This window comes from Cibotium barometz, chromosome 40 (genome assembly GCF_041138505.1).
Source record: "Cibotium barometz isolate CiBa-2024 chromosome 40, ASM4113850v1, whole genome shotgun sequence".
Lineage (NCBI taxonomy): Eukaryota > Viridiplantae > Streptophyta > Polypodiopsida > Cyatheales > Cibotiaceae > Cibotium > Cibotium barometz.
The window spans coordinates 32,758,757-32,830,845 of record NC_141085.1 but is presented as its reverse complement, the minus strand read 5'-3'; the positions used below and the strand labels follow the sequence as shown (position 1 = coordinate 32,830,845).

General features: G+C 39.0%; 2 protein-coding genes and 1 pseudogene across 2 annotated transcripts; 1 reads left to right on the top strand and 2 right to left on the bottom strand.

Annotated features, from left to right (window-relative positions):
* Positions 1–18,186: 18,186 nt before the first annotated feature.
* On the top strand, positions 18,187–22,979 carry LOC147615431 (protein ANTAGONIST OF LIKE HETEROCHROMATIN PROTEIN 1-like; annotated as a pseudogene).
* A 23,017-nt stretch (positions 22,980–45,996) lies between these two features.
* On the bottom strand, positions 45,997–46,881 carry LOC147615430 (putative L-type lectin-domain containing receptor kinase S.5). The gene is made up of 2 exons (XM_086778992.1): positions 46,166–46,881; positions 45,997–46,063 (listed from the first exon to the last, which is right to left on the bottom strand). Exons 1-2 carry the CDS (start codon positions 46,879–46,881, stop codon positions 45,997–45,999), a joined length of 783 nt encoding a protein of 260 aa, XP_086635118.1.
* On the bottom strand, positions 46,808–48,148 carry LOC147615429 (uncharacterized). The gene has a single exon (XM_086778923.1). It carries the CDS (start codon positions 48,066–48,068, stop codon positions 46,938–46,940), a length of 1,131 nt encoding a protein of 376 aa, XP_086635049.1. The 5' UTR covers positions 48,069–48,148; the 3' UTR covers positions 46,808–46,937.
* Positions 48,149–72,089: the final 23,941 nt, after the last annotated feature.

The window sequence follows — 72,089 nt, the reverse complement described above, 5'->3', positions numbered from 1 at the left end:
CCTCCTTGAGGATAAGGATATAGAGCAGGGATTAAAGAGTGATTGGAATGATGTTGAGGATGCGGTCACCATGTTAGCAAAGCGGCAGCGGAGAAGGGATAAAATGGTGATGGGCTCTGCAACCCCCATAACTGTTGTTACCCCTGAGAATCTACCAAAACCAGCTGTTACAATCCCAAAGGTAGAAGAACCGATGGATGAGCTTATTAAGGGTATGCGTGACCTAAAATTGAAGATGTCCAGGATTGAAGAAAAGGGGCTACCATTAGGGCAGGCTTCTATGCAAAGGCCTCAAAGTAAAGAAGGGTTTACATACAGATGCATATGGTGTGATGACCCAGAACATGCGAAGAAAGATTGTGCTAGCTACAAAGAAGCTCTTAAAAATCAACTTGTGTTTTTCAAAGATGGGAAAATCCATCTTACAAAGACTGGACTTCCATTGAGTACAAACTTTGGGAAAGGAGGGATGAAAAAGCTGGTTGAGGATATGGCTGCTAGTCATGCCATTTCTATGGTTGAGGCAGCAACCTATGGATTAAAGGTTGGTCAATCAAAGCAGGGATTTGAGAATGATGAAGATTATGAGAATGAGGATTTTTGGCCATCAACAATGGAATTAATTGCGTCAAAGAAGGTGTCTAAGCAAGCTTTGCATGAGACAGGTGATTGTATACATCTTGAGACTGGCTGGGAGGAGCCTGTGGATTCTTTATCTGTTCATGCCTACATTGCTAAATGCCAAAATAATGAGGCACAGGTAGAGGAGAAGCGTAAAAGGGAAAATGAGGAAGGAGGGCTATCAAAAAGAGTTACACATGGAAGTGAAAAGAAGGATCCTGGGCCATCACATATGCCTCCACCGCATAGCAGACCTCCACAGGAAGTATCGATGGAAGAAGTGCCAGTAAAAATGAAGCATGAGAAGGAGAAGGGTAAAGGGAAAAGTCCACTCTACAAGCTTCAATCTGATATTGAAGTTGCAACAGATCTCAAAAAGGTGCTTAAAGAGAGGATTTTAAACAGCAGGGTGGAATTTACACTAGGGGAAGTCTTGGGAATTGCAAAGAAAGAATTTCATGATGAGATAATTGATATTATACAAAGGAAAAGGCAGTCCATAATTGAATCTATTCCATCACAAGGGGAAGCAAGCACTTCCAAGACTCATGGAGTACAGGTACAGCAAAAGGAAGAGAGAGAAAATGTGGTGGAATGTAATCACTTTGCTGATGGAGCACGACAAGTGCACTTTGTGGAAGAGGATGATGAAAAAGAAGTTCTTACAAAGAGTCATTACTCCAGGAGCCATTGGGCAAGAGCAACTACTGAAACCCTTGTCAAGATAGGTGATTTGGAAGAGCCATATGTCGCTCTAATTGATCATGGGTCCGAAATAAATCTTATGGCTAAAAATCTCTACAACAAATGTAAGTGGCCAATGGATGTGGATCATGGGTGGATGATTAAAGCAGCTAATAACTCATCTGGAGAGCTCTATGCAGCATGTCCAAATGTAAGGGTAACGATAGGGGATGTGAAAGATGATCAGAACTTCTTTGTTCAGGAGATGTCATCGTATCCCCTCATCCTTGGGCAACCCTACATTACAGCTGTGAGGATGGAAACAAAGGTTTTGGACGATGGCTCGGCATATGCAAGAATAAGGAGTAAAGATGGCAAGAAAGCTGTTCAGTTCTTGACAGTTTGCATTAACCATGAAAGGAATCGTGAGTCTCTTCGAGCACAGTCACTCCCAAAGATAAATAGAGAATTCATGAATTACAGGGAGATGAGGGATTTTGGCCAGTGCCATTGTAAAGCGGGATTCCAATGGTACAAGGAAAAATGAGTTCTCGCAGGACTCAATCAATGTAAATAACTTTTCAGCAAATTTTCAGGGATTCTCTAGCTATGGGTCACTGGTCTTTGTAGAAAGCAAGGATTTGAAGCACGGTATGCGTAGACATCTACAAGATTGAACAAAAAAGTCTTGAGCAGTGTGGTCTTTTGGAGAAGAATGAGTTTATTTCAGGGGTGCTTGATGAGGTGTCATTTGTAGATACTATGGATGTGCTTTTTGATATGGGAAGAGCATGCTTACAAGGTGGAAATGAGATGATAGAGGTGTCATCTGTGGAGATGTATGATATAATCCGGGAATTTGAAGGGGTGGAATGTAAAAACATGAATTGCGAGATGGATGCTCATGTTGATACAAAGTACAAAACAGTTGCAAAGAAGGTGAAACCAGTTGCCTTGCCTTTGCCACCAGGAAGCAAGGAGAAGATAGATGAAGCTTCTATGCAACCAAATCTTAGAGATCCGAAGAAAATTGGGCATAAGTTTACTCAAGAAACTCTAAAAGAGTTGAAGATTGGTGAGAAGGATTTTCTGTTGCCAGTTGAAAGGGAATGCTTTGAGGAGATGCTTGTAAAACATGGGAAAGCCTTTGCTTTTCAGCCGCATGAGATAGGCTGTGTTGATCCAAGTGTAACAGCACCAATGGTGATCTTTACTGTTCCACATGTGCCCTGGAACCTGCGGCCAATTCCAGTACCAAAGGCTCTCTTGCCAAAGCTAATGGAATTACTAAAAGAAAAGATCAGGATGGGAATCTTGGAGCCGTCATGTGCCCCATATTCCAACAGATGGTTTACTGTGCCAAAGAAAAATGGGACATTGCGCTTTATTCAAGACATGCAACCTGTAAACAAAGTCACAATCAGGAATGTGGGAGCAGGTCCGATTGTGGATGAGTTTGCAGAAGCATTTGCAGGGAAAGCTATATACTCTATGGGTGATATGTATTCGGGATATGATCAGTTCCAGCTGGATATACAAAGCAGGGACTTGACCACAATGAGAACTCCTTTGGGATTAGTAAGGATGTGTACCTTACCACAGGGAGCCACCAACTCAGTGGCACATATGATGAATGGAATGAATAAAGTCTTACGAGACTTCATACCACAAAAAACTATGCCATTTTTGGATGATGTACCAATAAAAGGCTGTGATAAGAAAGACAAAGATGGGGATTTGGATTCAAAGGGGTGCCGCAAGTTTGTGGCAAATCATATAAAGGATTGTGATATGATTCTATCCAGGCTTGAAGAAGTGAATCTTACTTTATCTGGGCTGAAATCAGTGTTTGGAGTTGGTGAAGTGCTAATAGTGGGACATCTTTGTAGTACTAGTGGACGCCGACCTTGTCCAGCCAAGATAGATGCAATACAAAGAATGAAAGAGACATGCATTAATGTTACAGAGCTGAGGAGATTTCTTGGAGCATGTGTCTTTTATGTTATTTGGATCCCACATTATGCACATGTAGCAGATCCTCTTTATCAACTTTTGAGGAAAAATCAAAAATTTCTGTGGAGTGCAGTACATATTAAAGCTATGCGGAAGCTGAAATGTTTACTCCAATCATCACCTACTCTGAGAAAGGCAGATTATGAGTGTGGCAGGCCTGTGATTGTTACAGTTGATACTAGTCCTACTGGGATAGGATGGGCAGTAGGGCAAGATGATGAGGATGAACACAGGTATGTAATCAGATTTGGAGCAAAGGTATTAAGCTTTCGACAACGAAAGTATCCACAGATTAAGAGAGAGTTATGGGGAATAGTCACTGCTCTAAAATGTGAAAAAGAATATCTTATTGGGGCATCTGTACTTGTGGAAACAGATTGCTTGCCACTTCTTGGGATGATAGCAAGTTGTACCACTCCAGATATTGCTATGCTTAGGTGGATTGCTTATATCAAGTCACTAAATCCTGAGTTTGAGCATATTGCGGGAAAAGATAATCCAGTTGCAGATATGCTATCAAGAGCTAGGTATAAAGATGAAAAGGAGATGATTAGTGACATTGATGATGTGGGTACAAAGTTCTATACTACAGCATATGCAAAAGGGGACCATATTTGCCTATCAAATGCACTTGAGTCTTTTATTGAGGAAATGTATGAAGGAGATTGGTTGCTTATTGGTCAATACTTGAGTACTCTGACAAGACAGGGAAATTGGACTGACTCAGAATTTAAGAGGATCCGCAGAAAAGCATATGGTTATTTCCTAAAGGATGGGTACCTCTGGAAGCATCCTAAGCAGAGGAATGCTATGCCACAGAGAGTCATATGTGATAAAGAGACTCAAGGAAAGCTTGTGAAAGAATTCCATGAGAGTCTCTGGGCTGGACATAGAAGTGTGTGGGCTACGTTTACCAAAATAAAGGAAAAATATTGGTGGAAAGGAATGTACAAGGATATTTCCCAATATGTGGAAACATGCATGGTATGTCAAATGTACTCAAATGTGCGACATCGTGATGGATTGCAACCAACCTACCCACCTGCCATGCACTACAAATGGGTAGTGGATCTAGTTACAATGCCTTTGGGAATTTGGCAGATGCGGTATATAGCACTTGCAAGAGAAGATTTGACAAATCAGGTAGAGGGGCGTGCTCTTAAAACAAAGAGTACGGAAACAGTATGTAAATTTCTCTTGGAAGATGTGATTTGCCGGTATGGTTGTGTTGGGAAAATAACAGCTGATAGGGGTGAGCTAGATGTTGAAGAAGCAAGGGAATTCTTCTCTAGAATTGATATCAAACTATCCCTAACATGTGCTTACAATCCTGAGGGCAATGGAAAAAGTGAGCGAGGACATCCTCCAATCATTAAAGCTTTGGCTAAGGCATGCAGAGAAAGAATGCGAGAGTGGCCAAAGCTGCTACCATATGCCTTGTGGGCTGACCGTACAACTCATAGCTCAGTGACAGGATACATGCCTGCAGAATTAATGTATGGTCAGAAGCCAGTGATGCCAGTTGAAGAAGTAGTTCTAACTTGGAATGTATTGCCCTGGGTGGAAGGATTGAGCAGAGATGACCTCCTTGCATTGTGAATAAGACAGTTGGAGAGGAGGCCTGAAGATGTAGAGCTTGCTAAAGCTTGCTTGAAAGATGCAAGGTTGAAAAATAAAGAAAGATTTGATAGAAGACACAGACTCCGGCCAAAACCTATTGAAGAAGGTGATTGGGTTCTAATGTATGATAGTAGCCTTGACAACCAATTCACTGTTCAAAGAAAATTTGCAATAAGATGGTTTGGCCCTTACATTGTCAAGCATGTGCATGGAAATGCCACGTATACTCTATGTGAGCTTGATGGAACAGAGATAAAGAATCTTGTGGCAGGCAAAAGAATCAAGATGTTTAAAAGAAGGCATGATAGTGATCCTTTTGATTCACAGGAGACTCAGGATGAGAGGCTTGACAGTGGTAGTATGGATATGGTTGAAGAGGAAGAAGATGATCTTCCTGGTAATGTAGAAGATGAAGACGACATCCAGTTATATGTGGATCTTGATGATGATTTGGCACATACCAAAGGATGTGCAGGTTTAGAGGGGGTGGGTGTCGTGCCATGGCACGTCTATGGTGTGAAACCATGCATGTGAGGCCATCAAATGCAAATCCAGATGCATGGGTTAAGTGCCATGACGAGTCATTATATGATGCCATGTACATATGTTCATATTGTAAATGAGGTTCAATAAGACGAGCTGAGGCTGAGCCAAATCTAGGAGTTTTTGTATATGAGTGTGGTGGGTGATGGTTCTGCTGCTACTCAGAGCTCATGGTAGCTTCTTTATGGTATCGATGGGTCAAATTAGTGAATACCTCTTATGGAATGCAAACATGAGGGCATGCCAATGCACAAAGGAATGCATTTATGAAGACATGGAGATATATTTGAGCGAACAATTGGGGGATTCTATAAATCACATGGTCGATATGATGACATTATAAACTATGGAGGCATCAAGAGCAATGGAGATTCAATGGGGCATTAGAGTGCCGAAGTCTTTATTGAATGCGGGGGATACAATTGGATGATCTACTTTGTATTGGGAAGCTTGCCTTAATGCCAAGGTTAGGAGCATCACACACCTTATTGAATGAAGACTATAATAAGGGATATTAAGGGGGGCAGCTTGTGTGGCATTAAAAAGAAAAATAATCGAAAGTATTGGAAATGGAAAGGTGGCGCATGAATATTTTGGAAGAAGGAAAATGCGTGAAGATAGCTGCAAAAGGCGTGGGGGTGCCGATTCCCTTGCGGGAAAGTGTAGAAAAACCAGAGAAAGGGAGAGGTGCGCTTATCAGAAAAAAAGTCTGCAGAGAAATGGAGATAACCAGTTCGTGTTTGACCAGAGGCAAAAATTCCTAAGTGGCGGCTACTGTTCAGCGCTTGTAGGAGTTAGAAATGATGAGTAAATCGTGTGCTATCTAGTGATAAGGTTTTTAGAAAATATATATTTTCTGCTTCTCGCGGCCTGCAGCGAAGCACTGTTTGGAATTTTACAAAAAAAAAACATGTGGAATCCGCCTTCGCTCAGATAAGTGTTGATTTACTTATTTAAATTTTCCACTCTACATACCCACGATTTGAAAAATCGTTAGGTCCATAAACCATAAGGTTTTTTTTTTGTAAATCAAGAACCACTTGGTGTGAAGAGTTGTGGTACTAATGTATCAAAAATTCATGGGATCAAAAAATCAGAAAATGCAGCAAGGCTTTGGGTAAATTTGAATTGTTTCTACCCTAGTTGATCTGAAAAGCAAGCTATGGAATTTCTTAAAAAAATCATGTGAGCATGTTAAAGTTATGCCATATATCGTCTTGTACTTGTGAGTTGTTGGAATTTATAGGCAGGTTTTCAGGTGATAAAGAACATCATGAGATGATGGTTTGGAGATACTGAATGTATGGAATGAAAATGGTTACATGTAAGTTGGAATTATTTGAAGGTTATGCTATGCCTACATGTGATTGGCTTGAAGGATTTGGAAAAAGGAGCCAGTGAATCTATGCTTAGAAAGGGACAAGCACTTGGTACACAATTTTGTGCAATCATCAGGATGAATTCAAGGATGTACTGAAGTGAATTGACACATGTATATGTCATTAGAAATGGATATGTCTTATGCTCCTCGGGGAAAATTTTGTGTGTGAGTTTCCTTGTTAAATTTGGAACCTACTCTCACAGCTGGAAGTCTCGTACTTTCCCAGTGACACCGTCCACGTCACGACAACGTACATTTTTATCCATGTAGAAATTGCAATTTAAGTAGGCTTATCCACGAATAAGAGAAGATGGGAAAGAAAGAGTGAAATGTAGTATATGCACTGAATATCAAATGAAGACTTATTTTATCCATGAGGCTAGTTCAACCATGAAGGTAGTTCGACCATCCAAAAAAAAGCTTTACAAATTCATGAATCATGAGAGGAACATAACGAAGCTACTGAAATACCCCTCCTTTTGCTCTGCTGGCATCACCATCTCGGTGGTCTCTATCGTCTTTGCTTTGCTAGATGATCTCTGTCTGATTGTCTCCATGGCAATGGCAATATGCAGCTCTTCATGGCTTGCAAGAGAACCAGACAAAGGCAGCGAGATAGGAACGCTGAAAAGCTTGGTCAAGGCACAAGGAGCAGATTGCAGGACGAGGAAAGAAATGGCATGGATGAGGAAACAAGCTCAAAGCAGCAATGCACGACACTTTTGCAACATATGCGAAGGGAGAAACAACGAGAAGACATAAGACTCCTTGTTGCAGAGCAACAGCACGAAGCAATTGTAGATGGGCGCATTCGAACATTGCCATCAGAGCGAGAACACGAGCTTTGGCCAATCGTTTGTTGGTGGGAGAATTCACGGCAGCAACATCAGGCCATTCAGATGAGTACAAGTCTCGTGTCATTAGAAGTTTTACCTTACACCCTAAAATTCATAGAGTGACAACCTTGCCAACACCTTAGGAGATGCACGCACAAGAGACACTGCTCTCTAACCTGAGAGATGGCCTACAGAAAGTGAAAGGGGTGCACAGCTTAGATCAACTAGCTGCAAAGAGGGCGACATTAGCTATGCTAGTATCCCCTAAAACAAAGAAGAAACAGCTTGGATGCACAACGTCGAAGATGTTGTCAATCAGAAGGTCCAACGTTGCTCCAGCGGTTGGACGCAGAGTAAAAGTAATGCAGGATGATCCAGAATTGAAAAGTCTATGGGCTTCAACAGAACGCAAGAAAAGGAAAGACATCCTAACTTCGGAACTCACTACTAGAGTGACATTGCTCTGGCACGAGAACACGAGAGTTTCTCCAAACAAGAAGGACATTTGCAAAAAGCGAACGGGACGCAAATAGTTTGAGGAGCGCATCTTACACTTGCTTGACACAACGGAGGTCAGTGGTTGTCCTAACCAGGTGGTTGTCTATGATTCTCTAAAGCTTTAGTATAAATTATTTGAATTCTAAAGTGATTATCCTAAACCAGTCCAACCAGCCTGATGGTTGGAACTGGAACATCAACAGCAATATAGTTGATCATGTTCTAGACCAACCCGGTGGTTAAAATTGTTTAGTTTTCTTGTAGTGAATAACTGTTTTGTTTTCTAGTAGTTGTTTAGTTTAATTACTGAATTTCCAACTGTAGCAGCAATTTATAGTTCACATGTACCTTTTTGTTATTAGTATTGATGGGTGGTGGTGAAATCGATTTGTTTTCTAATGATTAAAGGCAGTTGAAATTCTGACTGTCCTAAACCAACCCTGTGGGGCTGAAATTGTTTTGTTTTCTTGTAGTGAATAATCTAGTAGCTGTTTAGTTTAAGTACTGAATTTCCAACAGGCTGGTTTTGGGTTGGGTGAATAGACAGAGTTGTATCTCAAGTTTATGGCTGAGAGCCCTGACATTTCAATTGGGCAAAGGAGCTTTGAGCATTGTAAGCCATGGTATGTGAAGAAACTCAAAGACAAGGATGTGTGTTGTTGCAAAACACACATAGACTTTGATCTGGCCTAGCAAGGTTTGAATGACTTGAGATCTGGTCATGCTGGAAAATTGCTCCATGGAGATAGATGCTCATGTCTCCCACATGAATGCTCAGTTTGCAGGCCACCTGGATCCTCGTCATGTGTAGCAAGTGAGAGAGCAAGTTTGGCAGTCTGAGGTCTTTGTGGGAGCCAACGCTCTGTCCAAAGCCTGCAGACTCTCAGTGGCACTCCATTGCATGCATTAGAGGTACATGCACACATTGTGGTGTGAAGAAGCAGTATGATGTCTGTCCAAATGAAATGAGGGTCCAAGAAAGCCTTGCTCTAAAATGGAGCAGATTTGAAATGGGCAATGTTGAAGGATCCGAGAAGAAGAGATGGCTACTATCTTATAAGAGCACTCAACCGAGGGAGCTTATAGATCACGTGGTTGCATCCATCCCAAAATATGTGCTTCACAATTTCACGGCCAACTGGCAAGATAAGCAGTTCCAAGATGTGCCTTGCCAATTTTCCACATGACACTATTGTCTCTGTCATAGATTTTGCAGAAAATTACTCATTTCAGGAACAAGATGCGATCCAAAGTACTCTGGCACAACAAGCAAATAACAATTCTAGTGCATATAACGTATAGTCACGTGCTTGATTCTTTTAAGATTGATGCAGATCTCCTTACCGACTCACAGGAATCCAGGCTAGTGCAACGCATGTACCATTTCTACATTTCAGACGACAGGGAACACGACACCTTATTTGTGCAGCATGCATTTCTTTTACATTGGGAATGGCTAAAAAATGATGATCCCCATTTACAAGCAAATATAAAAGAACATTGGGTGTGGTCAGATGGGGCTTCCTCTCAATTCAAATCATCTTGTGCATTCTACTTTGTTTCAAGATCTAAATCCTTGACTGGTGTAAACACATGATGTGGAATTTCTTTGGGTCTAGCCATGGCAAGGGGGAACATGATGGATGTGGTGCTGTTATTAAGAGAGCTCTGTATAATCACCAATTAGCATGTCCCCAAGAAAAGCTAGAGAATGCCCATGATTCTATAACATGGCTTGCACTCAACCTCTCCACAGGGGCGCAATCAACATACAACAAACAAATACATAGAAATAGTGCAGTGCGTAGAGTCTTCCATGAAGTGGTGAACGAAGTGCAAAGGAAAAATAGACTAGATTGTGAGGCCATTAAAGGAACTCGCAGTGTGCACAACGTATGGGGCTTCTCAAACAACCACCTACTGCTCTAAACAAGAAAACTTTCATGTTTCTATAGTGCGTGCATCACAGGGGATCATGAAAACTGTGAGGACATTGCAACTGTGAAGACATGGGTGCGAGTTCAAGTTTCTCCTCTGCGTGAAGATAGAGTCACAAACAATGATGCACCATTGATTCGAGAGGACTCGATACCCTCACTGATGCTCTGGAAGAGGGGGATAACTTTGCAATCATCGCGTTGCTCTGAGGATAGCGAGGAAGACGACCCATACTTTGTGTTGCACTGTACCAAACCCAAGCACAAGGTTGAGGAAGCATTAAAAGATGATTGGGGCCAAACATTTGGCAAGTGGGATGTAGTAGTTGGAAGTATCTAGTACCAAAAAACATCAAAGAGAGGCCACAATTACATTCTATTACATAAGAGTAAGCCTACATTTGTGTACTCTCATCATATAAGAGCTATTAAGTTGGATTTGCAGGAAGTGCGTGGATGAAATAAGGGCAAGACTGTGTTCAAAATGGATTTGGAAACGCATGAGCACATCATGGGTTGTATTGGAGACTAAAGAAAAAGTATTCTACTTATCCTAAAAAATAGAAAATGTTTTTATGGCATTCATCTCTCGTACAAATGAAACATCGTGTGATTAGTGCGATACCAATAACTGCGCTAGTGATTACTTATACAATAGTACCAGTGTGCTAGTTATCATGCACAACCAACCACCACGCTGGTACCACCGTCATATCATGTGATTTGTCTGCCGATACCAACCACCGCGCTAGTGATAACTTATCCAATACTACCACTGTGCTGGTTAAACCACCGTGCTGGTGACCACTTATCCTGTACTACCACCGTGCTAGCTAAGCTCCCTAAAAAAAGAGACCAACCACTTCCTAGTACTACCACCATGCTGGTTGCGGTCCGAAATTAGCTTAATTAAATTAAATATCATCGCGTTGGTAACTACCACCGTCCTAAATTAAATATCATGTGATTTGTTTGCCAATACCAACCACCGCGCTAGTGATAACTTATCCAATACTACCACCATGCTAGTTAAACCACTGTGCTGGTGACCACGTATCTTGTACTACCACCGTGCTCGTTAAGATCCCTAAAAAGAGAGACTAACCACTTATCTTGTACTACCACCGTGCTCGTTAAGATCCCTAAAAAGAGAGACCAACCACTTCCTTGGACTACCACCACGCTAGTTGCGGTCCTAAATTAGCTTAATTAAATTAAATATCACCACGCTGGTGACTACCACCGTCCTAAATTAAATATCGTGTGATTTGTCTGTCGATACCAACCACTGCGCTGGTGATAACATATCCAATACTACCACCGTGCTAGTTAAACCGCCGCGTTGGTGACCACTTATCCTCCTGTACTACCATCATGCTGGTTAAGATCCCTAAAAAGAGAGACCAACCACTCCCTAGTACTACCACCGCGTTGGTTGTGGTCCTAAATTAGCTTAATAAGGGAAAGTTGAAAGTTGTGATCCTGGGCCTTAATAAGGGAAAAGTTGAAAAAACGCGGGAGAGATGGAGATATGCGAAACCACGCGGTGGTTGAAACAGTACTTGAAAATATCACCAGCGCGGTTGGAATAGCAACGCGGTTCATTCTTCAAAATAGACCCAGCACGGTGGTATTACCTACAAACACCAACGTGATGGTCATTTTCATTAGATTGCATGTAATGTAAGATTCCTCCCTCTGGCTTTTGAGGTGTGCAGGTGTAAGAACCTCCCCTTCTGATCTTATAATATTCCCCTCTCTCAAATAAAAGAAAGATCATGTTTTACCCTATTTTGGTCTAGAGAGAGAAAATGTCTAAAGAGAGGTAATTCAAAATTGAGATATTTTTGGATATAAAAATCCCCCTAGTGTCTAAAATGGTTTCACCTGAAACAGATATTCAAAAAGAAATTTCCAATGTGTAATTGGAATAAATTGAAATCAGGTAAAAGGGACCTTAGCCTAAGGGTCCAGATTTTTTGAAATTTTTGAATTAAGGTTCCTATGGACGAATTAGATTAATCCAAATGTAGGGAGGAAAGAAATGGAAGAATAAAAAAAAATTCCCCAAAAATGAGTAAATGCTCACATAAGATGAAGAGTTGACTAAGGACAAGGTTATTAGTTAAAAAAGAAAAGATATTTAGAAGAAATGATGCATTTTTGACACCTCAATGTGGGGGATTCCCCTCATGAAGGAGGCGCCTATTTCACATGTGTAGTTGAGTTTTAAACTCACAAATAATGAGATATTTTCATCTCTCCTCTCTCCTGCTTCAACTAGATCCAAAAAATAAGCTAAACTGACCTAAAAATGGTAAAAAATTGACCAAACTCATCTGGAAAATTCTAGAATCAGTTTGCTTGGTTAGAGGCTCACTCTTTTTTATAAATGAAGCCTTCCCCTTTGTAAATAATTAATAGTGTTTTATGCACTGTTACTCTACTGCTCCCCCAGAGCCAAAAACAGTGAATTCATTGATAATTCATTTGTTTTTGACCATTTCCTCTTCAAAAGAATTGGTGGCCACTCTTGTTGCAAACAAGAGTAGATCCCTCAAACCATCAAGCCAAAGGAAAGCTCACAAAAACTCCTAGTAAGTTAGAAATTCTACTTTTTCTTATTCTATTTTATGGTTTTCTGATTTTTGCTTTCTTTAAAATGAAAATGGATGTTATGCCTTGCTGGAAAGGCTTTCCCCCTTCTCTTCATTATTGAATTCAGCCTTTCTTTATCCTAAATGTGTAATCAAATTGATGGAATTAAACTTTTCATATTGTTCTCTTAATAAAGTGGAAATTGATCAGATTAGAATGATTTAAATCATATTGTTTACTCTTAATAAAGTGAAAATTGATCAGATTAGAATGATTTAAATCATCTTGGATAATTTCTAGTAAATTTTAGAGTGAAAATTTTTAAAAATGGTCAGCCATACAAAGGAGGTTATGGTAAAATTTTCTTAAATTTGGTGAAGTAAGTTTTATCTTTTTATTATTCAAAAAGAGTAATCCCCACCGCTTGTGTATTCTAAAAGTGTTATTTTTATTCTATGCATATAGAAAAATGCATATTAGAAATATTTTTATTATAAAAGTGTTACTTTCATTACAATTAATTTCTATGCATAGAAAGATGCATATTGGGAATATTTTGATTATAAAAGTATTACTTTCATCAAAATTATTTTTTATGCATAAATAGATGCATAAAAGAATTTTTTATTATAAAAGTGTTACTTTCATCAAAATTAATTTTTATGCATAAATAGATGCATAAAAGAATTTTCTTATTATAAAAGTGTTACTTTCATTAAAATTGAATTTATGCATAAATAGATGCTTAAAAGATTTTTTTTATTTATAAAACTGTTACTTTCATCAAATTTTGATTTTATGCATAGAAAGATGCATAAAGAATTTATTTTTATTTCAAAAGAGTTATTCTCATCAATTTTGATTTTATGCATAGTAAGATGCATAAAGAATTTATTTTTATTTCAAAAGAGTTATTCTCATCAATTTTGATTTTATGCATAGAAAGATGCATAAAGAATTTATTTTTATTTCAAACGAGTTATTCTCATCAATTTTGATTTTATGCATATAGAAAGATGCATAAAGAAATTTATTTTTATTTCAAAAGAGTTATTCTCATTAATTTTGATTTTATGCATAGAAAGATGCATAAAGAAATTTATTTTTATTTAAAAAAAGTTATTCTCATTAAAAATAAATTTATGCATAGAAAGATGCATAAAAGATTTATTTTTATTTCGAAAGTGTTATTCTCCTTAAAATTGAATTTATGCATAAATAGATGCATAAACGGATTTTTATAAAAGTGTTATTTCCCACTGAAATTGTTCTTATGCTTAAATAGATGCATAAAGAATCTTTATATCAAAAATAAGAATTCTCTTACATTCTATAAATAGATGTGATAAGATGTGATATAAATCGGATAGATGAGAATGAATAGAGAATGGATGTGATGAGAATGAGAGGTAAATAGATGTGATGATATGTGATGCGAATCAGATAGATGGGAATCAATGGATGGTTGGATGCGATGAGAATAGGAGTGATGAGAATGTGAGGTAAATAGATGTGATGAGATGTAATGCGAATCAGATAGATGGGAATGAATGGATGGATGGATGTGATGAGAATACAATTTTTGGGAATATTTTGATTATAAAAGTGTTACTTTCATCAGAATTGATTTTTATGCATAAATAGATGCATAAAAGAAATTTTTTATTATAAAAGTATTACTTTCATCAAAATTAAATTTTATGCATAAATAGATGCATAAACGAATTTTTTTATTATAAAAGTGTTACGTTCATTAAAATTGAATTTATGCATAAATAGCTGCATAAAAGAATTTTTTTTAATTATAAAAGCGTTACTTTTATCAAATTTTGATTTTATGCATAGAAAGATGCATAAAGAATTTATTTTTATTTCAAAAGAGTTATTCTCATCAATTTTGATTTTATGCATAGAAAGATACATAAAGAAATTTATTTTTATTTCAAAAGAGTTATTCTCATCAATTTTGATTTTATGCATAGAAAGATGCATAAAGAAATTTATTTTTATTTCAAAAGAGTTATTCTCAAAATTGAATTTATGCACAGAAAGATGCATAAAAGATTTATTTTTATTTCGAAAGTGTTATTCTCCTTAAAATTGAATTTATGCATAAATAGATGCATAAACAGATTTTTATAAAAGTGTTATTTCCCACTGAAGTTGTTCTTATGCATAAATAGATGCGTAAAGAATCTTTATATCAAAAATAAGAATTCTCTTACATTCTATAAATAGATGTGATAAGATGTGATATGAATCAGATAGATGAGAATGAATAGAGAATGGCTGTGATGAGAATAGAAGTGATGAGAATGAGAGGTAAATAGATGTGATGATATGTGATGCGAATCAGATAGATGGGAATGAATGGATGGATGAATGCGATGAGAATAGGAGCGATGAGAATGTGAGGTAAATAGATGTGGTGATATGTAATGCAAATCAGATAAATGGGAATGAATGGATGGATGGATGTGATGAGAATGAGAGGTAAATAGATATGATGGGATGTGATATGAATCATATAGATGAGAATGAATAGAGAATGGATGTGATGAGAATAGAAGTGATGAGAATGAGAGGTAAATAGATGTGATGATATGTGATGCGAATTAGATAGATGAGAATGAATAGAGAATGGATGTGATGAGAATGTGAGGTAAATAGATGTGATGAGATGTAATGCGAATCAGATAGATGGGAATGAATGGATGGATGGATGTGATGAGAATGAAAGGTAAATAGATGTGGTGAGATGTGATGTGAATCAGATAAATGTAAATGAATAGATGAGATGTGATGTCATGTGAATCAAGATGTAAATGAATGATATAGGATGTGAATGAATGTTTTAGCATGTGAATCGGGATATGACTGAATGACATAGGATGTGAATCGGGATGTGAATGAATGATATAGGATGTGAATGAATGTGTTAGCATGTGAATCGGGATGTGAATAAATGATAAGGGATGTGAATGAATGAGATGTGATGTGAAATGGATGTGATAAGATGCAATGTAAATAGGATAGATATTAATGTATGTGAAGTGATGAGATGTATGGGTAGATGCAAGTGGATGAGATCTGATGAGGATAAATGAGGAAATAAGTGATGGGATAGAAAAAGATGTGATTAGATGAGAATGGGAATACTTATGAAATGAATGTGGATTGATGTGTGGATAATGTGGATGGATGTATGGATGATGTGGATTGATGTGCGGGTAATGTGGATTGACATGAATGGATGTATGGATGATGTGGGTTGATGTGTGGATAATGTAGATTGACGTGAATGGATGTATGGATGATGTGGATTGATGTGTGGATAATGTGGATTGGTGTGGATAGATGTATGGATGATGTGGATTGATGTGGATGGATGTATGAAAGATGTGGATGGATGTGTGGATAATGTGGATTGATGTGGATGGATGTATGGATGATGTGGATTGATGTGGATGGATGTGGATGGATGTATGGATGATGTGGGTTGATGTGTGGATAATGTGGATTGACGTGAATGGATGTGTGGATGATGTGGATTGATGTGTGGATAATGTGGATTGATGTAGATGGATGTATGGATGATGTGGATTGATGTGGATGGATGTATGGATGATGTGGGTTGATGTGTGGATAATGTGGATTGACGTGAATGGATGTGTGGATGATGTGGATTGATGTGTGGATAATGTGGATTGATGTGGATGGATGTATGGATGATGTGGATTGATGTGGATGGATGTATGGATGATGTGGATTGATGTGTGGATGATGCGATTGGATGTGATTTGATGTGGAAATGATATGATGTGATAGGGATCGATGAAGAAAAAAAAATTATGGGAAGATGAGAAAAGATGGGGACCAATGTGAAAGGATGTGGAGTGATGAGAAAAGATGGAAATATTGTTGGAACTGTATTTGTATGTGAAATCTGTTTTTAAATGATTGTTTTATGTCAAGAATGCTAGGGAAGCATTTTGACCATCTTGTGAGTGAGGTCATGGAGATCTATATGTTAAAGTTGCAACTGCGATGATGGAGAGTCAGCAGAGGACGTCTCGCATGTAGTAAGGTCGATCGAGGTCTTGACCAACCTCGATTTGATTTAAAAGGTGAGCTTCCGGTACAGTGGATGAGGGACCAAGGAAGCGGCCTATGAGTGAAGCACTAGGTGACTTGCGAAGGATCCTAGAGGGTGCTGACCATACGGTGCTCGGGCTCTGGGTCACCGAAGATACCCACACGTACATCGGGGAAGATATTGGAACAAGGAGTAAGAGTTGTTTTCTGAATTTGGGCATGGATCTGGTTGATTGACCTTGCTAGTCCTCAATGGATGAGTCCATGGCCCTTTTATATGGATCTGTTGGTTGATCTTGCTGATCTTTAATGGAGACTCCATTTTTGTTAAAGTGAATACTTGCCGGTTACTATGAGCTAGGAACTATTGAAAAGGCCCTTGAGTGGGCAGATGGTGAGCGTTCTGGTTGCCAATGATGCCATAGGTACACCGATGAAGAAATGTTTGGAAATAAGGATTCAACTGGATAATTAGAGAATTATGATCAGTGACACTATGGTTTCATTAAATGATTGTTTTAAAGACTGTTGAATCTGTGAAAAAGGCAATTTCGTATTGGGTGTGTAAGTGGTGTGACTAGTTTTAAGTTTGCATGAATATCCAGCTAGGGGGCCTGGGAACTCTTTTCCCTGCTACACCCGAGAAATCCCGGACAAAAATTGTTCGATGGAAAAGAATCAATGGTTGTGTCTCTCAATGAGGAAAAAAGCAGTGGTCTCTATGATCCAAGTACAATCTTTTCCCTGATCTGACTATGGGACTTACGAGATTAGTTCAGTTAGTTAAGGCTTTTGACTACGTTAGAGAAAAGTTATCCTGGAGGAATTGCCCGTGCTTTCCGTGCAAGGGAAGTTTTTCCCGGGTTCGGTTTTGGAAGAACCGATGGATTAGTCTCTTGTCCGGATATCTGTGGGCAAGGCCACGAGTGTGGGACCCTGCCCCGTACAAGAAGTGCTACTTCCGCTACTAGCACCCCTGAATTCATTGCGCGACGGTGGGGATAGGGACCTCACATGTAAAAACCAGCGCAGTGGTGGAGAGAGTTAACCAGTGCGTTGGTGGAGAGAGCCATGTAGTGACACATATGCAGCTCTACGCAATGGGAAAGACCATCTCGGTGGAGAGAGTCGCTGGTGGAGAGAGCCATGTAGTGACACGTGTCCAGCTCTACACGATGGGAAAGACCATCGCGGTGGTCTTTTCCAACAGAGTGAGACCAGCGAGGCACGCGGGCTGCATAGTGACATGTGTCAAGCTCTATGGTGTTGAGAACAGGAAGTTTTGGCAGATTGTATTTTGGTGATGACATCGATTGGTGACAAGGATCGTAAAATGCACACAGAGTAAATGCACGTGGTGATGCGTGTCGAGGTCTGCAGTGTTGAGAGCAGAGTCATTAATATGCTAGTATGCCGGAAAAAAAACCGGCGAGAGCGCCACCCCGCTCTAGTGTTCAGGTTTGCAGTGTTCAGAGCAGAGTCATTAATATGCTAGTATGCTAAAAAAAAACCGGCGAGAGCGCCAACTCACTCTAAATCCAAAATCTCACCCCCCCCCGTGCATCGCCCTGTGACCCCAAAAGTGCCCCAAAAGTAGTTCCGCGAATGGCTACACCCGATCGTGCATTGACCCAAGAAGAGTATTCATTTTTAGTAAGGGACAGATGAGGAGTTTGCATATACATGTGAAATAAGCATTCATCTTCAAAAGCCTCTAGTGACGTATCTTTCTTTGTAACATGGCACATAATCTACATTACACTTATAATTTTATTTTTATCCCCATCAATTAATAACTCAACATGTTTCTCAATGACTTGATGCTTTTGTCAAATGCTTTTGCTTTCAAATGGCTTGCTTATGTTCCTCTTATGATTCATGAATTTGGAAATCTGTTTTGGATGATTAAACTACCTTCATATGCAAAAATAATCTTCATTTCACATTCAATACATATACTATAGTTTACTCTTTCTTTCCCATCTCCTATTCGTGGATAAGCCCACTTAAATTGAAATTTCCACATGGATAAAATTGTACAGTTGTAAGTTTTGTTACCCTCAACTTTATCATTGCTACCATCATTGTTAACATTGCTACTTGATACACTTGAGTTGTCATGTGATCGTGCATTTTGTTGCCGCATTGGCACACCAAGCATCGAATGTAAGTTTAATTGCTTTGTATCCTACTTAAGACGACCCATTACCTATACAATTAATAAAATAAAAATAAAATTGATTAATATATGAAAGAGAGAGAAAAGTATATAATTTACTTGTATAATCATTAAATCATATAGTATTTTTTCAAGACCATTACCTTAAAGGTTAGGTCATCACAAGTGACAATTGAAACCTAAAAAAAAATTTAAAATAAATAAATTATTGTAGACTTTGAATCTTACATGAAAACATTTTTGTAATGTATAGAAATATCATCACATTGATTACCCATATTATGAAATAATCGATACAATATTTTTAAATGTCTAAGTCTTAATTAATATGAATATTTAATTAATTAATATCCACTTTAATTAATAAAATTTTAAAATAAAAGAGATAAATCATGGAGTTTAAAAATTGAACTCACCACATGGCACTGTTAAACATTGTATAAAATCTGTTAATATTGAATATTAATTAATACCCACTTTAATTAATAAACTTTTAAAACAGAAGAGATAAATCATACACTTGACACTGTTAAACATTGTATGAAATCTATTAATATATTAGCCCATATTAGTTAATACAAAAATAATTAATAAAAGGCTTACCTGGCTGAAAACACTGGCGGCTGGAGAAAGACACAGATAGCCTGCACACATGAGGAGATCAGGCCGACGAAGAGCTGCTCAAAATAATAAAAAATTTTGTTTTATTATATTTTAATCCTCCTCTGCACTGAACGTTTCCTTTGGCCGACCCTTTTCTCCCCACCTATTGTCATTCCAGCCCAACACACCGACTGTCACCTCCACCTCTATAAAGATCAAAGGAAGGCCTTTTTTATCCCACAATATTGATGTGCGTTTTCATGCTGCGATGGAGCTTATTTGAAGTGCGTTTTTATGCTGCGATTTTTGCCTCTTAGCATACACTATCGTCTATCTTTACTTAGCAAAGGTATCCAAGTTAACAAAAAAATATCTCTCGTTATTTCGATTCATACGTGTATGGCATTGTTCGAAAAAATATTTTTCTAAAACATTGAAATGCATATACTTCTTATGTTATTTTTAAATAGAGATTAGTCATGTTAAGCATACCATTTGAAAAATAAATAAATTTAAAAGTGTTTCTCTCCCCTTTTCTTGCTAGTGTGTATTCCATCAAAAATTTGGGCATACATTCTATGTGTACGAGGGCCAATGTGCATATAGGTATTTGCGCTTGCACATGCATGTCCATAAGGAAGCGATCAAAAGCCATAAAAATGCTTGTGTGCATATGGGTATTTTCTTACTTTGATGTTGTCCAAACACATGGTCAGAATCATGTCATCCCAACATCAGAATCATGTCATCCCAACAAGGCAATGGGGTACCTTCATGGGCTATGTTCAATAATAAAACTACCTGTCCATATGAGAATGATTGTGAGGAGTATGTCCCTCTTTCACCTGAGAAACCTCGATCGAATATTTTCATGTCTATGTTGACAACACCATGGGGAGGACTTTCGCATGAAAGTAAGAAGCCTTCAAGTCCAATTGATTTTGCATCTATGCAGCATCCATCTATTTCTTCTAGACATAGTTCACCCATAGCCCCAATTATGAGTCCTACAGCCTCATATGTCAACCATCGAGATCCACTCCAAATGTTGGGACTCAATCCCCAATTACGAGTCCTATAACCTCATCATGTCGACCACCGAGATCCACTCCAAATGTTGGGACTCAATCCACCACAATGCAATCCAAAGTGATATCAAGTGCTCCAACAAACCCAACTCGATCTCCAAAGGTTGCACCCCCATCAAAGAAGGCTAAGGTATCATTAATTTCATGGTCTGAGAGTGCAACATACACTTTATTACATCATTACAATGAGGTTTGGACACACATCAAGAGAGGAAACTTACGCACGAAAGATTGGAAAGCTATCACAGATAGGCTAAACAAAGATTTAAATACCCTAACAAGTGATGACCAAGTGAAGAATAGAATAGATACATTGAAGAAAACTTACAAGAAAGAGAAGGTAAAGCAAGAATTGACGAGGGCTTAGCCATCTAAATGGTCTTTTTATTGCCATACATTGTGGAAAGACACTCCAAAATGCTCCGGCTTGATGAATTCACTTGATAGTGATGCAATGGCAAAAGACGGAGGGCAGATGTAGAGACATTGGATGATGAGGAGGATGATCTACTCGAGGAGGAAAGCGTCAAAGAGATACCTGACCAAGCTGAAGTAAAAAGCAAAAAAGACGGAATCATTCATGATGGTGTGAAAGGCAAGAAAGTGAAAGAAATTAAGAAATCCTCATCAATAGCCACTCTTGGTCGCTCGATGGAGACAGCAATGAAAGTAGTTTCAGACAAACTGGGTGAGATTGAGGCAGCAAGGATGATTCATGAAGAGAGATTGTTTCAGATAAAGCAAGAAGAGGAGACAAAGAGGCAGTTAATGTATCTAGAAACTCAAAAGGAAATTGCAAAGATTCTTAGCAAATTTAACAAAGAATGGTAAGGATTGAATCATGGTTTTGATGAGGTTCTTTTGTGTTCTTCTTATGTGCCATAGGTATTTGAGTCATCTTTACAATTTTTCGCAGATAGTTGGAGTCACTCGTCCAAGTAACATAGTAGATTGATCAAAGGTGCGCATCAAGCCATGCACCCTCTTCTGATTTTTTGTTTTTTGTCGATGCTTGATTCTACTCCTTTTCAGTCTACAGTTGAAATACAACGTAATCGTGCTCCAATAGGCCCTCTAATGCTTTTCTTATGTGCTTGTTTAATGCAAAGTGTAGTCATTCTCAGTTCCTAGAAAAGGAGGGATGGAGGTATGGTCCTCGAGAATGGTGGTGTTTTTCGCACCAAATTACTTTTTGGAGATGCATTCACTCTAGCCTTTGGTCTGAAGCTCGACTAGAAAATCAACATAGATTTTTTTATGCATATCGCATGTCTTATGACTCATTCCATGTTTTGTATGTGATGATTGAGCCCCATTTACTATCCACACATAGTGAGAACAAAGTGCGTGATGCTATACCTGCCGACCTTGCATTAGCAACCATGTTGTGGAGATTAGCACATGGACATTCTAGCACATCAATTTCACATTTATTTGGGATTGGGGAGTCCACTATTCGTAAATATATGCGCATCATTATCCATATTTTATGCTCACCTTCAATGTTTGCAAGGCATGGCATAGTGGTTCCTACGAGTGATCGTTTGGTCAAGATTATTTCTGAGTTTGAGGAAATCACATCTTTGCCAAACATGTGTGGTGCCTTAGATGGAACACATATTAGATTGCACCAAAAGCCACCACAAGAGTGTTTTCCAGCCCAATATGTGAGTCGACATGGTTTTCCAAGCATTGTGCTTCAAGGAATTGTCAATGCTCGTAAGATGTTTTGGAGTGTTGTTTGTAATGCCCCCCATGGTATGCATGACTCTACACACCTTAAAGGGTGCTTGCTTTATAAAAGTTTAAAGAGAGGTGAGGTATTAAACACACCAACTGTAAACTTGCATGGGCATATCATTCGACCTTATATTGTTGCTGACTCTGCATATAAGCCTACTAGTTTTCTTGTAAAGCCATTTAGACAAGTTGTCGGAGACATGCTTGAGACAAAAATACAATTTGATAGACATTTGTCGAAAGGTAGAGTGAAAGTTGAAAATTCTTTTGGAATTTTAAAGAACAGGTGGCGAATATTGAGAGTTAAATGTTGCTTTAGATTTTGCCCCAAAAGTGGTTGGTGCTTGTTGTGTGTTACATAATTTTGTGCAGATGCGTGGCGAGGTAGAACCACAGGAACAAGACAATCCTCATCCAAATGGTGGTGGTGGAAATAGGGTTGGCATGGGGAGACAACGATTACTTGGAAGAAAGCTACGTGCTGCCTTGTTTCGTCACTTTCGTTTGCGGTTGAGGAGGGAGATACGAAGACAAATGCGGTAGGTTTTTGTTTTTTTTTTTGGTTGTTTTTTTTCCTTTTCAACTTCTACTAACTATGGGAGGGTGGGCAGGGGAGCCGCTTGGCCATAGAGTGGCCTACCATGGCTGCTTAGGGGCTCGATTCCCCTTAGGCTCGATAATTTTGTTTATGCATGTATTGGGCGATCGGTTGAGGAGGGAGATGCGAAGACAAATGCGGTAGGTTTTGGTTTTTTTTGTTGTTTTCTTTCCTTTTCAACTTTTATTAACTATGGGAGGATTGGCAGGGGAGCCTCTTGGCCATAGAGCGGCCTACCATGGCTGCTTAGGGGTTCGATTCGTTTGCGGTTGAGGAGGGAGATGCGAAGACAAATGCGGCAGGTTTTTGGTTTTTTTGTTCTTTTTTTTCCTTTTCGACTTCTACTAACTATGGGAGGGTGGGCAGGGGAGCCTCTTGGCCATAAAGCGGCCTACCATGGTTGCTTAGGGGTTCGATTCCCCTTAGGAACAAACTTATCAAGAGCTCTCCACCTACATCTTCTGCTTCCCAACTCAAGAACATGGCCATAAAACCGATTGCCCCTGCTCTGCAAGCACACCTCTCCCCTCCATTCAGAGTGCTGGCCAAAGTCAAAAGGGTAGGCTTGCACCTCCTGTTTCAAATGCCGTGGGAGAAGCTCGTCACAATTGATGACACTATGGTACGCAACATGATCGAAATGGCCGCGAAGGTCTCCTCCATGCCATGGCCTTGTTAGGCTGCGCGCAACTCAGATCTGTTATGCAAAACCCATCCACACAACCTGCATCCACATCCACATCCACATCCACATCCACAGCCACACCAAAAGTCACCCCTGACACGATCATCAACCCAACTGCAGCAGCTCGGCGTGCACATCGTGTCCGGAGTGTGGGTACTGCAATCGGTGCTCCCACAAAGCCCCGTACCTCAACATCGGATAAAACGGGCTCCGAAGCTCAACAGAGTCAGGTGAAAAACGCCAACTCCCTTGGCTCACAAAAGAAGGACAAGTGACAAAACAAATGCAAAGCTCCGTAGAATCCCTCACTCAAACCCAAAGCCAGCCTGTGCCCACCGTGGAGCAGCAACCCGCGGCTCCTGCCACACAACCACCCCCACTAGCCCAAATGATTAACCTGGATGAAATGAGCACAGAGCAACTTGAATTCGATGTGTGCCGCAATGAAGTACGAAAGCAAAAAATCCTCCTCACGGAGCAGTTCTACAAACACACGGAGATCGTTACGAAGATGTTGCAGGCCTGTGACAATCTCAAGTTTGAGGACAAACAATTAGAGGAGCAATGTAATAAGTTGTGAACCAAACTTGAAGATAAATAGATCAATAATCTCTGATAAAGCTTCTTCTACTTTACTACATGTGGCTAGAGCAGGTGAAGCAGGTTGCATCTTGTAAGCAAAACACACATACTGAAACATCAATTTCTCAATAATTCTCACCAACCATGACATGCAAAGTGCAAAAATGGACTCTTGTAAAGGGAATGTTAAGAATAGGATCCCACTTTGGATCTAATGGTACCATGACAAACACGCTGATCACGGTTTGCGATGCCACTATGCATGTCTCTTCACTCCAATGTTAATTTCCATTATTGTTTTTTTTTTCTTGATCGCATATAATACAAACAACGAAACTTTGCATTGGAACCATTTGACACACCAAACATGCACTTTAAAGTTTTTAGATCTTCTACAAGATGCCATTCTACTAAAACACCAGACCATAAGGATCTAAAGGCTACCTATAGCTACTCTTTCTCATATTTACACCTTCTACGGGATTTTTGTTGGGGCTCTGATCCCTCTTGCACGCATCACCTAAATTCTCCTCACAACATGAGCGTGTAAATCAATGGATAAGTTGGTCATTTCTAGAGGTGATCAATGGAAGTGTCAAATCAGAGCATGCAAGAACATCGAAAAAATGAATCCATATGATAAAGTCGATATGGAAATTTCAAAAGTGTTCACAAAAGGCATGGTAAAGTCTGCACTCATGAGTGAGTTACATATACAGAGTGATGAAAATAAGCTATGGCTGGTGATGTTCATGATGATGATATATGGTTGTATGCACCTGACATCCACATGGAATCTGTTCACATGGTAGCATAGGTTTGTTGGGAGTGCAAGTCTGAGAGAGGATGGCTATAAATAATCATAGCATGTCCATGATGTAGGGGTGATGGGAAATAAGTGGATGGATGTATGATGATGTTAAAAATAGCCCATGGTTGATCATGTGCATGGGGATGATGCATTGGTATATACATTCAATGTCTATACATAGGTGGTAGTCCACATGGCATAGAGAGAAAGGGTCACCAATCGAGGAAGGGCTAAGAGAAGTGGTAGTTGAGAATGGCAATTTGTTAGTTGCTATTTTTGCACTGCATGGCGCCCAGTAGAGCAAGGGACAGAGAGGAAAAACATTGAGTTTTTCTTTTGCATAGAGGAGAGAGTGCTGAGGTTCTGGATGATTAAAGGAGCTAGAGCAAAGGGGAATTGAACTAGAGATTCTTGTTTTAGATCATGTGAGTGAAGTAAGAGGAGCATGGTGTGAATTCAATGATGAAGAAACTAGATACAAGACTTAATTTTGGAGAACAGGTGATTGAACCATAGACTTTGTGAGCAGAGTGATGAAGGTTTTTAATCATATTGAATGTTTTGGAGAACAGGTGATTGAAGCATAGACTTTGTGAGAAGAATGATGAAGGTTTTTAATCATATTGAATGTTAGGATCAGAGGCAAGAGCAACTCTAGGACTCAACAGGTTAGGGGCCAATTGGAGGTTGGCTTTCTAAAGACCTTTGACAGGATAGTTGTTAGAGCTTGGCTTCCTCCTTAGGTTCAATTATGATTGATTTGAGTCTCAGCTAAGTATTTGAGGCTTTTGGTTGGGGAATTTTTCCTTTTATGCTTTCATAGGCATGTGCAGAATTAGGTATGAGTCTATTGTCATAGCTCTTGTCTTGTTTATGAAAGTTTAATTAGAGTCAAGTTGCTTTTGAATCTTTCAATAGCAGATTATCATTGGTATCTAAAGCATATTGTGTCTGAGAGATCAAAGCTAGGACAAGCGACGATTTTCTAAGTATCTTAAATGTTGGGTTTATGTGTAGCTTAATCATGTAGAGTGAGTGTTTGAGTTGTTGAGATATCAAGCTCGTCTAGTGAGGCGGTGGACACTGATGACCTGCCTGGGGGATAGGCCCCACACTTACACCACTGGCATGGTTGGTGAGATCTTGGGTGATATGCGGCCAGTGGGATGACAAGCTGTGTGATAGCCATTCTAGAGACTGGCATAGTTATAGCGCCAGCTCATTTAGTTGGGTTCACACTATAGAGAACCCGTGTATGTATTGGTTGAGTACCTTTCATATTATGTGTACTCTTATCTTGTATATGGTGTGTTGAGTGTTGAGTGAAGAAGAAGAAGATTTTCAACCTCTCACCTTGTGTGTTCTCTATTAGGGTTTTGTGAGTGTGTGTGTGTGCTTGCAAGAGCTCAAGCTCTCTTCCCCCCTGCATCTTTTCATGGTATCAGAGCCTGGTTCATGCTAAGGACTGAGCTGCAAGCAAGAGAACCACAGGAAGTGGTACGAGGGTAAGAGCTCCAACTACTCTTCCCTATTTGTGTTGGTGACTACACCCTTGTCGGGAGCTCTACAGGAGGCACCGGCAAACAATCTCTGATTGAGGAGCTTTCTTCATGAGAGTAAAGCTATAGGGCAACTACATTGTCCTATCGGACGAAATTTTTGGGCCAAAAACGCATTTCGGGCACGTTTGGACCTCCGTTTTTCAGAAAGCAGGCGGTTTCGAACATTGCGCGTAAGTCATCGATTCTCTGCAGAACTCTGTTTTAAGAACTGCAGGAAGACAGATTGACTGTACAGACACTGTGGGTGCAAAGAGGTCTACAGTTGCCATTGGGTGTATGTATGCACATTGTAGTCACTAGTTTGTGACATTTGAGAGTACTACAGTACCGCTGCAGAAAATACAGGAGCTTGTGCAGGATAAACCAGAGTGCTGTTTCTAGTAAAATTGTGTGTCAGGCAAGATGTCAAATGATGGCATAACACAAATTGTGGCTGAGAAGCTTGATAAGAATAACTTCCATGCTTGGAGGTTCAGGTTGACGAATTTCCTGATGGGAAAGGGCTATTGGGACTACATAGAAGGTGAGCATGAAGAGGCGCCGGGGATACCGGACATAAATCCGACTGCTGCAGATGTGAAAGAGTTTAAAGATTGGAACCAAGGAGCCAGGAAAGTTATGTATTGGCTCTCCATTAGTATACATGACACCATGATTGGGCACATTCAGGATGCCAAGTCCCCCAAGGAGGCGTGGGACACCTTGGTAAAGCTTTATGAAACAAATACCAAGGCACGTAAGATACAGTTGAAGAATGAACTTCATACTGTAACACCATATTGGGGAATATGGGAATTTCCCACAAGTTTGGGACACGTGGTCAAAAGTTTGGATTAACCATAACTTAAACACCACTAATCCAAAATGAGCGCTTTATAGCTCTTTAGATTCCATTTTTCGAGCGCTTTCCAACGATAGGTCATATGATAGGGTTTTGAGAAACTTACAAATATGTTATCCATGTCCCCTTTTTTAAGTATTCAAAAATGGGAATTGGGAAATTCCCAAATTCACTAATATGGTGTTCTGTGGAGAAAAAGAGCATGTCTGTGAATGACTATGCGTTGAAGATAAAGGGTATTGTGGAATCCCTTGCATCTATTGGTGTGTCAGTAGATGATGATGATAAGGTGGAGGTCTGTCTACGTGGTCTCGGGCCACAATACAAGGCATTCAAGACGTCTATTCAGACTCGGAAAAACATTCCCAACTTTACAGATTTGGTGTCTATGCTGATTATAGAAGAGAAGAGCTTGGTTGAAGACCAACAGTCTTCACAAAACAAAAACAGTTCAGAGTAACAGGCCTTCTACACAAGTTCAGGAAGAGGACGAGGTAGAGGAGGCCGTGGACGCGGTCAAGGAGGTGGCCGAATAGGTAATCAGAATTATGGGTAGCAGCAGCAACAACAACAGTCCTAGAATACACAACAACAACAACAACAACACACAGGTGGAAGAGGTAAATTCAGAGGCAGGGGGAGTCAAAGAGGCCGTGGAAATTGGCAAAGGTAGTATAATGATGCACGTGAATGCTATTATTGTGGTAAGCCTGGACATGTGCAGGTAGAATGTTATAAGAAGCAGGCTGACATGCAAAATGGGAAAGTGCAGCAAAACAACTATGCATCCTCAAGCAGAAATAATGAGGATAATGAAAGGTTGTTTGTTATGCAGCATGTCGTGAATGCCATGTCTGAAAATGTTGATGCAGCACAAAAAGATGATGTATGGTATGTAGATTCAGGTGCTTCGAACCACATGACAAGTCATGGGGAGTGGTTCAAGGAGATGAAAAACTCGGAAAGACCAGGTTTTATGGAAACAGGGGATGACACCGCTCATCCAATTGCCTATGTTGGAGATGTGCCATTGTCTATGCAGGATGGCAAATGCCATGTCAAGGGCACAGGGAAGTCGAGAACCCAAATTCAGAGACCAATTCCTTCATACCAATCTAATCAGGGTCCGTCTCGGACAAGATTGCTTAACTCCATTAGCTAGGTCCGGCCCATTGATCGGGGTCGAGATGACCAGTCAAATGCTTGACGACATGGAGTAGCAGATGCAGGCAATTCATAAAGATATAAAAGCTGCCCAGGATCGACAGAAACAGTATACAGATAAGAAGAGAACAGTCAGAGAATTCAAAGAAGAAGATATGGTCTTCATTCGAGTACGGCCCCAAAAGTTCTTTATCTCTTGGAGAGTATAAGTAGTTATCTCCGAGATATTGTGGACCATATCTGAAATTCAAAGAAAGTAGGTAACTTAGTCTACGAGCTTCTTTTACATCCTCATCTCAAAGTTCATAATGTATTTCATGTAAGCCTTCTATAGAGTTATGTGCCAAACCCGAATCATGGAAAGACGGTAAAACTTCAGTGACAAGATACCCCATTGGCTTCTAGCTTACGCTAGTTCCTTCTTTTATATAAGTCGTAACTCTTACTTGTCGCTCGCAGTAATCTTACTTCCATCGATCTCCTTTCTTCTTAATCTCCTTTATGGCTTGGCAGCAGGAATTGGTTTTATCCATGATGATTTCTCACCTTCAAGACGCAAGCGAGTCTGTGAAGAAGGATTTTATAGAACTGTATGAGTGCTCACTTTACCTTACTTGTTGGGAACTTCTATAGCTCAGACCAAATGGCAGACCTGTCGAGATATAACTAGGGTAACACCGTGGGGGCGACAACACTTCCGTAACAATGTCCGCTTGGCTATGATTATTGAAGCTTTGGGTTTGGGTCCCTGATACTACTGCGTGATGAGATCAAGGCATGGTGGATTTTCTGAGCGGGTCTTCTTGCTAGCGTGCTTTCTTCCTCACCAGAAGATATGCCTTTATCCCGTTTTTGGCTTGCCTCTTAGAGGTTCTTTTGTTAGATCACCTCATACCACTGAGGTAGGTGCTGCAACAATAACTAGCCGAATTATTCCCATAGATGAGTTACCTTATACATGTGCAGCTTGTGACTGCTGCTTTTGTGACCATATGATGGACGGGCTTATGAAATTGTAAAAAGTTCTTCTATCTTACTGTATTGTTCCAAGAGTGAATCAAGTTGAAATCTTTGTTCTTGTCTTGAGTCTTGCTCTCTTGAGACTTTTCTTGGTGGTTAATCTTAATTAAATTTTCTCTCAGTCTCATATTCGTGCATCTTGCGAAATTACCCCCAGTTTGCGAGATGAGGGCATCTCGCGTTTTTCAAATGGGAGAGAATGTAAGATTCCTCCCCAGCCTCTCAAAATGTCCAGCATATTCCCCTATAATCAATTCCCTCTTCAGAAGTATAAGAGATCTTGTCTCTGCCTGTTTTTTTGGCATAGAGAGAGAAAATATTCTAGAGAGAGAATATTCAGATTTTGAATATTTTTGGATAGAAAAATATCTCATCTTATTAAAATGAATTCCCCTGAAACAAAAATTCAAAAAGAACTTTCCAATGTGCAATTGGAATTAATTGGAAATGGGTATAAAGGACCTTAGCCTAAGGGTCTAGATTTTCAGAAATTTTTGGATTATGGTCCAATTAAGGTTCCTTTGGACCAATAAGATCAATCCATGTGTGGGGAGGAGATAAATCCAATTTTGTAAAAGAAGATACCCAAAAATGAGTAAATGCTCACATAAGATGAAGAGTTGAATATGTACAAGGTTTATTAGTAAGAAACTATGAGCAATATTAAAAATATGAGATATTTGAGTATAATGATTCCATTTTTGACACATATGTAAGGAAGGGGAGGGCCTTCAATGAGGCGCCTACTTCACATGGGCAAATTGAGCTTTTTATCATCAAAAATTGAGATATTTTATCTCTCCTCTCTCCTAATTCAAGTCTAGTTCCAAAAAGGTAGTCTAACTGACCTAAAAATGGTCAAAAATTGACCAAACTAATTTGGAAAATTCTAGAATCATTTTGTTTGGTTAGGAGGTCAATTTTTCCTATAAATAGGAGCCTCCCCTTTGTTGAAAAAATATAGTGTTTAATGCATTGTTACTCTAGCCAAGAACTATGAATTTATTAATAATTTATTAGTTTTTGACATTTCCCTCTTCCAAAGATTGGTTGGCCACTCTTGTTTAAACAAGAGTTGAACCCTCAAACCATCAAGCCAAAGGAAAACTTTCAAAGTCATTAGTAAGTTGGTGATTCTTATTTTTGCAATTATTTTATGGTTTTATGGCTTCAAATGGTTTTTATGCTTTATGTCTTCTCTAAAAATGTTATACCTCATTACAAAAAGGTATTTCCCTCTCTTTTCTAACAAAACCAACCATTCTCTATCCTAGGTGAATGGTTAATTGATTAATGTCAAGTTTTTATAATGAATATTTTATTATAAAAGTGTTACTTTTAGCATAATTGAATTTCATGCATAGAGGTATGCATAAAAGATGAATAATTTATTATAAAAGTGTTACTTTTAGCACAATTAAATTTCATGCATAGAGGTATGCATAAAAGATGAATATTTTATTATAAAAGTGTTAATTTTAGCACAATTGAATTTCATGCATAGAGGTATGCATAAAAGATGAATATTTTATTATAAAAGTGTTACTTTTAGCACAATTGAATTTCATGCATAGAGGTATGCATAAAAGATGAATATTTTATTATAAAAGTGTTACTTTTAGCACAATTGAATTTCATGCATAGAGGTATGAAAAAAATGATTATTTTATTATAAAATTGTAAAGAAAAAAATGATTATTTTATTATACAAATGTTACTTTTATCATATTGAATTTCGTGCATAGAGGTGAAAAAAATAAATTATTATTTTATTATAAAAATATTACAAAAAATAATTATTTTATTGTAAAAGTGTCACTTTTATCACATTTGAAATTCATGCATAGAGGTATGCATAAAAGATGATTATTATATTGTAAAAATGTTACTTTTATCATAATTGGATTTCATGCATAGAAGTATGCATAAAAGATATTTTTATACTAAAAGTGTGATTTTCATCATAAATGGATTTTATGCATAAATTAGATGCATAAGAGAAATTCTTTTATTCTAAAAGTGTAATTCCTACTAAATTGAATTTATGCATAAGAAGATGCATAAAAGATTGATTTTAATTCAAAAGTGTCATTCTCATCTAAATTGAATTTATGCATAGGAAGATGCATAAAAGATTGATTTTAATTCAAAAGTGTCATTCTCATCTAAATTGAATTTATGCATAAAAGTTTGATTTTCATTCAAAAGTGTCATTCTCATCTAAATTGAATTTATGCATAGAAAGATGCATAAAAGATTGATTTTAATTCAAAAGTGTCATTCTCATCTAAATTGAATTTATGCATAAGAAGATGCATAAAAGATTGATTTTAATTCAAAAGTGTCATTCCCATCTAAATTGAATTTATGCATAGGAAGATGCATAAAAGATTGAATTTTAATTCAAAGTGTCATTCTCATTTAAAATGAATTTATGCATAGGAAGATGCATAAAAGATTGATTTTTATTTCGAAAGTGTTAGTCTCCTTAAATGGAATTTATGCATAATTAGATGCGTAAAGAAATCTTATATCAAATATAAGAATTTCCTTGTATTCTATAAATAGATATAGGAAGGGATAGGATGTGATAAGAGATGTATCAGATGTGATAAGATGTGATAAGATGTATATGAGAAGAGTTAGGATGTGATAAGATGAGTTAGGATGTGATAAGAGATGTATGAGATGTGATAAGATGTGATAAGATGTATATGAGATGAGTTAGGATGTGATAAGATGAGTTAGGATGTGATAAGAGTGTATGAGATGTGATACGAGGTGTATGAGATGTGATAAGATGCGATAAGATGCATAGGAGATGAGTTAGGATGTGATAAGATGAGTTAGGATGTGATAAGATGAGTTAAGATGTGATAAGATGTGTATGGGATGAGATAAGAAGTGTATGTGATGAGATAAGATGTATATGGGTTGTCATAGGGCGAGAATGGATGTGATGTAAAAGAATAGATGTGAAGGCATATGGGGCTATATGAATGGGAATGGGAAAATGGATGTATGTATGTGGATGTGTGGATGTGGAAATGGGAGTGTGGATGTGTGAATGTGAAAACGGATGTATACATGTAGATGTAGATATATGGATATGAATGAGAATGTGGATGTTGATGTATGCATGGAGATGTGGATATATGTATGTAGATGTAGATGAATGGATGTGAATGTGATTATGGATGTGGATATATGCATGGAGATGTTGATGTATGCATGGAGATGTGGATGTACGCATGTAGATGTAGATGTATGGATGTGAATGTGATTATGGATGTGGATGTATACATGGAGATGTGGATGTATGGTTATGTATGTGGATGTGGATGTATGAATGAGGAAGTGAAAATGGATGTATGCATGGATGTGTATGTAGAATAATGAACGTGAATGTGTATGGAAAATAATGTGTCGTCGATATGAGTAAATGGATGAAAATGAATACACATTGAATGGAATGTGGATTAAGTAATGTGGATTGAGGAGGGATAATGTGGAAAGATGAGAGTTCGATATAGAAACTGTATTTTGTGACTGTTTGTAAATGACTGTTTTATGTCAAGAATGCTGGGGAAGCATTTTGACCGTCTTGAGGATCAAGGTCATGAAGACTGAACTGATAAAGTTGCAATTGCTGAGACGGAGAGTCAATGGAGGAGGACGTCTCGCGTAGCAAGGTCAATCAACCAGATCCATGCCCGGTTTCAGAAAACAACTCTTATTCCTTGTTCCAATATCTTCCACGACGCACGTGTGGGTATCTTCGACGACCCAGAGCCCGAGCACCGTATGGTCAGCACCCTCTAGGATCCTTCTTCGCAGGTGACCTAGCGCTTCACTCATAGGCCGCTTCCTTGGTCCCTCATCCACCGTACCGGAAGCTCACCATTTAAATCGAACCGAGGCTGGTCAATACCTCGGTCGACCTTGCTACGCGAGACATCCTCCATTGACTCTCCATCAGCAATTGCACTTTTATCAGTTCGGTCTTCATGACCTTAATCCTCAAGATGGTCAAAATGCTTCCCCAGCATTCTTGACATAAAATAGTCATTTACAAACAGTCACAAAATACAGTTTCTATATCGAACTCTCGTCTTTCCACATTATCCCTCCTCAATCAACATTACTTAATCCACATTCCATTTAATATGTATTCATTTTCATCCATTTACTCATATCGACGACACATTTTTTTCCATACACATTCACGTTCATTATTTTACATACACATCCATGCATACATCCATTTTCACTTCCTCATTCATACATCCACATCCACATACATAACCATACATCCACATCTCCATGCATACATCCACATCCATAATCACATTCACATCCATATATCTACATCTACATGCGTACATCCACATCTCCATGCATACATCAACATCTCCATGCATATATCCACATCCATAATCACATTCACATCCATACATCTACATCTACATACATATATCCACATCCATAATCACATTCACATCCATACATTTATATCTACATACATATATCCACATCTCCATGCATACATCAACATCCACATTCTCATTCACATCCATATATCTACATCTACATGTATACATCCGTTTTCACATTCACACATCCACACTCCCATTTCCACATCCACACGTATGGCTATATGAATGGGAATGGAAAAATGGATGTATGTGGATGTGTGGATGTATGTATGTGGATGTGTGGATGTGGAAATGGGAGTGTGGATGTGTGAATGTGAAAACGGATGTATACATGTAGATGTAGATATATGGATGTGAATGAGAATGTGGATGTTGATGTATACATGGAGATGTGGATATATGTATGTAGATGTAGATGTATGGATGTGAATGTGATTATGGATGTGGATATATGCATGGAGATGTTGATGTATGCATGGAGATGTGGATGTACACATGTAGATGTAGATGTATGGATGTGAGTTTAAAAATGTTTAGCGCCTTCTTCAACTGTCAAACAAAATAATATATAGTAAGAAAGAATACATCGCATTGTTGCGAAACATGGTAGAAGGAGAAACGAGTAGGAAACGACTTCATCATTTCCATGTTGACTTGGAACAACAGTATGCGTCGATATTGAAGCACCAAAAGAGTTTGCATCTATGCACAGAGCAAAGAGACATGCTGCGGAAAATAGGTTTGCAGCATATAGACTTGTGGTGTGACGGAGGCATCTATCCAACATGCATCATTAGAAATTCAACACCTCCATTCTCTAATCCAACAACTCTATTGAAGTTTGTAGGCAATGGTGTAAATGGATTGTATGGATACGTCTCAGCTCAATGTGTTAATGTAAATATGTACAAGAATTTATATCTACGAGAGGAGGCAAACAGAAGGCAAGATAAGATAGAGTGTGTGGCATTGAAGCAACTTCTAGAAAATGAGAAGGAAGAACATAAAAAGACAAAGGCAATGCTACTGAAAGCGACGAGAAAAGGCACTGTATTAGGAGAGAGACTACGGAATAGAAAAATTTGGAACATTGCAGAGTTGAAGGCTGGCTGTGGAGGATGTAAGTGCAGAATTCAAAAAGCAAGGTATGACGATATCTCATTGTTAACTTCCATTAATGAGCATCCAAATTGTTTAAACGAATGAAGAAGTTCCAAAAAATTTCAATGTAAATCAATGAACTTTTAAAGGTGAGTTATAATTGTCTCATTGTATAATTGTAGATGTGTTTCTTTCTTGTTGTAGGGAAATTTTAAGGCTTGGTGAAGTAAATGAAAATTCTAATCTTGTTCCAGTGAAGCAAATAAAAGGTTTAGTCTCCAAAGTTGTCATGCAGAGCTTGATAGATGAAAAAAAGTTCAAAAGGGTGAAACGTGGTGCTGTCGAAAAGTTTATATCAGAAAGTAGAGTTGATGTCGAAAAACTTTAAGAAGCCCTAGATATGAGTGGGGTGAGTAGAAAAGGATATGCTTCAATCTTTAACATCGTTTCTTCTACTCTCAAAGATCATCGGATAAAACGTGTATTGTTACCCACCCCAGCACAGCAGTGTGGCACCAAAGAGGTCTTCTAAATCAGGAAATAGATGACTTCATTGGACAATATTTACATATCGAAAATGTATATGAAGGGGCCAAAGGAAGGACTGTATATGATCCTTTAAATAATATTTTTGTGGAGTTGCAACAATTACAGAGAAGAATGGTGGAGTTTTATAACATCACATTTGAGGAATGTAAAGGAGTTTTAAAGTTTGTTGTTAAGCTTGATGAATGTGAAATTGTAAAGGAAAAGAAGATAGAAAGAGTGACTATTACCTTGATGAATCGGGCACTTGATCCATCAATCACAAAGACCAGTTCAAAGTACTTTAGCGTTCAATCAGAAAAACATGTATGGTGGTTGGGATCATTTGAGGTATGGATTTTCTTATTTTGGTGTTATTATTTGTTGAATATACATGTATATTTTTTAATAAACGTCTACCATATATCATTCTATTGTAATGGCAGGTGAATATAGAGGACCATGAAACACTTAACTGGGTTTTTCAACAGACAGATATACCCTCAACTGTAAGGAGTCAAATTTTAGGGGGTCATCTTCATGTTCCAGGCAAAGGTGATTTTCAAGTAGAATGGCATATGGCAGGTGATCTTAAGACATTAAAGTGTATGTACAGGTATCAGTAAAGGGAGTAACTCCAAATCTCCTTGCTTGTATTGTAAACAACCAGCCCATGTCTTGGATTTCAAATGGTGGAGAAGAGCACCCAATAGGGACAAGGAAGATCCAAATTTTAAAGCAGTTCTTGATATTCCATTATGCAATGTTCACATTTGCACATTGCATGCATTGTGTAGAATTATTGAGAAACTTGTTTTTCTATATGTTGGATTTGCCTGGAAACTTCGGCGTGAGGTGAAAAGAAAAGAGACAATACAATCATTGGAAGCGGTATTATCAGAAATTAGTCTACATGGTAGAGATGTTCATATAACAAAAGATCTTAAGAAATCTACAAATGGTAAAGAGGTACCTATCAAGCAATCCATTGGTGGAGTAAAGGCCCGAAGGTTTTTATCATGTCCACAAAATACAAGAAAAGGGGGTAGACAATCACAATATGTATCCAGAATAAAATACAGTGTGTGGAAGCAAGTCCACAATGCAGTAAAAGATCATCAGGCAGATGGGATGGCACGAGATGTCAAGGCTGAGGTGTAGAAATCGTTGGACAAGCTATTTGTTTATTGTGACAAAGTTTCTTGGAACAAAAATGATCAACAGGCATTTCAGAAAGAGGTTAAGAATTTCGGAAAGGCAATGAAGGAAGCATGGACAACCTGCAACATAACCCATTACATGGTGACAACACTAACTTCCACCCAATTGTTCAATTTTGAGAACAAAATGATTTGTATTTTCTATGTTTTCTAATGCTAGACTCTTTCTATGTCCAAACAGCATATTATCTACAACCATCTTCCATTCTTTGTAAAAAAGTATGGATGCCCTGCAATCTGGTCTACACAAGGAATGGAAAAATCACACTACATGGCTTGTAATGCTTTCTTTAAAAACAAAAAGGCAACAGCTTAAAGGAAGTTTTTCAATGGTTTTATCAGGCGTACTTCAAAAGATCAAAACAAAGAGAAAGGTCAATGCATCTCAAGTCAAGATAGCCTTTCAAGTAGCTCAGAAGCAGAGAAGACAGAAAATTTTAGAGAGTTCAAATTCAACAGAGAGACATGCTGAATGGAGAAAATCAAAGGTCTTTGTAGATCACAAATGGGTGGATAGAATACAAGTGTAAATGTTGTGTATCTCATAATCTCATAATTGAAAACACTTCTCAAATTTTGATGCATAGAAATACAGAATGTGTGTTTACAATTCCTTTGTGGTGGATGCAGAAGAATACAAGTGTAAAAATTGTGTACCGCATAATTGAAAACAGTTCTCAAATTTTGATGCATAGAAAATACAGAATACAAAAGATACAGCAGAAATAAATTGTTGTTCTATGCTAAATATACAATGACAATCATCTTATAGCTAATGGCCTTAGGGTTTCTCCCAAGGTCTACCAATGGGAACCCTCCCTTTCACTTTACTTGGAGACTTCTTTTTCTTTAATGACACCACAGTGCTCTGAGATCTTCCTTATTCTGGTGAGGTTGGTTCTCGAGCACTTTCTCCTTCCTCCAATTTCTTTGGTGATCCCAATAGTGCTGGCTCTCGGTTCCGTATAAGTTTGTGCTTGCCATAAGGCTCGAGACTGAGAGGATTCTTTACACCAACAACAAGCGCATAGGCAGTATATGATAAAAAATATCCTACTCTAGAGCACTGTTTTCCAGAATAATAACCAAAAATATGTAAGGCAGACCTCTTCTCTATCAATATCACTTTGTCTGCAAACCATGAAAGGGAATGGCCACCCAGGGCCTCTGTCATACACTTGAAAAAAAGAATTATTGCTTCCCCTTTGTTTCTCATTGTCCCATGGTATATTAACAATTTGGCATTACATAATTCTGCAAGGAAATGGGAAAGACTTGACAGTTTACCCAAGCCAGCAACTCTGCTTCCTTTGGACCTCAAGAGGAAGGTTTCATCTTCAATATCTAACTGCATGTAGACAATATTGTCAGATTACCTAAATGGTCACTCGAACTCAAAAGCAGGGATTGAAATATCACAAAAGTACACAAATAGGATGCCATTACCTTCATATTCTCATCCTGCTCAAGCAAGTTCTCTTTCCACAATGAGATACTATGTTCTGATGTCTGCTCAGAATGATGTGCCAGAGCTGAGCTTCCAGTGAGATTCATACAGGATCGTACCTCTTTAAAGACTTCATCATCCACCTCTTGAAAATTACTTGCCTCCTTAAAACACGTAGAAAGTTCCAATGTAGGATTGAACTTGTCTTCTAGGTCCAGCAAGGGATCATCATCTATCATTACTTCCTTGTCCACCTTACATGATTGAGCTATGAGGCCAAGTGCATAGTCCTCTCTTAGATTGAAAATCCACAATATGTCATTTAGGAAAACATATTCTCTACCTTCTATCTTGAATGATGGAAGGATGGGAACAACATAACTGGAACTATCAAGCTCAATTTTATCCACTGTAACTGCATCTCTTAAAGTCTCTGATTTCATAGATATAAGATCAAGTGCTGCAATAGCAGACTTCTCCTCCTCTAGATTAATGATTTGCTCCTCATCTTGAAGTTCTTCACTCTGCTCACTTGCCAACTCCTCCTCCTTTTCTTCATATTCTTCCAAGTCATGTTCTTGAGTAGACTTTTAAGAAACACCAAGCTCAACATAATGTAAATAAATGGCAAATGCAAAGCTCTCCTCCAATATCCTACAGCCCCTCTTGTGGAGATTGCAGATACCCTTGAAGCAGCAAGGTAGAACATCAAATCTCCTGTTCAATTGATACCTCAGCTTATCACTTTGGCATAAGTCCTTGATATGCACAAAAGCTTCATCCTTATTCACAATCCTTCCATCAGCTGTCATCTGTCTAAACACCTCAAACTGGTCCTCCAAAAAGTGCTTGTGCTGAGCCACAATGTCAATCAATTTGAAAGGAGTGTTGAACATCCTGTGAAATGTTGGATACTCCTTTTGAGCATTGGACTTTTTGAGAAACTCAAAAAGCTGTAGGTCTGGTGACTTTTGCTCTTCCAAAAGCTTCGAAGCTTGGCTCACCAGATTTGATTACTCCTTTGCTACTGGTACTCTGCTTCTTAGCTGTAATGCAAAATACAATAGCAAAAATAAAAAATAATTCATATTTTCTCAAATAAAGAGGAGTAAATTCAAATATTGCTCACCTGGACTTTCCTCATCTTTGATGGAGTATTTTGACAAGTCCAATGTTCTCTTGGCTGGAGCATTATCAAAAACTGTACATGCACACATAAAGATACACGGAGAGAAGAGAGAAAACCATTACATAATATATCGGTATTGGCGAGAACATTGAAATCGATTCTCATACAATTACATAATACTTTGGTTGGAAAACGCGATTTTGACATGTCTTTGTAGCCAGAACATTGAAATCGCGTTTCATTGCGAAAATTCTTTGTATGCCTTAGAACTCATATACTAGAATATGTAATTAATGGAGAGGGCATAAAAGAAAGTAGTGAGGAATCTGCTAGAAAATGCGATATTATGTCCCCCTAAAGCAAAACCATCCTATTTCGCGTTTTCCATCAAAACAACCTTTCGATATTGGAACTACTACAACTCGGGTTACGACAACACAAAAGTTCAGTTTCAGATGCTTACATTACAGAATAAAACACTATAATATATAATTGAGATCAATTAGAACAGTACCTCTTTTTCTTCTGTCCATGCCCTCCTAACAAAAGTGTATGCAGGACGACCTTGAATAGGTGTGGTTTAGGGTTGTAGCAGATAATCTGTGTCTATTTGGTATTGCAGGGTACGAGGCTAACGCTTGAAGAGGAAAGCATTGGATGGGTGCTTGAGTGAAGGGAATGGTGAAATTGGTCAGTAGATGGTTGGTGTGGAGGAGAACACAAAAGGACACGATAAAAGAATCTGCACAAAAATCGAGGACACATCATCATGACACATGTGGCAAGTACCGTTGATCACACGTGTGACATTTATGGTGGCACGTGCCACGCGGGCGTGAATTCCGAGGCATAAAGTGTACAATGTGCTAGTATACTTGCCCTCCTCACATGTCTGTTCAGTACAACATCTCCTCCACAAAAAGGCGTTCTCCGAATGAAGGATAGCATTCAGCATCTCCTTCTCCGACTGAAAGATACCATCATCATATCCCCAGCTCTCAACCAAAGTCAAGTACAGAGCATTCTGAAAGGATTGCACCATCTGAGAGGGTATACTCTTGCAAAACTGAAACCCTGTTATTTTATTCCTTATATATATTCGATGAATAGACAAGTCTAAAAAAATCCTTTCAAAAAATGAAGTGCATATAGATTTCGTTGTTGGATCCATTTTTGTTGGGAAACGCGATTTCCATGGGTCATTGCTTCGAGAACCTTGAAAATCGCGTTATATTTTGCAAAATTTGGTCTTAGGCTATTCCATTCTTTCATAATACATCACCATAAATATTTTGGAATAATTTGTGATGGATAGTACAAATGTTTTAGTGGGAAACGCGATATGAACCTATTTTCCATCAAATGTTCCGAAATCACGTTTTCTGGCAAAACTCTTCCTTTGACATGCTATCTTGTGGATAAGGCGGATTCCGGTCTATTCCATATCTTACTTGATTCTAATGACATATTGAATTTCTTGTTGTCCTCTTCCATTTTCTGTTCCATGATATTCCTATTATTGTACCTATTTATGAGTGGAAGCTTACCTTATGGATGTCATCTTTAAAGTTAATTAAATATTTTGCTTATTACTCTTTCAGTTCTAATGGCAAGAACAAAGGAAACTGCAAGGACAAAGGGAAGTGGGCCTAACTTGGCAGTGGGCTGGAGGTCAAAGTCCTTCAAAGGGGAGGTCAAAGTCTTCCAAGAAGGGCAAGCCCATGCACATGCTCCAGATATGCTAGAAGAAGAGAATCAATCAAGGAGCAAATGTTCTCAGGGAGATCAGGAAGGCACAAAAGGTTGTAGGCTTCGCAATGCCCACGGCTCCTTTCTAGAAACTTTTGAGGCAAGTATGTGACTATTGGGGTGTCGGATTCAGGTGGTGTAGGACAGGCCTTCTCACCCTACAGGAGGCAGCAGAGGATTTTCTCATAGAGTTCTTCCAGAGAGTTCTTCCAGGATACCATGCTAGTTGCTGCCCATGCACATACGGTGACAATAATGAAAAAGGATATTAACATGTTAGTGAGAGTAAGGTACATATATGATAAAATTCTGAATGCAGAAGACTGGGATGATATTAGGATGAGAGACATCTTATTAATACCACCAAGCAGGAAGCAATCTAAGGATGAGGTGAAGATAGAAGAGGTCACACACAACTATGAGACTAGAGGGAAGTCAGCCTATGAGGATTTAATGAAACAAGTGAAGGATTCATCTTCGGACCTAGAGTCAGAAACACTTGTTAAGGAGTTGAAGATATAGGAGAGGCTTCTGGAATTGGGGCCCAAAATTAAAATAAAATTAGAGACCACTGATTTTGATATGGCTGATTTGGAGTTCGGGCTCACTAGAGACTGTATAAAAGCTCTTTCCCAGAGGAAGTCATACTACCCTGACAGATACTCTCATCCTGGCTACTCTCTAGTACGTGTTTTCCAAGATTAATTTTTCTACAAAAGTATCAATCCTTTTCAATCTCAAACTGAGTCTTTGAGTCTTTCCTTGTGCAGCATGTTCAAGAGCAAATTGCATCCTGGGGTTATGCACAAGATCTTCATCACTAATCCAAGAATCTCTTTCAAGCTCACAGATCACACAGAGAGCAGTGCAGACATTGCAAAATGGTTCAATTACTGCAATTTTGAAGTAGTTGATGTCATCTTCCTACCATACCACTCCAAGTAAGTACACATAGATTTTAGATTTCACAGTACTTTGCTTTTTTGGTTCCTTTATCTTTCTGGTCCTTATATTATTCTTCTTTTTGTAGCTCTCATTGGAGTTTTGTTTCCATTGACCTTGAACAAAAGAGATGTTATACATTTAACTCTCTTCAGGGTACCCACCAGGAGCTAGGCCTGTAAGTCTTATCCCTAATGTATTCTCATGAAACTTTGGAGTATAGAGGATGCTAATTTCAAAGAAATTTGATAGTTCTCACATTTCCTTTGGTATTGTAGTGGCTTGAAAAGACTTTTTGATGCCCTGGACTTATGTCCTCCAAATACAAATTTACTCGACCTGATTGAACCAATTGCACTGTAGGTTTGTGGAAGAACACCAATCTTATTTTATCTTCTATATAGAGAACTGTTTATCTTTATTGATATTCTCATAATTTATTTACAGACACCACAACAAAAAGACCCATATTCTTGTGGATGGAGATTACTTATAGCAGCTAAATACATGTTGGACTCCTACTTTGGAGAGAAGCAGCCTGAGTTTGTAAGTCAAAAGATTTACAATCATCAAATTTTTGAACATAAATGCAGTCAGTTTCTGAAAATAATATTTTCTTTATTGCAGATGCAAGAAGATAGTTTTGGCTCTGACTATGTCTATAGTTTCAGAGCCAATACAATTTTGAGGTTGCTAGGACTTGCTTCTCCTATTCCTGCATCTCCTCCAATTCTAAACCAGCCAATATCCCCTTCCAATATTGATGTAGAAGTGATTACGAGCAGAAAGATGATTTGAAATCTTTCAATCTAAATGATAACATTCTTGATGGGTTCCAGAAAGTTGAGGAGCACCCTTCCAAAGTGCCTGAGGAGATGAAAATGGAAGATGAGCCTCTCCCACGAAATATGAAGTCTTCGGATGTAACTGAGGAGCAAAAGGAGAAGCCGAGGGAGAGCCATATCGACAAGGAGCCTTTATCTGAGTCTTTGGACCAAAGCCAGGCTCAGCCTGAGCTAGAAACCCAAATATAGGATTATTTGTATATCTATAGATATACCCTCCTCTGTACATCTGAGAACAACAACAGTAAATGCAAAGATAAATGCAATTACTTTTTCTCAATGGATCACTTCTTGGTTTGAAAATGTTAAGAATTCTATAATGCTTTTACTGTCTGCTAAAAGTATATATGAATTGTCTATTGTACCTGAGTTCAAGATGATTGAACTATTTGAATTGTTCTGCTTGCAATATCTCTGCATTGTATCTTGCTTTCTCTTCTTTGCAGTATCTGAAACAAAATCACAGTTTGAAAATGAGATATCTACATTTTTTGAATTAAAATTTTGATAAAACAATTTTGCCAATCTTGAATGAGTACTTTAGGAAACTCAGTTTACCTTTTTGTTGTTTAAAATGAATGAAAATCCCATGCAGACACTTCCTTTAGTCTCGTTTATAATGTCATTCCGTAATCGACAGAGTGTGCAGTATCTTCCAAGTGTGATAGATGCTGTTAAAATGCCATTCTCGACAACATCTATATCAATAATATCATTTTCTAGATATGAAGAGCTCTCATCTTGTTCCATTGGTACTAGTTGTGTACCTATCATCCTGCTTCGTTTATAGTAAAATGAGAAAATAAAATTATGGGAGGCAAACATGTACTTGAGATTGATTGTGTCATGGACAACCTCACAATACATAGTGTTGGCCATAATTTTATCCCAACCATCATCCAAAAATTTTGGAATGTCATCACAGCCTTTTGCTTTAAAAGAAAACATAGTCTTACAAACTCTGATTGAATATTCTTGAAAAATATCTATGAAAACATTGACAGGCATAAAAACTGTGATTTTGACTATTCTTGTTGCAATATTTGGTTTCAATGAATGCTGCACTTCTGCATATAGTTTGGCTCTATATGCCTCTATTATACTTCCATCGAGAACAGACGAGTCTATTATATTCCATTCCAGAAAATCTTGTCTTTGCAATATGCCATAAGAATGAGCATGGTCCAATAGCTGGTAGAAGTGATCATAGAAAAAAATACCCGCTTTAGCCAAGTCTCTTACAGATCTACCTTTGTACTGTAGCTCTCCTATCGTGCCATGTACGACATTGAAGAATCCTAAAATGCATTCCACTGGTTGTCACTCCTCGTATGATGAAGGATATAGATCTGAAACATTCAGAAAGATCATCTTAGTTATAAAGAGAGAAACAATTGTGCCTTGAAAATAATTTAAGTTATATTATGTGTTTACAATTTGGTCTATGATATGGAAGATAAGTTGGATATTCTCGCAATTGAAGTTCTCGATGCATATAAACATGCTGCACCACAATCTCTTTTACATATCTTCTGCCTTCTTTCACTCTAAAACCTTTTACTCTGCCTTTCCAGGATGTCAGGAAAGTACTCGTTGATTATTGCTTTTTGCTCTTCTTCCTGATCCTCTTGGGTTGCATTAGTACCCAAGCTCCTTTTCCCACTTCAAACATTTTCTAACTAGCATTTGCTGTTAAAATATTGGAAATCTCTATGCTTGAAATCTGTGTGATAGGCCTTCGTGGCAAAGATATGTTTGGTACATTAACAGAGTCTTCACCATCTAAACCCACCGAACGTTTTCTAATGCTACGTCCATTGTTTCTGGGTGCCATCTCAAGCTACAAATCTAACACACCCCTAATAGAACCCAACACAAAAGAAAGTTAGTATGATGTTAGATTTCAATTAATCTATCATTCTAAGTAATGCAGATCGACTTAAAAGAAAGAACAAAAAGATATCCACAACAGGTAAAATGTTGAAGAGAGCAAATTACAACAAAGCTATGGCAAGGAGAGATGCTTGTCGAAGATGGAATAGTCTCTCGAAAGTCTGAGAAGAAAGGAAATTGGATTGTCGCGAGCGAGAAGTTTCAAACAGACTCTTACCCTCAAAGATGGACTAAAATCTCATGATAGAGACATGCTGGAGAAGAGAATCAAAAACAAATCTCCCTATTCATCTCGACGCTTGTGCTACCATAAAGTACTGTTCTATTTTCTATTTTTCACTCTTTTTCTGTGGATTTTCTACGTTACGTTGGCCTTCTCCTGATTGGTTGCGAGACATTTTCTCCAAACCCTAAAAGATCCCAAAATGAGCTCCAAATTCTTCTTATGAAATACATTGTTTGGGATAGTACATCCAAATTAGAATCGCAAAGGAGGACCATTAGGGCTTGCCATGTGGCATGGTACTAGGGTCTACTCACCCATTACCTAGGTGTGAGCTCAAAGTTACCAAATAATAGGAAGAACAAAAGATAGATCCTTCTTAGTAATAGAAAATACTCTCCAGTAACCACCTTTGATGCCACCATAGAGAAGAGTGTGGCATTTGCTTGAGTACATGGATAAGAATAGTACTTTAAAAACTAGCATTTTTAAAGAGATTATGCAAACCTTGATTTTAAAATTGTGGATCATCATGAGAATTAGGCTTATTAAACATTTAAGATATAACACTAAACAAATTAAACAAATTAGAACATAAATTAGAGCATATGGAACGCTTATCTATAATCTTCTTACGTTCTAGATCTAGGTGACGAGCATAAAATCTTCATACTAGACCTTCCATGCTATAAATGCTTAATGTTACAATCTTGCGAGTCTCTTTGCAGAACTTTCTAAGAAATTTACGATTGCTTACAATCCAAATGAGATTATTAAAAATGATATGCTAATAAAGTACAAGGTAGTCTATATCTCCCAAGCCACTCTGAACATCCCAAGTCCCATTTCCCAAGCTACAGCATCACAAGAACCATAACAGCTAAGACAACTTGTGTTCATAAGCACCATAAGGCATTGTAGATAACATTCCAACACCTTTAGGGACTGGGTGCTACCTTTGTAATGCGCCTCTTTGAATCGGAAGAGATCCCAATGTTGCATCATCTTCCATTGATGATAGGAGAACTGAGCAATGAAGGTGAGTCCATCCCAGACACAGATAATTAGGGCGGGCTTGTGGAGGCGGCGGCTGAGACACTGCAGAGAGTATCCTTAGCACCTCGTCAATGCCGGGGCGCGCTTGTGGGTCCGCATTCGTGCACGCTAGACCCAGCAGCAGCAATCGTTCCATCTCCACTTCATCAAAACTTCCTCCAAGCCGGATATCCGAAGCTTGCATCACGTCTCCTTGCTGGTACAAATCCCACACCCACTCACTTAAAGGCTCAGAATACTGCGTTGCTCTTCTTCCAGTAACAATTTCTAAGACCGTGACACCAAAGGCATAAATATCTGTTGCAGGGGACACATTGCCTCCCATCACAAGATCAGGCGCTAAAAAACCCATCGTGCCTGCCATGGTGTGAGAAGAGGAATCACCCTTTTCTAGCAACAATGCAATGCCACAATCTCCCAAGCGCGCATTCCACTCAGAATCGAGCAAGATATTAGATGTCTTAACATCTCGGTGCACAATCTGCATGTACCCAGAGTCTTGATGAAGGTATTTGAGTGCTGCTGCCAGCTGAGACACAACCTTGTACCTTAGCTCCCACTCGACAACACTCCCACCCTGTTGAAAGATGTGCTTTCCCAGGTCACCTTTCGGCATGTACTCATACACAAGAAGCAAGTCTCCCTGATGTTGACACCATCCAAAAAAAGGTACTATATTCCGATGCCGAAGCTGGCATCCCTGCTTGAGAAGCTCACCAATATGTTGGAGGACTTGAGGTCCCTGTGTATGATGCGAAGGCTCGCACTATGCAAGTACTCCATCCCTTTGGCAATCTGCAACATGAGGTCCACTGCAAGTAAGAGAGGAAAGGGTGGATCCATTCCAGCCCCCATTCTCTGCATCATGAGGACCCGAAGGTCTTGTTTCATGAGCTCCATCACAAGACTACACTTGCACAAAGAGGGGCTCTTTGTGCAACAGACAAGCGGTATCACATTGGGGTGACGCAGTTGGGCTTGAATGGCTGCCTCCCTCCCAAACACCACATTGTTCTCTACATAGAAGAAGTCTTTTACAGCAAAACGACCCCCTAACCAGAGAGCCTCGTGTACTTTGCCATAACCACCCAGACCAAGGATCTCTGGATTTCTCTGCAAGCCCTCTGGATCCACCCATAAAAAGGGGGGCAAAGCATCACCATGTGTTATGCGGCTCAAACTCTCAACACAAGATAGCTTTTGCAGAACAAAATCGGCAAGCTGGCAAGCTTCTCCTTCCTCCTCACCCTTGATTTTGTTCAAGAGGCTTTGAGCTACGCAGAAGTCATCATGTGCATCCACACATGCCCATATTGCACAGAGCTCTCTTGTTAGTTGTGATATAAAGAATTCCATGCTATCAAATGGAGCAGACCTTGAGATTTGCTCACACACAACCGAAAATGTCCACAGCAGGCGATGAAGATGGACGTCCACGACATCCGTGCTCATACCTTGCTTAAGTGCCTTCTCCACCAACCATGAATGCGTGGAACTGGAGCTGCTTGGGAGGGACTCCTGCATACATGTCTCTACTTCTTGCACAGCCAGAATAAATTCATGCAAGGGTTGAGCAAGCTTGTGGCACATGCCCTCCTCCTCTGATGGCCCCAAAGAGGAGCAAGCATGCTCCAGCAACCCAGACAAGTTTTGCAGGACTAAAGAATAAGCGCTTGCCAGGCATCGCCATTGACTACGGTGCAAAAGGAGAAGCGAATTGGGAGCAAGAGCAAGCTGCAAGCGCTGGGAGATGAGCAGAGAGGAGGCCAAGATTTCTGTGCGTGGAGATGACGAGGTCGCCATTTCCACCTGGACCGTAGAGCACAGTGGGCTTGAGTCAACGAGACATTGTGGCACGCGAGCCTCGTGGCCGCGAGCGGACTGGCTCAGCTATAAAAGGCAGTGTTTATTTTTGAAGGTTGCAAGAGCCTCGTCTCTAAACCCCACGCCCCTTTGAAGGTAAGAGATGGATGTACTAGTTGGTGAGAGGGCTTCTGATGTACTAGTTGGTGAGAGGGCTTCTTTGTAAACATGGTACTAACCTTAAATTGTATTTGCCATGAAACTTTGTAATCTTCCAATTCAAAAGACTTGATCAAAGAAAAATGTTCAAATCCATGATAGTGAAGGCTCCTCACATGGAAACAAAAATATCGATGTGAGGAAGTGTCGATGAGAAATGTGGAATTAGAGGGAAAAGCCTCCCTTACAATGGTATGAAAATACTACTCTTCAACCTTTGTACTACTTTATTTCTTGTTTTCCTTACACTAATATACCTAAATATGCATTGTTTCTTGTTTCCTCACTTTAGGAGAAAATTGTCAACAAGGAGGCTCATGTAGTGCTCTCTAAAAAAAGTAAGAAACGGAAGAAGGAAAGGGATGGAAGATGTCTCTTTGTACACAATTTAAGAGTAGGCTTTATTTTACATACCTTGGCTCCTTGGCTCCTTATGTCAAGTCGTGTTTGTTTGAACTTGAAGGGGATGGCTTGCAATGTAAATGCATCTCATGTTGATATTAGCTCTTCGAGTGAGAGTAAGCCTTCAAATGTAATAATAACAATATCCACTAGTGAGATTAAGACACACAATGTCTTGGGCATGGTAAAAGATCTAAGTGCGGTCTATGAAAGGTATACTTTATTTAACTCTATGGCTTGAATATTGAATTATCTTAACATACGCATGGTTTCAATCTTAACATGTTTGATTTTTGGTTATGTAGACTTCAACACGGAGAAACTATTCACTTACACTCTACACGTTGGGGATTCATTGCCGAGGTGGATGTGCAACTAGCTGAGTCAATCATGCATGTGGAAGCGTCTACTCGTGTGCTTAACCTATTTGCCATGTCAGTAATTTTTTTAATTCTGAAATATAGCTTTTGGTTTTGCAGCTCAAAGATGCTTAAAGCATGTTGATTTTGTAGGTGGATGGAAAAAACCCTACCTGTAGATGCTCTGGAGAAGGTTTCATTCGTGGATAGTTTGTGGTATGAATATGTGGCTTCACGGCGTCCAAAGAGCAATATCAAAATTTCTTTGGACATATTGATATGAGCAAGCATGTGTTCTTGTTTCTACCTCTAGTACATAGGTAAAGTCAATAGTTTACTCATATTGATGCATGTGTTCTTGTTTTTGTCATTAGTAGACAAAGCACTTACAACTTCATGTTTTTCAGGCACCATTGGACTCTTTTTGTACATCATGAAGGTGAGAGGCTTGTCACATCGAGAAAAAATAGTCCCCTACACCTAGACTCACTGCATGTAGGGAATTCGGGCGAGTATGTTTCCATTGTGCAACGGTAAGACAAGAGGTTTACTTTGAAGTTCATGAATCCATAATGCTTGGATAAATGCTAACATTTTACATCTATATATTATTAGAGTTCTTGAGTCAATTTCTTCAAGTTACACACATGGACCATTACAAGAGTCTCTTGCATGCCCATCCACTGGGTTTGAGTTGAAGTGTATAGAGGTATGTGAAAATTAATTTTGGCTTTCAATATTGTGTCCTTTATATAGTATGATATATGGCATTTTTTGGATTGGATCAATTGAGACATATGTCGATAAACATTGTAGGTGCCGAAACAACCAAACGCAATTGATTGCGGATTTTATGTAATGGCATTTATCAAGAAACTAATTGATGGGAGCCTTATAGATACACCTCCAAAGCATTGGGTATGCACATGCTTATTAAAAAGCTTCCATACGAAATCTCTTGCTATGTATGTGCTTAATGTAATTTTGGTGTTCTAAACTCTAACATTGCTTTTTTTTTCTTGTGTAGCTATCAAAGAAGTGGTTCGACCATGGATATGTCATGAAGTTGAAGGATGAGTTCAGTTCTTGGCTCAGCCATGTATTGGACGAGCATCTGCCCTTAGCATCGTGACCTTCTTAGTTTGCTATGTTAGTTTTTTGGGCACTAGATTTGCAAACTTATTCAATGGAAGGCTTATGCCATTTTATGATATATGACATTGTATGTCTCCACAATAGTGAAGATAAGTCTTATTTTGGGATTTTATAGTTGGTATAAAATTACATTTCGAGATAAGTTGTAGACTTCTTGAAAGGCTACACTTCCATGGAATGCTAAATCTTTTGGTTGTAAAGATTTTGTATTAGATAAGTTCAATACATGTGTCAATGCAATAGTTATTTTTGGTTTACTCCTTGGTTATTACTTTATGCAAAACTGCGCTTTTTATCGATGTGAGGCTACTTGCAAACCTCATTGGCTTTATGAGTCTTCAATATCATCCATTGGCACATTCAAAGGCAAAGTCCATTGTCGCTTACGCTATAAATATTACGTGAGACTTCCATTTGTACTTTCGCTTGTCCTAGTTTTTGCACAGTCCTAGTTTACTGCACAGTCCTAGTTTACTACACAGTCCTAGTTTATGTGAAAATGCTTACCAACAATGAGAGATCATACACATATCCAATGCTACAATTTCATAACATTAGTTTCCTCACATATATCACACCAAAGTATTTCAACCACTCTATTCCACATGATTGATATCAAGTGTACAATATCTTAAGTCTAACGCACGATGCATATATCTTTTTGAGTCAAAGAAAAGCATCTCTCCTCATCCTTACAATCACCATATAAACAAGACATGATCTTACATTGCAAGCTTGTACTTCCATTTGTACTTCCGCTTGTCCTAGTTTTTGCACAGTCCTAGTTTACTGCACAGCCCTAGTTTATGTGGAAAGGGATCATACATACATCCAATGCTACACAAATACTGAAAAACAGGACTTCATTATGTACTTTCGCTTGTCCTAGTTTTTGTAGTCCTAGTTTACTGCACAGTCCTAGTTTTTGCACAGTCCTAGTTTACTGTACAGTCCTAGTTTATGTGAAAACGCTTACTGATGAGAGATCATACACACATCCAAACGCTAACCAATGAGAGATCATACACACTTACCAATGAGAGAGATCATACCTACATCGAATGCTACCACAAATACTGAAAAACAGGATAGTACTTGCCACCATTTCACAACATTAGTTTCCTCATATATATCACACCAAAGCATTTCAACCACTCTATTCCACATGATTGATATCAAGTGTACAGTATCTTAAGAAAAACGTCTCTCCTCATCCTTACAATCACCATATAAAAAAGACATGATCTTACATTACAAGCTTGTACTTCCATTGTACTTTCGCTTGTCCTAGTTTTTGCACAATCCTAGTTTACTGCACAGTCCTAGTTTATGTGGAAAGGCTTACCAATAAGAGAGATCATAAATACATCCAATGCTACACAAATACTGAAAAACAAGACAGTACTTGCCACCATTTCACAACATTAGTTTCCTCATATAGCTTTCACACCAAAACATTTCAACCATTCCATTCCACATGGTATATATCAAGTGTACAATAGCATGTCTAACGCGTGATGCGTATATCTTTTCGAGGACTTGTCCACTTGGAAGAGTCAAAGAAAAGTGTCTCTCCTCATCCTTACAATCACCATACAAACAAGACTTGATCTTACATTGCAAGCTTTGTAATCCATCGCATAATAGCACATCCTTGTTTATGAGGATGCCTTCAACACCGATGGGAGCATGTCTTTCAGTTAAAGGCAATAAACCATGGCAAGTGTGACAAGAGAGGGTAGAAAGGGGGTCTACCATCAATGTTTTTGTGCAGCAATGTGGGCACCAAATACGTGGTCTTTTATCAAAGTGAATACGATGTCTACCACGTTGATGTTTTCTTCTCAATACACCGGTTACATGAGCTCGTTTGTTAGGGGGACACAATTCAGCTTCCTCAAATGAAGTTGCAATGGTATTGAAAGGCTCTCTTGGCCTTCCATGGCCAAGCCTAGTTGTCGTCACATGTGCTTGAATTTGACGAACACTCCCTCTTGTAGGCATGTCAATCTCCTTTGGCTTGATAAGATTTGTAAGGTACTCCTTTGAGGTTTATAGCTGTGTCAAGCATAATTCTTTTTCTGTAGAGTCCTTTGTGTCCAATTCTTCCTCTACTTGACTTAAAATTCTTCTAAATTCTTCAATGCAGAGATGAATGTCTTCACTTGTGTTGGCCTCTTTCATGTCCATCTGATTACAAGGGCTTGCAGAAGTCTCACAAATCTCGTGATCCATAGAAACCATTCCTAAGGTGCGTGCATTGTCAATAATGGGAAGAAAGTTGTATAACTCAGGAAAGTGATGCCTCATTTTATCAATCTTATGCCAGATAAGTGCTTGCACAATAGGGGCAATCACAATAATTAGATTGCATACTCACATGATACCATTGGCTTGAAGAAGAGGTGCTTTGAATCTTGAACGACAAGGCCATTTCATTGATAACTTTCAACAATGAGGGGTCACTTTCAAATCGTTATAATATTCTCTTCCCTGCATTCAACCTTGAAGTGTGCATCTTTGATGATCCACGAATACTAAAGCGCCCAGAATCGGCTAGATCAAGAAGTATAAATGTCAAGAAGAGGATTTAAGATACTTTAAATGAATACAACAAAAATGTTAAAAGAACTAGTGATATTACCTATTTCTTGCTTTTGCTTTAAGAACTCAAGCATAGTTCCACCCATGCACCTGCCAGTCTTGGAATCGCCCACAAGGGCCTGTATAAGTTCAAGCATGGACCGGTTGATTTGTGCATCCAAGAGAGTGTATTTTATGTACTGCCATAGGTGCTCCACCAAGTTAGACTACATCTTTGATTGTATTTTGTGTAGACCAAACCTAATCAACCACATAAAAATCAATTGAGAGACTAACAACCTCATAAAAAGAAGGGGTACTAAGAAGGCAAGCCCCAATAGAGTTTGGAGTGCAAAACTTCAAATGATGACCCTCCCATGAAAATAGTTAATAAAATAATCAGTGGGGCCATTGTGTTGGGAGGAGTGTGAATTTCTTAATGATGGCCCTTCTGATTAACTTGTAAGTAGTATGTGTAGTGTAACACATACTATCAAAAGACTCATTAAGCTCAATGTATGTGAATAGAACTCTCCAAAAACTTGAGTTTCTTCCAGACTTGCAAGTTACGCCTCAAAGCATTTACTTTTGCCTCCTCAATGACTTGATATTCATTCATTTCTACTACAATCTATTGCTTGGCTCAACAAGACACATATGCTTGTAAAGTTCTAGCACAAGGTGTCCTCTCTCTCTCTCTCTCTCTCTCTCTCTCTCTCTCTCTCTCTCTCTCTCTCTCTCTTGTCTTTATCTCCTACAAACAAAAACTTGTCAATCCAAGCATTAAGTAAAAGTACGCTAAAAGAGGTCTATAACATATAGTATTTCAAGTGAACTAGTTGGTCAAACCTATCTTCCACGGGTCTTGTACTCTTGTGACACATCCTCTCTCTCTCTCTCTCTCTCTCACACACACACACACACACACACACATCCTCTCTCTCTCTCTCTTTCTCTCTCTCTCTCTCTCTCACACACACACACACACACACACTCACACTCAAGAATTCCCACGAAGCAAAGTAATGCATTGTGTTGTGTTGTGTGTGTGTGTGTGTGTGTGTGTGTGTGTGAGAGAGAGAGAGAGAGAGAGAGAGAGAGAGAGAGAGCAATGAGGTATGCACTGAGAAAGCTTTGAGACCATGCAACTATCATGATGGGATAGTAATGTGGCTTTGCTTTGTAGGTTCATTGGAATGCCACATCTCATGCAAAAGAATTCAACTTGGAGGTTTTTTCAGATAGTACATCGACGAGCGGTGACACATCAAGCGATGACATGGACATCGATGAGTTCATTCAAGATGAGAAAGTAGTACATCCCTTGGCATGTGATTATCATAGTGTAAGGAATGTGCTTGACCCACATTGCTACATCTCTAGCACCTTTTTCTCTTTTGACAAGGAGAGCTACAAGTTGATGGAAGCACATCTTCGAGGGGAAATTCTGGTGACTCTTAGTACATTAAAGGCCCATGATGTACAAGGTGTGCTGAATTTGAAGAGGTGGAAGCGCATGAAAGAGGCCTTCTCTCTTACTCCTAAAAATGATGCCGTCAATGCATTTGCTTGAAATCACCACCCAACTTAAAGATTGCAGCAATTGAAGATTGGAAGCACATTGTGAGGGCAACCCTTTTCCATCTGGATGATGGAAAACACCTAGGAGATAAGGACACCATTAGTTCAATCAAGACCTAATGGTGCACAGATTTTCAAAGCCATGGAATCCCAATCTGCTATATCAAAGACTGGATCATTGCTTGTGGATGCCAATTGCATGATAGATATCAACAAGAAGTTGTTTTGGTATGCGCAAGTGGGAAACAAACAAAAACCTCACCCATAATTATAGTCACAAAAATGTCTTGTGTTCAAGAAGACTTGACTGACATCATGATCAAGGACAAGGTAAGGCTTGTGTTGCTTCGATCTACTGGGCACATTGGGTCTTCCAAGTGGGTGAAGGAGTACATATGCCATCGACGACGAGGGCAAAAGACCCATCGAAGTGGTGATGATAAGCGAAGATTGAGAAAGTCTAAGCAGTGTGGTTGCCCTTTCAAGGTTGTCTTGGAGTATGCTAATGACACAAACAATGTCAACATCTTTATACACGGTGTCCATGAAGGACATGTTCCAAGCTCTCGGGATGACCTTTATTATTTGCATGTCCACCCTTCTGTCTCATAGCATGTTGCATGGATGACTTGTTTGACATTGGAATATATCGCCATGTAGCCAAGATGTCTAGAAAAAAAGAGAGCTTCCAGCTACAAAGATCCTCCCCCCTAGATCGTGTGGTCTTTCACTTCTTCGTGATCCCCAAGGAGGTTCAGACGCTCGCCTACCAAATGCATGCTCAAGGTAACATGCTTGATAATTATGACGCATTTGGGAGTCGCAGGGCCTCGGGGTATTGTGCTTATTATTGGTTATACATGTTGTTTGTAGGGAAAAGTTCACTTGATGATTGGGCAACAATGTATAGTGAGGCCCTCCATTTAATGGAGCAAAACAAGGTAGCTTATCGTTGCAAATTTGACCAACACTATCTATGTTAGAAGTATGCTCTTATGTGGCTTGGACTTGTAGGTCTTTTATGTTCAGCCATATAATCCACTAGCGGGAGACGAGGAAAAAAGGCCTTTTGTCCTTATCATTCGACAATTGGATGTTGGAGATGGCAATGCGTTTTTCACGGCATAATTCTTGGGCTATGGACAGCACATTTAAGACAAATGTTTTTGGTCTACCTCTCTATGCAGCTGTTTTGCCCAATCAAAATGGTGTCGGTCTTCTGATTTGGTTGATGATGTGCATGGCTGATGTTGGTAGTAATCATGAGAACATAGCTTTGGAGCCTACTTTCAAGATCATCTTTTCAAGAATGTGTGAAACTCGCCCTGTTGCCATTGTCATCAACAAAAACCTAGTGGAGTTGCAAGCCATTCAAAAGGTTGTTGATGCAGATCCTTATTGCTGGGCTCATGACCCAGACAAGGACAACATCAACAAATTGCTGTGTCATGTCCTTTTATGTTGGTTTCATGCCAAGAAGGCATGGGTAGAAAACCTTTTGCCCCACAGGTGTGTTTATGGCCTTGTCCATTTTGTTTGTATATTATGATGTTGGGCATAACGTTGCATTGCTTTGATTGCATTGTAGGTTCCAAAAGACAAGCAAGATGATGTTTATAATGTCTTATCAAATCTCATGCAAGCACATACTCGACAAGCATTTGAAGAGAGATTTCAGGCATTCTTGCAGGAATACTCATCACATGTGAATATATGCCGCTATGTCTCTACTGGATGGTGTGGGCAAACATGTGCATGGCGGAAGCGTTGGCCTAGGTTTGGATGTCTTTTTCCACATGGAAATGTTGATACAACAAATCTAGTAGTAGAGAGGTTATGGCAGTACATTAAGTACACTCTTTTGGATGCAAAAATCAACAGATCAGTAGTGGTCCTATTGCATGCTCTTGTAGGCGACTCTCGAACTAGCACACACATGGGAGGGACCTTATTGGAGTTCTTCATGCAAAAACAAGAGATAGGTAACTACCCTCTTTCCTCACACCATTTTATTTCAGCATGGTGATTTTCTTCTTTGAATTGTCTCTTCTTTCTTTGCAGCCGCCTCTGGAAGATTTAGTGTCCAAGGTTCAAGCAAGAGTCACACCGCACGATTACATGTAGGCGAGAGGCTCTTTAAAAGGTACCAAGATGAACCGTCAACACTCGAAGTGATCGAGGAGTGCACGTTGCTTTTCAAAATCCAAAGCATGTCTTCACCTACAACATGGTATCGTGTAAGCATGCAGTCCAGCTATTGCGATTGTCCAGATTAGATGACCGAGTGCAAGCATGTGTATGGGAGTCGGCTGATATTGCAGCATCACTTTCCACATCTAAATGATATATTGCCCACAATTGATAGTGTGTGTGCTATGAGGCAGATGCAACACAATACTCAAGTTGTTGGAAATTATCATAATACAAGACTAAACATTGAAAGGCATGATCTTGATGTTGGTGGAAATGATGAGGGCATGGGGCTAAGCAACGAGGAGGGATAGCTCAAAGGGCCAGATGGTATTGATGAACAAACACATATGTGTCTTTAGGACTTCAAAGGGCTATTGTTGCAGGATCTCCAAGAGAGTCTCCCTACTTGCGACTCCACACAAAAGGGGCTGATTTTGGAACAGCTGAAGATATCAAAGAAGAGTGTTGTTGCCTTGTTAGCTCCAAAGAAGATATATCTACCTTTAAAAGGCTCTGTTCGCCAGATTCAGGCTCATGTAACACTCACTCGAATTGGTCATGGGAAATGAAAAAAAGATGACTACCACTCCTATTGAGGAAAGGGAGCCCCATCACATCGGTTCACAGGAGTGCTCAAACGTAGGCATCAGCATGATAGAAGTTAGGTGCGGTTCCCAAAGAGGATTCGAATCTTTTTCCCACATCGCTATAGCAAGACTTTGATGATTGGCCCTCTACAGACACACAGTTGCCATACATGTCATGCATTTCTCCCCTTGTTGAGGAGGCATTCCCCAGTTGGTTATGAAGCCCACCTTATTAACAAAGTTGTCAAGCTATGTGCTGACACATCCGTTGAGAAGGGTGTGATTACAACTTGTGTATATGGGCTGCAAGAAGATGAGGAGAGACACTTTAGCATGTACCTCCAGAATGGGATTGTGCTTCAAAACATCCATACATCTCAACATAGGATCATCCTTGTATATAGTGGTTCTTGAACAACAATACCGCTCTTGGACTGGAATAATATTACTTAATTGGAAACCTTATAACCTCAATAATATTACTTACTTGGTTCTTGAGAGCAAGGTACAAACTTAATCTATTTGTTCATTCTATGTTAACATGAGATCAATTAAGTACTTTTGATTATGCAGGCATCCTTTGTACTATTACTATTGTGCAGATTTAATCAGCACCTTCATCCTTCTTGGGAGAATGGCATTTACGTTATCATCATCTATGCATACGGACAAAAATGAACTGATATATTCAGAGCTCTGGCATGCTTATGCAGGTCCCCTGGTCTCGCTATCGTGAAAAAGCAGTTTGAATTGTTGACGTCGATGTGTGTAAACATTCTGCATTTTAGTGAAAATTTGACTTTCATATAGATGAATCTACTCAGGGCAACTTGCTCACAACTGGATGGAGTGTGTTTGTCAGCACAAAAAGGCTAGTTACTGGGGATTCCATCCTCTTTCTAAGGTCACACTTACATCGCATGCACAGTTTATAAAGGGTGTGCTATGCAGGGACCTTCAAAATGGAACATTATTCTAATAAGAAGTATATGTCATTAATCTTGCAGGAGGGAGAATGGGGAGTTATAGGTAGGAATTTGGCAAGGGCTTTGACCTCTCTGCAGTGCACCATGTCAGTGCTTCCTAGTCATAGTATGCACATGGGTGTCCTTGCTGCTGCAGCACATGCGGTTTCAACCAAAAGCATGTTCAATGTGTATTATAATCTGCGGTATGTATATTCATGTGAGATTTTTTAGTTGTAAGGTTAACCCATCAATGCAAAGTTTTGTTGTTTTAATGTTGGATGAATATTTGGCCAGGACAAGCCCAGCAGAGTTTGTTATCTCACAACAAAAGTTGGGGAAACCATTTGCCCATGGACATTCTGTAGAAAGAAGGTTTGAAACCGAGGATGGAACAGAAAGAAGGTGCAGCAACTTGCAAGAAGTGCTGCAAGAAGTGCATAGTAAACTAGTTATTCAAGAGCACTGTGTGTTTTTGCATTGATGTGTCCTTGTAGAGCTAACAAAGTGTCACATTTGTTTGCAGGTATACTTGTACCTTCACCCCTCAACTATGGCCATACTAGTACTTTTGTACCCTGATTATACGCATGATAAGTTCACACAGGCTTGACATCTGTATTGCTAACCTGTTCACACATCACAGGCATATTAAGGAGCTCTGTAGAGCCCCTTAATCCTCCCTAATTGTGAAAGGTCTTGGAAGTTCAAGAAGCAACACCCTTAAGTGCCTCTTTAAGAGAAGATATCTGCCAAGCCATCCATGTGGGAGCCAAAAACAAATGATCCTTTCGCTGAACTGAAAAGGTTAAGAATGGGATAAGGGGAGAGACCATACATTAACACTAAAGCTTCAATACAAGTTAGTCTCTCTCTCTCTCTCTCTCTCTCTCTCTCTCTCTCTCTCTCTCTACTACTACTTTGGCTCCTTGAGATGCACATAAGGGACACCATCTATATGATGATCTCCAAGATCAAAGAACAACCTCGTCAACAAAAGTGCTCGCATATGAATTTGTCCATTGACCATGGAATACCTACAAGACATGCCAACAAGTAGGTTTCTCCTAAGCTCTCCTTCAAACAAATATCTTCTTCGTGTATGTTGTTGATAACCCCCAAATTTGTGCATTATTTGTTGGCACACTTTTATGGTCTACATCGACACATTTTTAGCATTTTGTCTATTAATTACATTTATTTGATGTGCTTTGCAATGTAAAATCCAATGTAAATTGGCATGGCTATTTAGCAAGTCCACATAACATTTAAAATCCATGGTCTATAAAATATGTGTATGTGAGTTTTCAACTTTTGGAAGGTTGTGTGTGGGATACTTTTTAGTTCTTTATGTTGCAAAAAAATGAAAGGTCTCATGAATCTTAGGCCAAAAGATGTACTCAATTTGTTATAATATTAAGAAAAGTAGTGGGAGTTGATTGAGGAGGTTATGCACGACTCCTTATGTGCATACTTCTTCCACTCTTCTTTCTCTCTCATTTTTTTGGCACCTATCTCTCTTGTCTTTCTTGTTTCTTGTTCTTTCTTGCAAAACTAACTATAAAAAGAGAAGATGAGAGTGAGAATGGTGAGGAAGATGACGTCTTTTATGTGCCATGGTTCTTTTGAGTGGGTGTTGTTTTCTTGGTTATGAGAGAGCAATTTGTAGGTTTCATGGGGTGAGGGGCAAAGCCCTAAGCATATATTTTGCTGCCTTGATCCCATGTTTGTGTGTCTTTTGTGAGTGATGAGGGAGAGCTGTTCAGTTGTGGACAATCCGACGACACAGAGTACATAGCGATGAGGGGTTAATGCATGAGCGAGTGCAGCTCACATACTAGTGCAATGGGTGCCCGTTCTCTTTTAATTCATTTAGGGAGATATAGTTACAAACTGCAAGGTATCATTTTGAGTGAGGACTCATCAGGGCACTCTTGCTCTTTTTCTCTCTAGGTACGAGGGACCTCTTAAATTTCTCTCTTTTTCTATTTTGTGTCAACTGTGTGCAATTCGTAAGGCGTGTGTCACACACGTTTGGCTGGACATTTGTGCGGATGAGGTGTCAAAAAATAAATAGAAGTGTTTGTTTTCCACCTCGTGCAAGAACATATTGAGCCGGGTCTATCACCCCCAAGAACCAAGAGCAACGAACATCATAGAAAAGAAGCCCGCAAAATCATTTGATGGGACTTGAACATAGTAGTCGTTGGCCCACCCAAGTATCTTTACAAACAACTGGGTTGAAACAACTAGGTTGTATCTTTACAAACAACTGGGTTGAAACAACTCATTGATGTAGTGTGAAGTTTTATTAAATAATACCTAACGTCCATCCTTGTGTGACATGGTGAATGCCTGGACACCATTTTTTCCTGTTTTCTAGGTGTCCATGTGTGACATGGGCCTAAGAGGCTCTAGATGCTTTGTTGGTCTCTCTCTCTCTCTCTCTCTCTCTCTCTCTCTCTCTCTCTCTCTCTCTACATGCAGGGCATAGATGATAGCCCCTTTTATGATTAATGAAAGGGGCATTAAAGTACAAGCAATAAAAAATCTATCCAGTGGCCATCTTTACCTTTGGAATAAAGCACAAATGCCTACATTAGATGCAAACTTTGCACTATAATCAAGTTCCAAATGGTGGTGGTTGCATGAACAGATAGCTATACAATCAACATTAGAGGTCACTCAAAAATAACAAGGTCTATAATTAAGTGCCAAATGGTGGCAATTGCATTAATAAACAGTTGTACAATCAACTTTGGAGGCCACTCAAAAATAACCCAGACAAATATGGGCTCATCATGACTTATTTCTACCAGAGATAAAAACTACAACAAAAAAAGTCATAAACCCCCAAAAAATTCCCACCCTAGAACCCCAAATCATTGGATTGAGCAAATCATTCACTCTAGATTGACCTATATAATGTTCATCCATCTCCCTAGGCATGACTAACAAAAAGAAAAATCTTGAAGGCATCACATAAACAAAAACCACATCATCATATACAGTGACACTACATAACCAACATAACTAAAAACAATTCCAAGTATCACATAGCATGCATAAACATAAATCATTCCATGCATGGAATATAATCATAATATACACCTAAAGTAAGAAACTGGTCATGCTTTTTTTAATCGTGCTAATACCTAATTGGGACTACTCGATAAATGCTAACTTTCTTTCCTCTACAAACCCTAATAAGACACAACTCTTAATCCTAATGTGTTAAGTACGAGAATGCATGAAAAAATGTATGAAAGTAGACAATTAAACTTTTGTCAAAGAAAGATTTTTTTTGACTGATAGGGTAAAACCCCCAATTGCATGACAGGTGCCAATAGTATGATGAAAGCTCATTGGTGGAGTTAGTATTTTCATGCGAGGTGATTGGTGGATAGAGTTTCCTTGTTGGCTCATATTGGATCATTTTGTAAAAGATAGGTTTTTGCCTAATTTAAGGGCCAAAACGTATGAAATTTTTACCTAGCTTTGTTTTATTTTTTGGTACTCGGAACGAGATGATTGGTATTATTCACAAAAAAGGAACTCCTCTCATTTTGAGATTAAGAGGTCTATTATATAGGGATGCCCATTGGTACCACTTGGATGGCTGGTACATGATGCTATGTAGAAAGGGGATCTAGAAGGAATGATAAAGGTCAAATGTGTCAAATCTAGAAGGAATGATAAAGGGAATCTAGAAGGAATGATAAAGGTCAAATGTGTCTACGACTCTTTGCAAACGACACTAATGGCCTTTACCCAGCTTTGTGCTGTAGGTTCTCCACCATGAAATTGCATATCTAGTGATGTAAATAAATCTAGAATTTGAGCTTCATACAGAAACTTTACCCCTTCATACGTTAGGCATCATATCAATGGGTCCTCTATCCTAAGACCTTGGAGGAAACATGAAACTAGTTAGAGTTTCTCATACATTCTTAAATTATCATTCAACAAAAAGACCATTGAAAAAGAAAACCCTTGCTTGACAAAATGCACACGTTAGTAATACTCATGTGAAAGAAATTTGTTTTGCGACTTACGTGGAATTGTGAACTAATGTAAAGCATGCAAGAAATAACATTTGTGCATGAAAAACAATCCAAAAGAAACATATTTATCAAGAACAAATGGTAAACTAGGTAGGACCTTAGTTGTTGAGGCTTATTTCTTTAGGTCTAAAGAAATGAGTCTTTGATATTGGACCAAAAATATCTTTTCTTGTGTTTAAGTATGTGCCTCCATAGAGTTCTATGGTGGCATTGATGATGTGGTAGCAATGTTGATGTTCTAATATTATTGTGTGTGGCGTTATTAGCATGATAGCATTATTACAACATTATGAGTGGGATGCCATTATCACAATTCAAATTTTGGTATTTTGATGATTTCTTGTGTTTCCATTGTGATGTTTTGTAATGATGTGATGCCATTATCACAATTCAAATATTGGTATCTCATAATACCATGTGTTTGAACTGTGATATTTATGTCACAAAACACACAAATTTCTAACTAAAACATATAGAGGTTCTATGTTCAATGCCTAGAAAAAGTTCAAAACCTTTTATTGAGGACAACATCCCACTCCTAAAATCAACATGAGAAGCTCCTATTTCCTAGCAAACACTTAATGCAAAGGTTCCAACCCACCCACACCCACCGATTCATGATCAAAGGTGGTTGTTTCCTAAGGCCCCCTAATCCGTAACCTTTAATTATAGAAAAATGCTTGAGAATGTGCCATCTAATCTAATCTAATACAATATATAATGTGAGAGGTTTCCATAGGGCTGCCTCTCCTTAACTGTTTCTTGAGAAAATAGGGTCTCCACATAGACTATCTATTTCTAGATTTGTGCATGCTATGTATCTCTACCTTTATATATAAGCATGTTATGCACATTTTATTTTTGCTTTTCTCTAAAATCATACTCTCAATTATGTCTCTCTCTCTCTCTCTCTCTCTCTCTCTCTCTCTCTCTCTCTCTCTCTCTCTCTCTCGCACACATAGAGGCAATCGAGAACCTTTAATTCTAGAAAAATGCTTGAGAATGTGCCATCTAATCTAATCTAATACAATATATAATGTGAGAGGATTCCATAGGGCAATCAAGAACCTTTAATTCTAGAAAAATGCTTAAGAATGTGATATCTAATCTAATCTAATACAATATATAATGTGAGAGGTTTCCGTAGGGCTGCCTCTCTTAACTGTGTCTCCACATAGATTATCTATTTCTAGATTTGTGCGTGCTATGTATCTCTAACTTAACATATAAGCATGTTATGCACAATTTCATTTTTTCTTTTCTCTAAGATTATACTCTCAAGTATCTCTCTCTCTCTCTCTCTCTCTCTCTCTCTCTCTCTCTCTCTCTCTCTGTCTCTCTCTCTCTCACACACACACACACACACACACACACACACACAAAGAAACACAAGAAAAACAATGTGTGTGTGTGTGTGTGTGTGAGAGAGAGAGAGAGAGAGAGAGAGAGAGAGAGAGAGAGAGAACACAATTGGCATCTAGATTTTTTCTTTTCACAACATGTCTATTAGCTGCTAAGAGTGCCAAATGGTGGCATTCCCTGAGGATGAGATAGTGAGCTAGATGCTCCTGGAGGTAGATGTTGTGCTTGGAACTAATTTGGTCGTGTATGCCAAATACAATGTTCTTATGAAAGCACATTACATGCTATTTGGATTGCTCTTTGTTGAAATTTGAGCATAATGATGAGCTATGGTGGATCAAACACTAGAATCAACATCATTAACAAAGTGATTAGTAAATGATTAAGACATAATTAGTGAATAATTAGCAAATAGATTAATGTAGGCATGGATACTCAAAAACCAGCAAATTCTCATTAGGGCTATGCCTCAATTTATAGAGTTTACATCAAGCATCTAATCCCATTGATTTCTCCATGATTCACTCCCAGAATATCTCCACCTTTTGCTTGATTCTCTCCACCTCTTCTCTTTTCCCTGAATATCTCCTAGAATATCTCCACACTCCTAAATTCCCTCATGCTACCCATTATTCTCTCCCAGTAGATTCTTCTCACCTTTTCACAGGTTCTTTCACAATTACATCTCCTCTTTTACAGCCTCTATCCAAGAGCTTGTTCCCACACACACCCTATTCACTTGTATATTTCAACACCTCCCCTCAAGTGAATAATCCTAGCACACCTAGACCCTATACCAAGTTTGCCTCCCCTTACTTGGTAGTCCGCGACGAGTGTCTACTCCTCCCCTCAAGTTATCTCAGCACACCTGGACCCTGTATCAAGTTTCTTTCTTACTTGACAGTCCGTGACCAGTGCCTCAAGTCCCTAAACTCCATAGTCCTTGACACTCTCTCTCTCAATGTGTCCAAGGCTACTATAAGTGCCCGCGACCTTGACTAAAGTGCTCACACATACATCTACCACGTGGCCTACATCATCGGTGGCTTAGAGGTGGTTTTACTTTATTGGGGCAGGTTACATTGGGTTGTGGGGTCTCTCTCTCTTTCTCTCTCAGAGATTTTCACATGGCTCCTCACTCTTTGGAGCCTCACATCTTCTCTTTTCTTCAGTCTTCTTGTCGTGGCAGCATCTCTCCACGCGTCCGTCTCTTCTTTCTGTCTTCTTGGGGCAGCTTCTCTTCTTGTGGCAGCTTCTCTTCTCGTGTCCATGTCTTCCTTCAGCTTTTCTTCTTGGTGTGGATCCTCTTCTTGGGAAGAGATATTCTTCTTCTTTCATGGCTGGGGCCATGAGCTTGTCCGTCAGGTCATTTTGCTCCATGTGAGCAACATGTTTCAATGTTTTGCTGACAGTTCCTTTGGGCTTTTGATGTTCATCTTGTGTCATTATGCAATGCAAACCCAAATTTATGCGGGAGGTCTTACCTCTTGTCTTATTCTGGACAAGGGCAGTGTCTGTTCCCATTTTTACACTGATGCAATGTGCCCAATACATAATGCGTATAGCATCCATTCTAATGCACATTCCCAAATGCAACTCTGGCTGTGAAGAATCTTGATTTTGAGTGAGATTTATAGGCATTAACCAAAGGTTAAATGCAAAATGATGATTTTCACGATTTTATCAGCACAATTTTACCAAAAATTACATTAAATTAAGGGTAACCAATTTGTACGGGATGGTTGGAGTATCAAACCAACTCTGATTTGCAATCTGAAGCTATAGGGATCTGTATCAGATACCTAATGGTTAATTTGAACCCTCAATTGTACCAAAATACAGTGATTAGCACTGATTAATCACTGATTAGCAAATTAATACTCTGTTTTGTGTGCAGAAAACAGAGTATGCAGGGAGTCCAGATCTGGTGCCTTCCACTTCAAATGAGCTCAAATACTTTCAAAGGCATCAATAGCAATGAGTCTAGTAGAGGATTAAGCCAAGAAACACAAGATTTGACCAAATAATGAAAGCTTAATCTCTGTTTTACCAAAGTCACCTGCAGATTTGATGAAGAGCTTGGATCTCACTGTAGAATTGATGAAACTGAATTCTGTGTTCACCAGCTTGTAGAGCATGCTTGAAAACCCCCGGGGCTAAGAGGAATTAGACCCATTTGATTTGATGAAGTAGAAATCATTGATTTACTACAGAAAAATGTAGCTTTTTAATCAGCAAAAATCGGGAGCTTGCGTGGGCGGTTTGCGCTTCTAATTTGATGGGCTGGAGCTCCTATGGGTTAGCTATCTTGGGCTAGAAGGGTTTGGGCAATGGTTGAGTGTGCAAGGAGAGTGGAGTCCTCCACTGGCTGGGGGTGAAGGGGAGAAGTGAAAACTCACTAAAAATTTGATTTTTTGCTAATTATCTACTAATCCTAATTAATTAACTAATAGGCTCATAAACCTAATTGATTCTGGGCATGGCTCTGATACCATGTTGAAATTTGAGCATAATGATGAGCTATGGTGGATCAAACACTAGAATCAACATCATTAACAAAGTGATTAGCAAATGATTAAGACATAATTAGTGAATAATTAGCAAATAGATTAATGTAGGCATGGATACTCAAAAACCAGCAAATTCTCATTAGGGCTATGCCTCAATTTATAGAGTTTACATCAAGCATCTAATCCCATTGATTTCTCCATGATTCACTCCCAGAATATCTCCACCTTTTGCCTGATTCTCTCCACCTCTTCTCTTTTCCCTGAATATCTCCTAGAATATCTCCACACTCCTAAATTCCCTCATGCTACCCATTATTCTCTCCCAGTAGATTCTTCTCACCTTTTCACAGGTTCTTTCACAATTATATCTCCTCTTTTACAGCCTCTATCCAAGAGCTTGTTCCCACACACACCTTATTCACTTGTATATTTCAACACTCTTATGGCAGTATATGCCCAAGATGGGAAAAGCTAAATGATTTGGTAAACATATATGTTGATTGGAGTGTGCTCCACAAAGGCCAAATAAGAAAAAAAAAAGCCTCCTATTTAGATTGCTATAATTGCAGAACATGCCCAACATGGCAGAGCAAAAAAATCTAGTTGACATGTACCTATGTCGAATGCAGTGTCACTAATCAATGCAATTAGATAAGGAATCTTCTTGCATGCCCTTCAGAGGCTCTTTCTTTGTTCATGAAGGAAAAATTGTTGCGTTCATAGCTCTCTCTCACTTACCACATACAAAAAATCTTGCTCTCACACCTCTCTCTCTCTCTCTCTCTCTCTCTCTCTCTCTCTCTCTCTCTCAGGTCTCTCTTTTTCTCATTATGGTACATATCAGCTTCCTCTCTCTCTCTCTCTCTCTCTCTCTCTCTCTCTCATCTTATCTTGGCAACATTTTGAGAATTAGGAAAGTGAACCTCAAGAGATAGTCTACATAAAGAGAAATATAGTGGCCTTTATTAGTACTACAGAGAATAGAGTAGTCCTACACGCACAATGCTATATTATGTGGAGATAGATGTTTTTGAGAGAGAGAGAGAGAGAGAGAGCAAATTTGAGCACATTTATGTTTTAGAGAGAGAGGAGAAAGAGATTTGCAGCATTTAAGTTGGCAAGCCTAAGTTGATGTGCTTAGTAAAGCACAAGGTGAGCTTCCTATTTGAAATGTAGTTTCTGAGGATGCTTTTATAGGCCTAGCACAATTAGCGTGGAGAAGATTTGGTCTCTTATATACTAATGCAAAGTGAGGTCCTACGCTTACTTCTTGAAGGCATGTGGCAATATTGCACAACAAGTTGTTAGGGACAAACATAGTCATGATGAGACTATTTGTAATTCCATTAGGAAAAGTGCTATGCTTGGCACTTATTTAGCCGACATGTAAACAAAACATGTTGTGCTAACTAAGGCAAAACAGGTGGTCAATGAGCTTTTTTGTTTGGAATATAGTTTCATAGAGTACTCTAATTCCAAGAAGGGAGAGCCTCTCTCTTGGACACAATTTATGCTCGCTTCTTGAAGCGCTATGGCTCTTTGGAAATTTTGTGCTTGAGAGTGCTTTGGTTGGCATAAATCCTAAATGAGGCCCACCTACAAAAGTACAAGTGATTGTGGTCCAGGGACGAGACAAGAAACACTCACACTACGGGCATGGGCGAATTTAGGGGAGTCTGATGGGGTGTGAACACCTCTTATGTTGGGACTTGGATAGTGATAGCAAGCCCTGTTATTTGGAGCAGTAGGACCTTATATATTATTGGCAGTTGTGTTAAGAAAACCCATGCTCCTCTATCTCCTTCTAAGGAGCTTGTGTAGCCTCTTGGACACGCTCTCCTCATAACGGTATCAGAGCCGAGGACCTTCTTCTTCTTCATTGTGCATGGAAAGCGGGTGCAGCTTCACAAATCAGCACCAGGTGCCATCTTTTGCAACCACAGAGCTACGCAGGACGAACCCCTTACGTGTGTGAGTCAGCAGTAGGGTTGGCGCAAACGGGGCTGTTTCTCCTGCATACAGTTGCCTGCACCCCAAGTGTGATTCCCATCACTAGGCAGCCCCAATTACCTTTGTCTGAGCCGCCATGAACACCTGAATGACCCCATTGCTGGGCTGCACGTTTGTTAGAAGCTTAGTTGAGAGCTTTGTTAAAAAGCTTTACCTTAAATGCTCAAAACCTTAAGACCTTGGAAGGGGCTATCTAAAGTGTCCAGATCTTAGATGACACGGATGAGAAGAAGCACAGGACAAAGGCCAAGAGGATGAGAAGAAGCACAGTAAAAAGTCCTCTTGGCCTGACATAGCTAACACATAGCCTTACAAATGGTAATAAGAACCATACGAGAAAGTCTTTTAAGCTAGATGGCGATCAAGCCAAGAAGCCCAAGCCTTCTCGAGGTCACTTGACACCTCAAGAGCTTGAGCAAAGCTAAGGAGGTAAAGGCACGCCACTTTGATGTCACACATGAGTGTTCATGAGTGTTGTGTCACGTTAACCATGTGGGTTCTATCTTTTGGACCATATGGTTTAGTGTGGATGCACAGCTAAACTAATGGACGGAAGGTCCATGTTATGGTTGACAATGGTTTTCTGAATTACAAATTGGTTAAGCGGTTGAAGCGACCTGAGACTCCAAGTGATCATTAGTATATGGTCTCTCTGGTGAACGGCCATGATAAACATGTACGACACCATATTTAAGGCATGCCTCTCACCATCTATGGGCATGATACATCTCGACTTCTAGGTTATGCATATTACAAGAGAAGATGTCATTTGGGAAGAAAGTGGTTGCACTCTCTTGGTCCTTCTCTTCATCGCAATTATCTTGAAAATACCTTAGAATTTTTTGTTGATAGCAAGAAAGTTCATTTGCAAGGTCAACATAATATTCCTCCTACTCCCCTTATTTGTTTTCCTAAATTAGATAATCCTATAAATACTAATGCAATAGAACATATCTTTTTTTGTTATATGTGTCATGTTGATGTCTCTTGTGATGATGTGAGTTGTGTTAATGCTTCTCTTGTGATGATGTGAGTTGTGTTAATGCTTCTCAGTCTTCTCTCTCTGTTAACTCTCTTCAAGTTGAAGAGGAATCTATAAGTTAAGTACAAAAGGTCATAATTCGTTGCTGCAACAATTGTTGACTGAATTTGAAGATGTGTTTCCTCAAGAGTTACCTGATAGGCTATCTCCTGGGTGAGAGGTTGCACACACAATATAGATGTCATGCATGATAGCAAACCAGTTTGTAAACCACCGTATTAGCTTAGCACTAAGGAAGGCCAAGAGGTTGAAAGTCAATTAGCTGACTACCTCAAGAAGGGTTTCATTAGTCCAAGCAATTCACCTTGGGCATCACCAATATTATTTGTGAAAAATAAGGATTGATCTATGCGGTTGTGTGTAGATTATTATGGATTGAATGCAAGCACGATCAAGAATAAATATGCGCTTACAAGAAATGATGAACTTTCTGATCAATTGCAAGGTATCACCACGTGCGTATCCGCAAGTAGGATATTTCCAAGATTGCTATCAAACACTTGATATTATTGTTTAATTTGTTATGTAAGCACTCACTCTATGCTAAAGAGAATTTCATTATTTGGGGCATATCATTTTTGAAGAGGGTACTCAAGTGGCCTCCACCTACTATCCTAAAATATTGCAAATTTTCTTGGGATAGTAGACTTTTATCGCAAGTACATTTGTGATTACGCCAAGATAGCTCTTCCTATTAATGAAAGACAAAGGGTCGACATTTTGCTTGAGAGGAAGCCCAACAATGTAGTTTCGACAAGCTTGAAGTTGCCATAGCTACAACTTATGTCTTAGCTATTGTTGATCCTAATCAACCCTTTGTGGTTGAGATTGATGCCAGAGACTATGCAATTGGTGCCGTGCTCTTGCAAGGTGGTAGACCTATGGATTTTGACAGCAAGAGTTAGATAAGGCCAAGCAGAACTATTCCACATATGAGAAAGAACTTTATGTCATAGTTTGAGATAGTTTCTATCACGAGAGTATCAAATGGTTAACCACTCAAACTACTCTCAAACTAACCCTTAAGGGTCACAAGGGCAAATAGGCAGAGATGCACGCCAAGAGTTTGATTTTCAGTTGAGGTATTGAAAAGGTTGCTTCAAGGTGGTAACAAATAGCCCAAGTCACATGCCCATGGTTAATACCCTTAGTTTTACTCAACTGACAAGTGATTTATTAGATTCACTTAAAGGTCATTGTGAGCATGATCCATCTTACACTAAGATTTTGTTGTTAGTTAGGATCCCTCTACCTGACCAGTAGTGACGTAGTAATTTTCACACCAAGTTCTTCTCTTTTTTCTAGTGATGAACTCACTCGTTGGAAAAAGCTAATAATAGCAAGCCCAACTATTTGGAGCCGTAGGACCCATATTATCGACGATTGGGTGAACTCATTCTTGTCTATCTCCTTCTGAGGAGCTCATGCAACCCCTTATGCTGCACACCCTCCTCACATCATAGTCTGTTGGAATGCTCTTATTTCAACTAGATATGCCCTCAACATGCTTAAGAGGGGCAAAGGAATGAATGCAAAGGAAGGCCTACCTTTGGATGCAATCACCTATGTTGCATATTGAAGGCATGTGGCCAAGAAAAGATGTGCTTAGCAACGCTCTTGTTGACATGTTTGTGAAATGCGATGTTCTCACAAAAGCACAACAAGTCACAAGCTTTCAATTTGAGACATAGTCTCTTGGAAAGCTCTCATATAGCATGGCTAGTGTAAGGAACTTCTTAGGTGTTAAGGCCCCATATGAGAAGTGAGGCCTCTCTCGAGATGCAAGGAGAAGGCCCCTCTTGAAATGTAAAGTGAAGGCCTCTCTCAAGATGTAATCAACCTACATTTGTGTCTTCAACGCTTTTTATGGGAAAAGATGTTGTGCTTGGGAATGCTTTGGTCAATATGTATGAAAAATGTTGTCTACTAATAAAAGCACAGCAAGTGCTTAACAAGCTTCCTTTTTAAGAAATAAACTATTGGATGCTCCCATTGAAACACAAGCAATGAGAGGAAGTTGTTGACTAGTATGAACTGATGGGGAGCAAGGGCCTCTTTTCATATGCAACTATGTGCATTTTGATGGAATGTGGATTGAAGAAATAATGTTGTGCGGTCTTGGCAATGCTTTAGCTATGACTATGTGGCTCATGAGAGACCTTGCCTAAAACTCATAAGATCTAATGCCTTTAATAGAATTTGCAAAGTGCATGCCATAAGCGGTGTGTTTATAAAGGAAACAAAAGTTTTCTTGAGTATTCTGTTTGGAAAGTACTCTAGGACTCTACTCTCATTGCAAGATATGCAAACATAGGTAGCAAGAGGAGACTCTAAATTGATATGAACCCATAACCAAAGTCAAGGCCTCTGTCTAAATGCAACTAGCCTATGCTTCCCTCTAGAAGGTCTATGGCTCTTGGGAAAATTTATGTAGCATAAGAGCAACATAGAAGAAATTCGGAATATGATTGTTGAACAAAGGTTGCTAGACAACTCACTACTCCCAAATACATATATGCTAAGTGTGATGCATTGGAATGTTAAATTTGGATGGAAGTTGCTTAAGGGCCTTGAAAATGATTATGTGCATGATTGGCACTGTTTCATTCTATATGTACACAAAGTATTGTAAAGTTATAATATTTTTTTAATCAAAGGGCATTATTAAATCAGGCTTCTTACCATGGTAGGGATCTTAAAGAATGAAACTTTTTGCAGCATCTTCTTTGTCACAACCCCTTTCTGCCCTGTCCAACGGACGGGTCATCGTACTCATTATTTCACTACCCCGGTAAAATAAAGAAAAGAGTGTTCAAGCTCCAACAATTTGGAATGGAACTGAGAAAGAGACCATGAGATCTACCACACACAATCCATCTCGTAGGCAACTCCAAAACTGCAAGGAACCAATGGAAGATCCCAATGAGGTGTTGTGTGCAACACCAGAACTATACAAAATCACAATAGAATTGCAAGGAAAAGGGCCCAC

Excerpts from the sequence above, each read along its gene's own strand:
- LOC147615429 (XM_086778923.1), bottom strand. The coding sequence starts at position 48,068 with ATGGCGACCTCGTCATCTCCACGCACAGAAATCTTGGCCTCCTCTCTG.
- LOC147615430 (XM_086778992.1), bottom strand. The coding sequence starts at position 46,881 with ATGCCGAAAGGTGACCTGGGAAAGCACATCTTTCAACAGGGTGGGAGT. Across the intron at positions 46,064-46,165 it reads CAAAGAGGCGCATTACAAAG|CTTGGGAAATGGGACTTGGG; the intron begins GTAGCACCCAGT and ends GTGATGCTGTAG.